Source organism: Gymnogyps californianus, chromosome 7 (genome assembly GCF_018139145.2).
Source record: "Gymnogyps californianus isolate 813 chromosome 7, ASM1813914v2, whole genome shotgun sequence".
NCBI lineage: Eukaryota > Metazoa > Chordata > Aves > Accipitriformes > Cathartidae > Gymnogyps > Gymnogyps californianus.
Genome location: NC_059477.1, coordinates 30,717,810 through 30,789,307, shown reverse-complemented (window position 1 = coordinate 30,789,307; position 71,498 = coordinate 30,717,810). Strand labels below are relative to the sequence as shown.

The window sequence follows — 71,498 nt, the reverse complement described above, 5'->3', positions numbered from 1 at the left end:
AATTTTTCCCCTTTTAGGCAGCTCACCTGACACTGCTTTCTAGTTTTATAATGCTGCCAGTGAATTGCTGTAACATGTGTGACTTGGCCAACGCATCCTCTAAAAGCCATTGAAAATGTTCCCTTTCCTTGCCCGAGGGGCCCTGGCTCCAGAGTCACTGGGTTTCCTCCCTCTGCTTCTGGAGCTCAGGCTGCCCAGATTAAATCGTGTATTGAAAAATTCCATAACAGCTTCCGACCTCAATGAATAGCATAGTCAAGGCCACTGGAAGGCTCTTGCATTATCTAGTTCAATGGTTTTCAACCTTTTTTTTGTTTTGATTTCCAGTAGAGATAGGAATCCCCAAAAAAGTCAGATCTATAGCCAGCTGGCCAGCTTGGTGCAATCACTTTCCACAGACCACTTAGGAGCAACCTGGGCCCTTGCAGGGTCTCTGGGTCACTGGCTGAAGTCTGCTGTAGTTTGACCTCCCATCTAGGAGAAGCCATAGGATTGCATCTGCAAATTGCTGGCATCTAAATCACGGTAGGTGACGCCACGGAAGAACACCTCTGGTCACATTTATCCATGCAAAGCTAGGCGGAGCTGGAGCTGGCAACAACACACCTTCGGGCTGGATCAGGGAAAAAAGGGATGACCTACAGCAAAGGACAACCTACACCCAGGCTGAAACAAAGCCTCAGACCATCAAAGGGGTGATAGCAGGAGGATAAAGGTTGGGACTGGAGCCCTGAGGCACTCAGGGAGGAGAGAAAGGGCAGTGAGTCAGCCCTGATGACCCGCAGAGGTGGGGTGGGATGGAGAGACAAAAGAAGGCAGCTGCTGTCAGCTCCAGGGTTCAAAAGCACATCCCAAAGCAGTGAGTGGTCACCAGCCATGGAAGGAGCCAGGATGAGGACTGCAGAGCTGTGTCCCTTGCGCTCTGTGTCACTGCGAGGGATCCCAAGCAGACCCTGGACACATATGTCTTGGCGCCTGGATGATGCGCAGACGCTTTTTTTCCAGTTGTGAGTATGTGGGTACGAGGGTGTGAGTGAAAGTGGGTTTGTTTTTAAAATAAAATCCCCTTCCCCTCCTCCAAAGTCTCATCTTGAGACTTGCTCTGTCGTCATTAACCAACACGTGAGTATTTCCTATGACATCCTCTGCAGGTTGCCCCCTGTGAGTAAGGCTGATGCTCGCTGTCCCTACCCATGTCCTGTGCTCCTGCTTGGTTGTATTAAAACACACTTCCCCCCCACCCTGAGCTAGGAGATTTGGCATCTCTGACATGTCTTCCTCAGTATGTGTCACTTGGGCAATCTTTGTATCTTCTGTATAGTTAATCAGAGTTTAGATTTTTTTAAGTGCTACTAGAGAGAGCTGTGGTGGTAAAACTGTTAATATTTAAGATTGAGAAGTCTGGCTAAGAAGTTACCTTTACTAAAAGCACATTTCTTTCGACTAAAAGGTGACAGTCTGTGATTGTTCCCAATTCCCGCTGCTGAGCTGGGGTAACAGCCAGTGTGCCACTCTGACAGCCTCCACCAAGAGCCATCTCTCTGTATCATCATGTTATTTACTGTTTGATTCCTTAGATTTGGGCAGTTAGCAAGCTACTTAAGGAGTCCATCCCTCCCCTTCTGTAAATATTATCACAATATGGGTTTTATTCTGGAATTCCCCATGGATTCCAGATCATGATGAACACTGGTGCCAATGGTACAGACAATTCTTCAATGCAGTTTATGCTTGGATTTGCTGGATTAAAACCATGTAATTTTACTCACTGCTAAGGTTAGAAAAGTCTAAACAAGAAACCTGCAGGCAGAAGAAATAAAGAATAATTTCTTTTATGTATTTGAAGAAAAAAAAGCACAGGTGGTGTGTATAATGACAAAATCAAAATGCTAGGCACTCCAAATAAATGGAGACTATTGAAAAGCAGCTATGAAGATTAGATATGAATCTGACTGCTTGACACTACCAAGTAGATTATGTCACTTTGGCTTATTCTATTTATTAATAATAAAAATAATGGTGCTGTCTCACATAATAATCTCGGTGATTGCTACTGCTCGCACCAGGTGTTATGAGCTGGACACTGCTGGACAGGGTCAGCTTCCCGTTCAGTGTTACTGCCTCCCTTCTGTTTGTGTTACGAAAAGTCCCTTCCCAAGAGATGTTATAAACTATGATCAAGTTTCTTAACCTTGTTTTGATAAATGAAAGCAGATGTTTGGCAGGATTCATCTGATTCATCTCCAGTGTTTATAGAAAGCGGGATCTCACTGGCACGGTCCAGGGAGTCTAGGACACTGTGCATCCTATCCTAAACAGATATTTACATCAGGTCAATAAGAAAGACAGAACTACACCCTGTAAGCACCTAAAACTACAACAACTTTATCCTCCTATTTCACACTAGTATGTGTGTTTTTCACATCTTTAAACCATCTAGAATAACCTGTCTTCAAGACTGCAAATTTCTTTTACAATGGGCAACTTGAACCCGTAGCACATAACTCTTGATTTAACTATTCTGTGATAATACAGTTGTTTAGCTGATGCCTTATAAACAGACATGTCAGGAGCGGCTTATTCTGTTCCCTGGTCAGGGGCGGCCTGGAACAAGTCCACATTGTATTTCGGTGTCAGAGGAACCCATGTCCTGGGATGAACCAACAAAATTGTTTTATGGACAGAGTAATGTTCCATTTATATGAACATATGCAGAGGTTGGGTAGTAATTTTGTCTCATCCTGGCTCTAGAGATGGGAGTAAAGAGGGTTGTAAAGATGGTTTGTGCGTTAGACTTTTTAATCTCAGTTAATTGATTGCCAATTTGTCTGAGGTGGTTAATAGGTTTGGAGAAGCTGATGGGATGTCTGTCTCAGGACATAATTATTTCTGTCTTTCCTTCCTCGAGCTGAAACTAAATGTTGGTTAATTGGCACTGATTGATTAAAGCAGAACAAAGGAAAAAGTCTTCTGAAAGTCTGAGGCTTGTCTTTACTATGAAATATGGGAGCGCTTCTAGCCTGAGGTAAAATCCTACTGAAGACCGGTTTCTGCTCAGTACAGTGAGCTTTGACTACATCCTCAGTGTCTGTTGTCTCTCTAGTCCAATAGCTGTTCTGCAATCAAACCTAAAGGAGACAAGAAATAGGTAGTTTTTGCCACGATATAGCTAGCGCTACTGAATACTGTGCATCTGAACTGCCGCTGACCTTGCCTAACTACATCATGGGAAAAGTTAAAGCAATGGTCCCCAGGAGGGTTTTGCAGTGAGGTTAGTTATTTCACTATGAAAACAAACTGACAAGCCTTGGTTTGGGAGTGAGGACATAGCAGTTCTGCGCTTTGGTCGCTTGGATTGTCTTATCTGAGGATATTCATTACGGTTTGTGCCCTCAGCCTGCCATCCCACCCTGCTACGGGAAGTCTTTATGAACACCACAGGGGTACCTTAGCGGTCAGGTGGTTTGTGTAGTAAAGAGATTTTGAGTTGGTGCTGATTTGTCTAAAAAAATTTGGAAACAACAGTGTCTTAAACCCCTGCAAGTACAACTGCCCTGGGTCGGGTGGGAACGAGCGAAAAGTGTCAAATTTCTATTGATCTCACTAAGGTTGTTGTAAAGACAAGTCAATGTACCCCACCGCTGCTGTGGAAGGATAAAGGGTCTGATCCTCCTTCCACCTACACGACTTTTACATTTGTGTAACTGCACTAATTTTTGTCAAACAATTCTTCAGTTTATCCCTGTATGCATAAGAAGAAAACGAAGTTGCAGACTTCAGTATCGCATATCCCACCTTGAAAGAGATGGCCTCTCCCTGGTCTAACCGTATGGCTGTTAAGGAGAGCCATATAGACTGGGACGCATGACCCTGGGATTTATTCACAGATCTGTCACTGTCTCGGCGATGGGAAGTCAGTTTGCCCTTTAGTTTCCTCACCTGTAAGGTAAGACTACTTGCTTGTTACCTAATGGTGATAGGATATTTGCACGTGTAGGGTGCATCCACACTGTGTGCCATCATATGAAGTTAATACAAATGTATTAACTTGCCCCACAGGACTTGCAGAGACGAGAGGTGACATCTTGTACAAGCAGGAAAACTAGGATATTGGGCGGGAGAAAGGAATATTGAGGAAATAAATGCATTTGTAACTTGTCAGTAGAAACGAGTCTCTATTCACCTCACCTCACCTTACCTTACCTTACCTTGCAGGGGACTCGGGAGGTTTCATTATTAGAATTGCTGTGCAAACACAATAAAAAAGTCTTACATTGTGTTTATAAAATTAAGGGAATAACATGTTATTAGAATAATTGTACAAATTACTGTCATTGCAAAATTGCTTGTATGTATAGATATTCCAGTTGGGAATAATTACAGTCAGACTATATGTAGCTAGTACAAGAAAACCACACTCCCTTTTCCAGTTTATCTTCTTCTTGGTTATGAATTTGTTGTGAGAATCATCTAATTAGAGCATTTCTATAAGAAAAACCTCATTTGACGGAATAACACTTTGAAGCAAAGACCAAATATTATAACAATAATGCTCATTGTTTTATCATATTTTGAGTTTTTACAAGTCATAGTATTTGTGAAGGACTAGTGGTCTTGTGAGCTGTAAATTGTGATTCTGCTAAGGTACAAAGAGTTCTCTGAGGGACTATTGAAAGGCATTTTGAGTACATGAAGGGTCTTAAAATGTTTTCCTTTCAAGGAGTTTAAACTGTCTCTGAAGCGTTTAAGGGGAGATGAAAGGCTCTCTAATGTACTTCTTCATGCTTCGTGCTGTCCTACAACAGATAAATGCCCCGGGGTGGAGCATTTCAGATCTTTCTACATGCTCAACTGTGTCCAATTATTATCCTGGAATCATTTCACGTTTGAGGAGTTTACATTGGAGAGGATGCATCTGCTTGTCACTGTTGCTTTGCCAGGTCCAAATTATAATAATGCCTTTCCTCCAGAGTTAAAAATAACCACTTTTCAGATGGTTTTTGCTTACAAGTCTCAACAGAGCAGGAAAGCACATGCAGTAGAGCAGCATGTAGACCTTTTACCTTGAGTCTCTTCAGAAGCTGGGAAGGTGTGGACATCCCACCTGTGCTTGGGCATTACCTGTGTGGTGAGACCTGGACATTGCCTTGAGCAGGAATGGGACTGTGGGGCACAGTAAAACCTGTGTCAGGACCATAGTATCCCTTGCAGCCGGATTTCATAGACTCATTGAAGTGTTGGTGGGAAGGGACCTCTGGATGTCTCTAATCTAACCTCCATTCCGAAACAGGGCTGGAGCCTACACTGGACTGAGTCAACCATGGGTCTGTCTGCTTGATTCTTGAATACCTCCAAGGATGGAGGTGCCACAGCCTGTCTGGTGACCTGTTCCAGTGTTCCAGTCCTCTGGTGAAGAAGTTTTTCCTAGTGTTCAATCTAACCCCCAAGTCACAGCTTGTGGCCATTGCCTTGATCACTGCTGCTACTGAGAAGGGTTTGGCTCCATCATCTTTTTAACTGCCTTTGCATAGCTTGTGGGCTGCTATTACATCCAGTCTTAACTTCATCATCATCAGACTCAGCAATCCCGATGCCCTCAAGTTCTCCTCACAGAAGTGCTCTAGGCCCTGAGTGTTTTAGCAGTTCACCTGCTGGATCCTGTCCAGCTTCTCCACCTCCCTCTTGAATGGGAAGCTCAAACAGATGCAGTCTCATCAGCACCAAGCAGAAGGGACGATAACTCCCCTTGATCTCCTGCATTACGAGGAGTGGTTTACCTCATTTGTCATGAGAGGGAACTGTTGTCTCCTATTTAAGCTGGCTTTCAAGATAACCCATGGGTCCTTCTCAGTAGGGCTGCTCTTCAACCAGTTGGTTCCCAGCCTGAACTGGTGCTTGGGGATATTCCAGCTCAGTGCAGTACTTCATATGTCTCTGCTAAACTTTATGAGGTTGTTGACCTTAAGTTTCCGAAGGTCCTGCTGGATTGAAGCACGGGTGCTCGGCATGCCAACTGCCCCACCTCATTTGGTGTTGTCTGCCAATCTGCAGAGGGTGCCTTCTGCCTCTTGTTCAGGCTTTTCAGATTCCCCTTCCATGAGGAGAAAGGACACAGCCTTGGTCTGTGGGATCTATGGACTAGACATCTTCTGGCACCTCCTCCTGTGCTTGCACACACCCACCTCCCTGGCAAAGCTGGTTTAAGCAGTCCCTGCTGCAGCCTGGCCCCTGGCTGCTCTATCCCTCCCTTTCCACTCCCTGGTTGCGCTGACACCAGTGTTTGGGGCAGTGTGGCAAACCAGACTGGTGGGCGGCTGTTGGGATACACGCAGCCATCACAGATATTTTTGTCCCGGCTACATTTTTTTTTGCTGTGAAGCAAAGCTTCCTCAGACAGCGGAGCCATGAGCAGAGCCGGTCTGTTTTCAGCCCTGGGTGACGATGCTTTGCCTCTGGCCGCTGCTCCCTGCAAAGCACTGCGTGGTGATGGTCCCCCCTGCTCTGCCAGACTGGTGTTTGCGAGGACACGATGTATTTATACTGCTCCAGCCAGGACAGCCGAGGCTGCTAGGAGCAGGCAGCACATGCGGTGACCTCAGGCAGAGGGACCGTGACTAACCCCCAAGATGCGTACCGGGCACAGCTGTTTGCAGAGTCAGTGTCTGCTGCTGGCCAAAAAGTACATGGTTTTTTTTTTTTTCAAAGTCATGTGCTGCTTTCCTACTAGCGCTGTCGGCTCCGGAGGCCTCCCTTGCAGCAATGCAAACACGGCTACTGTGTGTGCTCCATTGGAGAGAGTGCCGGTCCCCGTAATTGCAGCCTGTAGCTCACAATGAGACAGCCAATGCCAATAGATGTATAATGAGCATTTAAAAAGCACTTATTTTGTCATCCAATCATCGATCATCCTCATTGTGTAAATATTTTTTGTTTCCACAACAAAATGACTTTAAAAGAAATGTTCACCAGGAAGAAAATATTTTGATTCTGCTGATAAAATCAGGACAGTCAAAATGATTAATATGACATTGGGGAAAGCTCACAAACAAGGCTTAATTTCTGTGGCAAAAAGACCTCGTGGATTCATCAGTGGTTGGTTGTGCCTGGAAATTCAGTGGCAGCTGGAAATTTGATGGTGACCTCTGATAAGTGAGAAAATGGTGAGGGTTTTAATGAATGACTTAATAAGAAAATAAATAAGCCATTCTGTGCAGTATTCTTCCCGATACTTGTTTTGCTATTAAGTTCAGTTAATGCGGTTCTCATTGTGTCATGATGATTGTGTTGACAGCACATCACGACATATGAGCATTGCTGGCAGTTTGGCTGTCAAGGAAGGGGATACATCGCCTTAGACACACAAGGTAGAACAGGGAGGTGACTGTAATAGGAAGGTGCTTGGAAGCCTTTGGCGAGGCAACGTCAGAGATCGTAAAGATAGAAAGGGTCCCGGTGAGCATCTTTGTTCTCTGTCAAACTGGCCACAGGACCTAAATTAATCCCTTTCTGTTCAACTTCTTTTTTTTTTTAGGAGAAAAATTTAGTCATGATTTACATCTAAAAAATGGGGGTGGGGAAAGGGGGCTTTAACCGCAAACTTTGGGAAAGTTGCACTCATGGTTGATTACTTTCCCTGCTAAATTGTGCAGTCTGTTCTTAGCCTGGGTTTATTAATTTGCAGTGTTTATTCCCTGGCTCTTGTATCTTTGCTGTGAAGTTTAGGAGCATTTGTTATGAAATGTTGATTTCCCATGTGAGTATTTATAGACTATGTTTGAGCCACCTGTTAATCTTCCTCTGGGTAAAACCAAACTAAGCTCCTTGTTTCTTTCACTATAAGGCATATTTTCAAGACCTTGCTCATTCTCAGTTTTTCCAGTTCAGTGTTCTCCTTCTCGGTTGTAACACCAAGACTACATTCATACTCCTGGTGGTAGCTGCTGGCCACCAGCTACGCCCTGAGGTGCTGTTCAGTAAAGGGCAATGGGAACCCATCTAGGCTGGTTTCCATCTGAAAAGTGGACCTGCACAGGATGGAAGAGGAGACCTCGGGGGTCAGTGGGCTACCCGGGAGAGCCTGCACTTGCCACTGGAAGCTGTCCCAAACCTTGTCAAAGACAAAGCAATGATTTTCCAGCTTTTAGAACAATAAGGGCTGTGTAGAAGCCATTCCTTTCTTCATTCAGAACATCACAGTTGATGAAAACTTTGGGTTTTCAGTCCTTTCTAGTTTCTGGTGCCTTCAATGTTTTCCAGGGAAGGCAGAGCAAATTAACCAGTCACAGTACAGCCACTTTTCTTGGTTATCTTGCAGAGCCTACTTAAATACAGTTCCCCCAAGGATCCCCAAATCAGAGGCTGGAAACCCGTGAGCTAAAATACACACAGAGGCAACACAAAAGGCACCATGCTGATTTTTTTTCTTAAAGCATATTCCGTGCTTGGGTGACCATCCCAGTAAGTCTTCCCAAGTCTCTGCAGCTCATTTCAGATCCCTGCAGTTCATCCAGACAGGCTGTAACTCTATGGCCCATGCATCAGAAGAGAGTTGGACTAATCCCTGAATAACCTTGACTAATGCCATAATGAGCTAATGGCAGCTTTTGGAAGCTCTTCAATACGGTATAATGTTCAACCTTGATCCTTTAAGTTTATTTTGGGCTTCATGAACACAAAATTGCTTATCTGACGTAGAAGCTCCTGTTAGACTTTTCAGAAGCAATTCAGATGTTTGTGGTGGAATTCGTAAAGGTATAGAGACGCTTTGTTTCCTTTAAGTTCGGTGGGAGTTAATCGCTTAATTACTTTTAGTGATCTGAGCTTTTACTTAGCCATCTCCGCAGTGTTATAATGCTCCCACACTCACATCCCTTTAGCCCCTTGGCTAATGGAAACACCTTTTTTCCAGAGGAGAAAGGGAACAGAATCTGTGACTGTATCTCAGTCATTTTAGTGCAAAGTCTACTAGGTTGGCCCTAAGCGCCAAGAAGCTGATCTAAACCTCTTGACTCTCCAGCAAAGCAGATGAAGGGCATACATGTTTTCCACTCAGTGCTTAGCTAAAGGGATTGTAATGACCAGTGAAGCATCAGAATGAACTTTTGGGGCAATAACAACTTAAACTGAAAGTGCAGATATTAATACTTGAAGGTTTTGTGTTTGGGGTTTTTTGCGTGTGTTGTTTTGTTGGGTTTTTTAATCAAAAGGACTTACGTACTTAAAAATATTGTTCCTCTTTATGCCAGCTTGAACTCACTGGCACGGTACTTTTGTGCCTAGGCACAGATGTCCACAGGAAAAGATACTTATTTTTAAAATACTTTTTCACGCAAAAAGTGTCCCGAGGTCCCTTCATAGCATTACCTCAAGTAGAAAAATCCATTAAACAAAATATTCACTCAATCCCTTTTAATCATCTGAGCAAAGCATTTTACTGTGGCCAATTGAACAAACATCTAAAAAGACAGATGAAGAGCAATCAGCATAGCAGAGGGAAAGAAATGACTTTCATCTGGGAGGGAATAGGAGAGCAAAGGGAAGGTCTGGGTGAGAAAGCTGCGGTGGAGAAGATTTCTTCACCGAGGGGCTGTGTTAGGGAATGAGAAAGAGCAGACACTGGGCAATCAAGGGAGCCCCAGAGGGGAGCTGAGGAGGGCTTGGTCTGTATGATGCGGTGGATTTTGAAGATCACGAGAGGGTATCTGATGCTGTGATGCAAACGTCCGCGCTGGGGGAAGAGCAGGAGTTAGACCAGAAGAGGGCTGAGATTTCTTTCAGGAGAGGTAGACAAAGAACAAAGATGTCTTTTTTTTTCATCAGATTTGGCTAAGAAAGGGATGAGAGGGACAGGAATATTTAGAAGACAGAGCTGCTGGCAGAGTCTCTGTAAAATTAATTAGTAGATCTCACCTTATTTTCTACACTCAGCAACAGGCCAGAGAGGAAACAAATGGGATTATTTTAAAGTCATTTTCCCTCCAACATATTTACTTTCTAGAAAGATAGTAAAGAAAATACAGACATGCCAGACTTGATGGGATCCTTTGTTTCCTATGGTGTGGTCATTTACTCTTACATTGGACTTCACATTTCTCCAGTCGGTGCAGCAAACTACTCAAACTGTGGAAGGATATTTACTGTTTAGAGAAGTCCTTGGACACCTCAGCAGACTTTGTCTTGTTTCTCTGTCCAAGAGCTATATATAGACTTGCTCAATCAAGGTCTGAGCAGCTGCTGCTCAGATGTTGTGTGAGCAGAGCTAAATATTTTTAAGAGTATAAAAAAGTGACAAGATAACTCCAGCCATTCTGCTTTGAAAGAACCAGGTGTTTGTCTAGCTGCGTAGTAACAGAGGGAAGAGAAACTACCTTAAAGGCACATTTATTTGTGCAATTTCTTAGTCTGAAACTAACAGAGACAAGCGGATATAAATAATGCATCTTAAAAACTTTAAGACTCATCGCACCTCTGTGAAGCTACTTAGTTACCCTTCAGGTTACGTTGTTCTTCACCTCATGACACATCAGGATATGAACTGCCGATGTCTATAGTTATATTGCATCTGACTCTCGGGCTCAACCTAGTGATCATCTATAGGTCCTATGACAATATCGATATTCTATAATCATAGCAGGATAATAAAAATTTCATCTGACAGTGAAAAGCCGCTATCTTGGCTGTAAAATACGGCACTACATAATAATATATGCCGACAGCTACCCTGAGGAGACTGCCTTTTTCTCAGCTGAAATTTGACCAGGAAGCTTGCAGGTAGGAAGCCTGCTGCTGCGAAACTGATTGGAAGATTTTTAATGACTTGGAGTAATTAAAGGTCTGTTTCCATTTCTGCTGGTGGGTAGACAATAGGACATGACCAAACAGAGAACCCCCTCTACCCTTTTGTTCCCACTCCCCGAACTATCAAACGTGAGAAGGGTTGATGGGACAGGAAGATGCCCTGAGAGCAGAGCGTTAGGAAAATGATGGGTATGGACAGCCTTGTAGGTGAGGATCAGGATCTGCAATTTGAAACGGTAAAGAAACAACTTTCTCCTTACCGAGTAGGGGAGTTGGGTTAGGAAAGACAGAAAGGGTTTTGGATGGGTTAGGTGTGAGTTTAGTCCCTGACACTGTCCTCTTGTTCCTGCACGTCCTCCGGCAAATTACTTTGTCTCTCACTCTGCCACCTGGAAAATACCCCCCTGACATAAAGTTCATGTTAACGTGAAGCACAGACCGGCGTAAGAGACAGACAGCACGGAGTTAAAACAATCAGCTGTCCTTCACTTGAAAAAAATAGAGACTTCAGAGGAACCTGAGCAGTGATTTCACGCTCAGCCTCACTGATGTCAGCCGGCGCTGCCAGGACACCCTCACGGCTCGGCGTGAGTAGGCTCGCTTTTAAAAAACATGGGCAATTTGGAGGACAGGAGGCAAGTCCCCGCAGAGCCGGTCCGGCGCTGGGGGTCCCCCCATGCCCCCCGGGCCCCCCTGAAGCCGCGCTGCCGCCCGGGCGTGGGGCTCCGGGGCCGCACTGGGGGTGCAAGCTGCCCACGCCGCCCACGGCAGGGTTTGGCGTGTACATCCCTGGCTCTCCCCACGGCCCCGTCAAACACCGTTCCCGGGGCGAGCCCACCTCCCGCCGCCTAGCGCCCTCCCCTCGGGGGGCCCGTCCCCCCCGCCCCGGGGCTGCCCCGGCCCGTGCCTGCCCGGGGGGCCGGGGGGGGGGGGGGGGCGGCGGAGCGGGGCGGGGAGGGGCGGGAACGGGGGAGGGCTCGGCCGGCTCCGGTGCCCCGGCCCGGCCAACCCGCGGCCGCCGGGGCTGAGCCATAAAAGCGCCGGGAGCCACCGGGGCCGCGGCTCCAGCTGGCCGCAGCCGTGCCCGGCGCGCCTCGGGGTGGGCAGCCCGGCTGGCCCCCCCCCCGCCCTCCTGCCGCCCGGCCCCCCCCAGCCCCAGGGACCGCGCCGGGCCCCCTCCCCGCCCGCCGCCCCCAAGATGCTGTTTTGGCACACGCAGCCGGAGCACTACAACCAGCACTCGACCGGCAGCTACCTGCGGTGAGTCCCCGGCCGCCCCGGGCAGCGTGAAGCCCCCGGGGGTGCCCGGCGCCCTCGGCACGGGTGTTGGGTGGGAGAGGTTGTCCTCCATCCCCAGCACCGCCCGCTCGCTGGGCTGCCCGGGCAGTACCCGGCGGTACCCGCCGCCCGCATCGCCCGGGGTTAGCGCTCCTACCTCGTTCTGAGAGATGGGCACTCTTTTTTTTCTTTTTTTCCTTCTTTTTTTTTTTTTTTTTTTTTAGCGCCTAGTTACACAACTATCTGCAATTTTGCTTTATTGCTTTTGCCGGCTTCCCTCTTCTCAGGGGCTTAAGTAGCGCAGTTCAAAGGGAGGAGGTGTGACAGTTGCAAAGCACTGTCAAAAGTCTGTGGAAAACGTCTGTTGGCAAATTAAGAGGGCATCCAGTTTTCTCAGGATGGGATTTCTTTCTCTTCTTTTTGGAACGATGGGTGAAAAGCTCAGAATTTCACTTTCTGAGCTTGTCTAAACCAGCTTTTTCCTGCCTCCACGCAGTTGTGTTTAATTAAATGTGCCTAATTTAAGCACAAGGGCTGCTAAACAATAGTCTGTAATATGTGTAGCACAAACCCGTATTTCCTCCCTCCAAAAGACAACAAAGCAGACAACTTTGGGAATTTCCTTTCTGCTGGGTGCTTATGAATTATTTCTTTTCTGAATATGTAAAGCTGAGCTCTCAGCTGGTGTCAATTGCTGCTGTTCTGCTGAAGTGAGATTTTGCTGAATTGCAGCAGTGGAGAACCTGGCTGGGGCCCAAGAGCCTTGCTTTCAAAATGTACCCCCCAAATAACCACTGTTGAAAGAACATTGAGTTTGTCTGGTGAAGCACTTTGAACGCAGATAATACTTCCCTTTCAAGGTGACACGCAGTCTTAACTACTTCTGCTCTCTATCAGTGTATTTGCAAAGGAATTTTTTTTTTACTAAATAATTATTTCCTGTTATCAATTTATACAGTACTGTGAGATTCTTGCTTTCTGGCAGCTTCTCCACTTCTTCATACAAGGTTCTTCACCTCCTCCCTCTATCCCAGTAAGTCTGTTTTAGCAACATGTATGCAGCAAAAGTCTTGTTCTCTCTTGCTTTGTGCTTGCAAACCTGATTAGTTTAGGACAGTGAGAACAGTAGTAGCAGAGGAGCATCAGCATTGGTACTTGTGCATACTGTCTCTGTATTAGAGAGCATTTATGGTGCTCAGGCTGCTTCATTAACACCATGGATTTGTAGCACGTGTGCTGCAAGATCATCAAGTCTGGGCCAGGCTTGAGCCCGCTATTCAAATTCTTTTTAATTGGCCAGAAAACACATTAGATCATTTTTGCTGGCTTGATGCTAGCTGGGGGGATAAAGGATACCTGATCTGGCAAGGAGGCTGCTAGTATGAAGGTAACCTGTCAGTGTTTTAGGAACAAACTTCAGCTTTAGTGAGTATCTACCACTGTGACCGTGGTGTTTTTGATCCGGGACTAAAAGCCCTAAAACTAGTTTTATGGCAGCAATGGCCTCAGGTGTTTCAGGGAAGGTCAGCTGAATAAAACCCTTGTTTTTTGTAGGGACCTCTAATTCTGGCCAATTCACTCTCCATGGGAATGTGTCAAGACATGCGTTTCTAGGGGGGCATTTTTCTGCTGAGCGCTGCCTTTCTGAAGGCTCTCCGTACCCACTTGAAGCAACTTTACAGTGGAAGCTGAAATAGTACAATCCTTGAAGTAGCTGTAGAAAAGTTTGCATCAATTATACTTTGCAGAGTTCAAAGGCTTTGTGTGTATCTGAGACATCTGTGTAAATTCTGCTGTACCTCAGTGGTACTTGTAGTTATATTAAGACAATGCTACAGAAAAATCCTTGTAAATCTTTATTCATTTTTATGGAAACCTGGTATGTGTTTTACTCTCTGTTCTGCTAGGTGACTGAACTCTCAAATAACTTTCTCCCTTTCCAGGTAAGCAAACTAACTGTTGGCTAAGACCAGAACTGTAAAGCTTTAGCATAAATGTGAAACTTGGGAGAGTTTTAAGGGTTTCCCTCCTTTTTTTAAGGATGGGAACTGTTGTAAAAGCCTGCTTTTTTCCAAAACTTGATTTGCAACTCTTGAGTGAAGAGAGTTGAACAAATATTGTGATGGCTTATATACCTATAGCTTAGAAAGTCTTTTAAGCCTTGATCTGTTGCTCACATCCTTCTAAGTTCCAAACACTTTTAATAAGGCAAAATGTTTTAGAAGGGCTTGATCCAACGCCACGGATACCACTGGCCATTAGTTCAAATGCTATAGGAAGAAAAACGTGATAAACTTGTGTGGCTTCATCAGTGCTTCAATATGGTAAAGATTTCCAGAAACCAAATCATGGATTCCTCCATGCTTAGTCTTCAGTGATCAGACAGCAGTTCCAGCAAGCGTAGGGGTGTTAAGAGCCTGATGTGAAATACAGTATTTGAATTTCGACTTCCCCTTGCCTAAATTTCTCAACAGTTTCAGGTGAATAGGTGTACAAATTCCTCACCCTTAACTGTTAAACCTGGGCTGGATTTTGCACGCTGTTTTCTGCAGAACTGCTGAAGCTTTCGGGCTTCAGAGTTTTTGACCTGTTCTCATCCATAAAGCAACATGCATTCCAATAGCATTTTGCAGACAAGCACGTTAAGAGCAAATGTTGGCATCCGGGGTGAGTGAGATGACTCTGTGGAGCAGTATCAGACCCTGCATGTGTGTGGAGCAATGCTATCTGTTGCAGAAATCTACTGCAGGCATTTCTGTCACTTCATTACTGTAGTAAATCATGATCACGCAGGGAAAACAACCCCCTCTCTATGGCTGCAGTTAGGCAAGAGCTGTGATTATGTCAGTAATGCCAGTAGGCAAATGGGGCTGGATGCCTTCGAGTTGGTGATAACATGGAGGGGGTGGGATTGGAATAGAGAAAGGAAACAGAGGTGGGTGTTTCTTTTCTCCTGTGTGTATCTGAAACGGCACAGTTTGCTCTCTGGCTTTATTTTGCCATAAATAGGAGTACCTGTGTTTGAACCACACACTTCAGCAGTTTGCTATAAACTGCTGCACCGTTTCACTCATGACCTGGGTAGCCTTCAAGGCTGTGGGTGCTACAAGTGAACACAGGGTGGATCATTAACTGAACAGACAAGGAAAAAATTCTTAATGCTCTTTCCATAGGGAGCATGCCTGTACATGCTGGCATGTTCCTGAACAGTTTTTCTTAAAGCTTTTTGTGTATGGGATTACTGAAAGGAGCAGAACTGCAGCCTCTGTAATGGGAATCTCAAGTCTTCACACATCTGGAGGAAATGGAGGAGAAAAGAATCACTTCTTATTCTGAACTGTCTCTGTGTTCAACATAATCCTCCTAATTTGGAAGGATATTAATGTCTTAAGTAGGCAGACACAATGATCAGAAATGTTAGCGACATGGGAAAGGCTAATGTGGTTCTTCAGTATCAGACGTGCAGTCTGATAAGGACGCTTATTCCTGACATCTCATTTTGTACTAATCATTCTGTTGTGCTCTCAGCCTTGCTAATACCCATTCTGCTTGGGGATTAGTGTGGGCTGAGATTAGTCTGACACTAAATCAGCAGGCAGGTCAGCACGAACATCTTGTAAAGGAGCAAGAACTGGGACTGTGTGCGGGTCCTAGTGAAGCTGCTCCTGAGCACCTGTGGGTGCATTTATGAAGGTAGCCCAATGCTAACTTAAGAGCTATATGATTCCTTGGGACCAGGTTTATTAGAGTGCAAGGAGACGTTATGAGTCAATTAATCCAGCAGTTCATGCCACCACTTACCTGAATGTCTCCTTTTTACACCAGAGCTGTATCTACTCCTCACCCTTGGCTGCTACTTGTAGCCATTTTACTAATCTGACATTCAGCTGTCAAAATAAAGTGCCCTTTCTTGCCTTTTTTTTCTGAAAGGCTTTTGTCTGAGAACCCAAGAACTCTTAAACAAATGTGCTTCCACAAGGATGAAGAATCTATTTTTGAGAATTTTTTTCCTTATCAGGAAGGCTCCTTAACTGAAAAGTAAATCTGATTTATGTTTTAAAAACATAAATTAATTCTCAGAAATATTCTGTTTTGCTAATGCTGTGTTCTTTTGTGTCCAGTGCTAACATCCTAGAGGCAGAAGTTGCCTTATTACATTATACAGGCCAACTTCTTTCTTTTTTTAGCCATCATAACTCAGTGTTTCTCCAGAGACCATCTCCATGATCTCAGAGCATGAGAATCAGTGCAGATTGAGGCTTGGATATTCCGTAAAGTCTTTGTAACTAAATGTGTGTGAATTGTATGTTGCAGAGATGTCCTTGCACTGCCGATCTTCAAGCAGGAAGAACCGCAGCTGTCTCCTGAGAACGATGCCAAACTGCCACCCTTTCAGTACGTCCTCTGCACAGCCACGTCACCTGCTGTGAAACTGCACGAAGAAACCCTGACCTACCTCAACCAAGGTAGGGTTTGTACTGCACTGAAGGAGGGCATGTTTCCTGGGAACAATTAATGAGAAAGAGATTTAATCTCATATTTGTGCCTTACCGGGAGGGCAGCGGGATGGGAAAAAGAGGGGTAGAGATGGGGAGGGGGATGGAGGAAAGGAGGAATATTTAAATTTTCACATTTACATACCAGATTGTCAACTGATATAAAATAATGAAGTACCACTGATTTAACTGTTGACTTAAAGCAGCATTATAGCATGCACAGTTCCCTGTGGCTAGGTACTGGCTTGACCTCAGACAACTTAAACTGCAGCCTCCTACCTTCATCTTAAAAGGCCAGGTTAATTAGGCACGTTGGCAAACTTTGGGTTGGGGAGGGCTCTTAACATTGCAAGTCCCCAAGCGCTGCTGGAGGGCCTTGCCAGAGGATGAGTTAGCAGGTATCCAGGGGCTCCTCGGTGGTCTGGGCAGAGTGTGACATTGCTCCCACTGGCTGGGTGACACGGCTCTGCTCAGTCCCTAACTTGACAAGTTGCTGAGGTTCAGTGCAGCAAGGTCCTCTATAAGTGACCTCAGGCGAATTTTTACTCCTGGATAAACAAGAACTGTGTGTTTCTCTAGGCTTTTTTTTCCCCCCTTTGGCAGAATTTGTGCAGACACATCTGTGGCTGGAGTTTGGCTGTCACTTCGCAGCACCTCCTGTGTGTGGATCCCGGGGGATCAGACCTCTCCAGGCACAGTTTATGCTAAAACTTACTACACTTGTTTTCTGCCAGGCTGCAAACAAGGGCATTAGCCTAGCAACAAGCTGAAGGCTGTCTGCCCTGTTACTGAGATCCTGTCCTGCTTCAGGGCACTGCCCCAGCTCTTTAAGCTTTGTGCACTGAGCATGAAGCTCGCTCGGGTGCCTCTCTGGCTAGGTTTCTCTCAATGCTTGTACAATGCAGAGCCCTGACCTCCCTTGGACTCTGACCTTAGGTGCAGCTGGCTGCTGGAGCTGTGTTGCTAGCTGGTAGACCCACGGAGCCTCCATAGAAAGATCAGCCAAGTGCTGCAGGTTCTACCTAAGGAGCCAGATCTTTCCTGTCACATAAGCTGGCACTGTGCTGTCTCCCAGGATCAAAAGATGCTTGAGATTTGGGACTGTCTTCCCAGTTTATCCATCTAAACACAGCAGACCCCAGGAGGTGATATGGGGTACATCAAGGGTGAGATGGAGATGAATTTTCCTGTGATTTTTCTGTCATGAAAAGCAGTTGATGGCCAAATATTTTAGCATACATGAGTCAGTGCCTGCTTTTTTACCTTGGTAGGGGAAAAGTTAGACAACTTTTTACACAATACCATGAGTTTTAAAAAAAACTGTGTGACTAGAGCAGTCTACGTTTTCCTATGCAAAGTAAGACTGTTACTGCCTTTGCAGATAGACCATGTTGTGTTAGGCTTTCTCCTGCTTATTATTGCAAGGAGTTGTCTCCTGCTCCATCTTGACACAGTACTGACCTGTTTCCTTGGCAGACCACCAGTTCTTGGATATCTTCTGCATCTGCCCTTCATCTCTCAAGGGGGAGGGTGGGATGTGTCCTTGCAGAAGGACCCTGGAGAGCATGAGGCTGGACAGGCCTGGAGGAACAAAGCAGGGATGAGGCTGGCGGGAGCTGTGCAGTGGGACAGCTGGGAAGGGGCTGGGGGAAGAAGTGGACATTCCTTAGTGCTGTTGGCTTGCCACAGTGGATGGAAACAACACCTTTTCCGGGAGGGTCTTTGGGGTGATTAGTGGTAAAAAGGGGTGCATCTCCTGACATTTGAATGGCTCACTGCTTTCTGTTCCTCTTGGCAGGAACTTCGCATCTGCCTGCCACCTTCTTGGGAGCATCCTCACCTCATTTAAGCTCCCAAGCAATTTGTCTTCCTCCTTACGCTGATATGCTCTGGGTTTCTTGAAAAACCTCTCGAAATTCAAGGCTCTCTGTATGTAGATGGATTTTTTTTTTTTCTTGAGATCTTGCAATGTACCTATTTTAAAAGCCATTCTGTTCCACTCCAGCAGGTTGCTTCAGAGTCCACACCATTGGCTGCACTCTCGCTCCCAGCATTGACCCTTTCCGGTAGCAAGGGCAGGCCTTGACTGTAAATTTGTCTGACATGTAGTCTACCTTGATACTAAGTCCCTTAGGCCAAAATCCCTTGCCTGTGCTAGTTAGGAAAAAGGGATTGGAGTCTGCTCTCATGTGGATATGAGCTGCTGTGAGAAGCTTGTGGGTTCATTGAAGGTAACTATAGATTTGGTGGGATATCAGTGAGGACACTGGCTGGGGTTAAAAAGAGATGAGGATTTGTCTTTCAATTCCAGGACAAAGAATCAATTTGAATTGGCAGGTAACCTCCCATTTCACTTAGAGGTTTCTGTTTAGGAACTTCTGCATAAAAGACTATTCAGTCTTTTTCGTGACATCTATGTCAAAAGCATGTTCCTCATGCATTGACCTTCTGGAATAAAAAAAAGGAGGTGTGTCTGTTTAAAAGCAAAAATTAAAGTGCTTGAGTCAAATTTTCTTCTCCTTTCAGGAACACTTCTCTGTGGGAACCACTTTTGATTCTTGAGCAGATTCTATAGTTTCCCAGCAGGTACCTGTTGTGTAGGTATTTTCCCATCCCTTCTCCAAAACCAGAGGAGGGTGCTGCAACTCTTTACTTTGACCTGCTCAACACAAGCCAGGGAATCCCACCCAGGCACTGCCACACTGATCTCAATTGTCCTGCCTGAGCTAGAGCTAAGTGCAAGTTAAAGGCTCTGACAGAAAATTAATGGGATTAATAGAATTATGTTGTATGAGCACGAGGAGGTCTGTGAAGGGGACCTTGAGGCAGCCCGGGTCTCGAGCCAGTACTCACGGCATAGCAGAAGAGCTAAATGACTTCAGAGCACTGACACAGCTGCAGTGCCATAGCCATCTCATGAAGCAATTTAGACCATTCCCTACACCTTATTGCCTTATGTTGACTGTAAGCAAAGGGACGCCTCTTGCACCTTACCCTCTTTCTGTGCTTATCATGGTCTGGCCAAACACTGTTACATAAAACTTCCCTTCTTCCTTGTATGCTTGAGTTTTGTGATAGATTACTTTAGCAAATGGGTAACTTCGTTAATGGATGTTCCTCCACCCTGTCTGTGCTGGTGAGAGTGTTAGTCATAGCTGACTTCCTAGTAAGGCAGATACAAAGACACAGTGGCTGTCCCAGCTCCAACAAGTAATTCACATCCAGTGTGGTTACCTACCCAAATTGTGAGGACTGCGTTTGGGGTTTTCTGCTTGCTGGGTGACTCTTGCCACTTGCTGTCCAAACGTTCCTTCCTGACTTGAGCTCTTCACCACTCAGTAACTGACCTTGTGTCACTGTGAAGCAGCTCTGCTCCTTGCCCTGAAACACTCCACATGTGACTGGTTCAATGGTGGTTGGTGAGTGGACCAGCTCAGGAGATAGTCCATGTGCAGAACTGGATAGAAGAAAGGTCAGATCTGACAGATCTATGGAGTGGGGAAAGCTGGAATAACTGGGTAGTAAATTGAAGGCTAAGTTGCATACCAGAAATAGAAGAGGAACTGGTGGAGAGATTCAGGTGAGATCTGAGTGAGTTTCATATGGGCTAGGAAGAAGGGCTGTCCAGTGGCTGTGTTTGTGTACAAACAGGAGAGGGATGGGAGAGGGCTCCAGGCTTGTGGAGCATAATGACTTCTCATGAGCCTTGCTTCTTGTGGGATAGACCCAGAGAGATGGTCAGCAGCATTGAGGAGGAAGAGGTCTTTGGCCTGGGCTCTCCACAAGGGTGAGGGAGGAAGCTGAGAGGACTCCAGAGCTGTAGACCAGTGTGTTCAGCAAGGGCAGGGGAAGCATTTGTGAGGGAGCATAAGGGAGTGAGCTTAGCTGTTGTGTTAAGTTGACTTGGGGACATTCGGCCGTGGCAGGCTCCCAAGCTTGTCTGCTCCAGTTTGAAACCATGAGTGCTTGCTGGCTGCAGCTCTAGAACCAGCCTGTAAATGAAGTAACTAGAGTCAAATCCTTAGCTTGGTTTCCAAAGACTGACTCACTACACTTGTCTTTCCCGATCTCTCCCCTCCTGCCTTCCCACATTCCTTGGGAAACTGGAGCCAGCGCCCTGCTAGCCCAAATTGAACATGATCTTAGTTTGCTAATCCTTAGGGCAGTTCCTACATTAAGGGATCTTTACTGGACCTTAGGAGGATTACTCATCTGATGGTACAAAATATACACTTATTAGTATGGTGTCTTAACACCACTCCACCTTCAGTCCATGAAACTGGTAAAGGTGCTGTCCTCACATTAGGAGCTGCTGCTGGCGTTGCTCCTTTGGTCAGGGGTTGCATCTGTCAACAGAGCTACACTGTTCAGAAGTCTGCAGCACAAATATCGCCTAACATTTTTGGAACTAGCCCGCCTTTTAGCACTATTTCAGTGTCTCTTGTGGATAGGGATTTTCAGACAAACAATCAACCAGCAACCATATTACAAACCACCGCTTTAGCAAGAGGGCTTGATGCAGTTACATATTCCATGGTCTGCAGTCATATGGGGTGTGGTTTGACCATGGCTGGTTGAAACTAGTTTCAAACATGGACAGAAATGGGAGCAATGAAGGTGGTTCCAGAAATTGCACCAGGAGGAATGCGGAGGAAACAAGCACTGTACAGTAGATCTGAATGCTAATAAATGTGAGGAAGTAAAAATCATTCCTTTAAAAAACAAAACAAAAAGCCAAAAAACACAAAAACCTGAAAGTCATTGCCCAAGGGAATCAGCTTGTAGTGCCAGAACCACATGTGGACTGTGAGCTATTCAAGTCATGATTTTGTTTCATGACCAGCATTGGGTTGGCTCAGAGCCTCAGATCTAAATTACTCCAAATAGAGGGTGGTTAAGGTTGATGGCAGAGGGTCACTGAGAGCAGGCTGTGTGACAAATCCAGCCCTGTCCCCCAGTGGTACTTCAGAGTAACTGGCCATCACCGCCTTTAAAGTTTTCCTCGTCTCCGTTCAGCTCTCCAGATCTGCGGTATGGGACTTGTGGTTCTTGGCCATGTGAGGATTTTAGTATACAGCTGGTTAGGGTTAGGAAGGCTGGCCATCTCTGCTTTACGGTGTCTTCCAGGAGTCATCTTTATTGCCAGTCCTAGACAGTTCAGAAAACAAACAAGCCAAAAACCCAAACCACGAGAGAAAACCACTAGCATCTGAGAAGACCTGTGATGATATTGGGAGCGTTGCTGTGGAGGTGCATAAGTAACAGATGCCTCATAAAACTAAAGATGGACTTAGTTTGAGTCTGGGTCACACCTAAATGAAAGCCCCAAGTTTCAAACCTCAGGTGCAAAGGCATGTATCCAGGTTCAAGACGTGTGCATAAACTGGTATGCTTTAAACTGTGCTGCGTTTAAAATCTGCTGGGTGTTGTCCTGCCTCAGCTCACTGTCTGGTTTCTCCAAAGAAAGGTGCAGAAAGCACTGGCCAATGAGCAGCTGAAGAGGACACCTTGAAGCCAATTACTAATTGCTTGGGTAGGAGATGAAATCGCTCACAACAGAAGGCAAAAGAGAACCTTTGCCTCCCTTAAAAAGTCTAAAGTTCAAATTCGGTTGTCTAATCTTCTACAGCCAGAGAACACAGTTTTAAACACTGAGATTTACAATAAATGAAAAAAGCTGTTTTGTATTGACGTTAACTCCTACGTAATTGAGTTTTTATGGGGTCACAACTGTCTGAATGTTTGTAGTTTTCCTGGAACAATTCTTTATTTGCCTAAATGAAGTGTAGAGAAGGCTGAGTGACCAGCTCCGCCTGGGTGTGCTTCTGGTTTAATTATAGTTCTGTTTGTGGGGATATTTTTGCTTTGTCCCATGCTAAGAACTGCCTCTTTTCCTAACAATCACTGCCATTACTGACCAGGGCCTGGGTATTTCAAGGAGCTCTGCTGCCGGTGGCCTCTCCCGTGTGAACATGCGCTCCACCCTTAGCCTGAGATCACAGGCACAACAATGACTTTGTGTCATTGAGACTGTGAATATCAGGTGCTCCCTGGTGGCTGCCCAGCTATGCATCCTTGATTCCTGATCATTGTGGGGTGCTGTACTGCTCCTTGACCCCTTTCCACTCTGTTCCTGGGTTTGGATAACTTAAAAAAATGGCTAACGAAGCTGGTTTGTCTTTCCCATTTCTGAGGCTGGCTACTTGGCGTTTTTGGTTCTTGCGGTGCACCTCTTCATCTTTGGAGAAGGAATTTGTCTCCTGCCTGACATTGAAGACAGCTCTGAGTAGGTTCTGGTGTCTCAGCTGAAGCCATTAATTGTGCTAGCAGCAATTTCCCCATATGTTTGGCAGCTCTATCTTCACTTGGCAGCCCAGGATAAACAACCCTGTCTCCAAACCACACCGTCCCTAAGCTCACTATGAATCTTGCTTCAGATGACAGGGCACCTCTGCATAAGTAGAGCATCTGACTTCTGTTGTCCCTAGGAAGCTAGAATCTCAGTTGTCTTTTAACCAAGAGGCTGTTTTCTATTCTTTCTGTAATCCTTTCTTCTGTTGCTAACATCTGGATGAAATTCAAATAGGATTGTGAACTTGCTGGATTGTAGCCTGTGCACAACTCCTACTGGAAGCCCCTAGACTGCATTTTGTTCTCCTGCTTCCATAAATCTTCAGTATCTGTGAAGGAAGGAAGTGCTCAGAAGTTCCTCTGAGCATAGTGAGAAGTAAGAGAATATCTGTAAGATTTTTTCCTTATATTCCATGTCACTTTTTTACTTTCCCCCATTATCCGTATCTACTTTGAGATTCCTGTAATTATGATAGTGAAATTTTTCCCTGTGATTTCACAGCATTTGATGTTTGTATCAATGTACCTATCAATCTATGAAGATGTGGAAATTTTCCAATTAGCTTTCTCTAATTTGCAGTGTCCTAAAAGATCACATTTTAGGTAGCAATAAGAAGCTCGAGAAATACTGTAGTTTTGACATGATTAGCTGTTTTTATAGGAGTAATATATGATACTTTTTTTTTTACAGAGGCTGGAAAAAACCACCTTTTTTTCCCCTTTGCTTCCTACGAAGCATTTATTATGTGTTCCTGAAACTAGACAGCAAGTACTTGAGCAGTGAGATTCCTCTTGGCCTAGCTTGGTGCCACATTTGTGACCGGTGTCAAAGGTACAGCCTGCTTTGATGCGATGGTTGCCAATCACATCTTCTCCCCTGCTCTGTAGTAGGCACTGACTGAGTAGCCACATGTGGCAGTGGGACTTGCTTTCTCCCAGTTTCTTACTGCAGAAACGTGGTGAAGGAAGTGACTTACCTGAGGGCATCTGAGGGAGCTGCTGGGTGGGGTCAGGAGTCGTACTCAGCTCTTCTGCATCCCTTTTCAGTACGCTCACCCGGGACCATTCTTCTTAGTTATCTGAAACTCAAGTAAATATTACACACAAAGCTACTCTTACAGAGCTATAAAACCTGTTGTCCAAATTGACTTAGAACAGGTTGAAACCAGAAAAAGCCTGTATTTTTTACTTACACAGAGGGGGCTGAGGTTTTCTGAGCTGGACAGATGTGACTAAGATAGTCCTGGGTGTTTCAAGTACATGCTAGAGAAGTGGAAATACAGGAAGAAATTATTTTCACAGGGCAGATATTTTTTCAGCTTTCCATCAGAAATCCATAATTTCTTCACTGATTAATTTGTATTAAAAATCAAAGTTTATACCATGGCTTGGATTAGGTGGGGTCCAACAAAGTGGACGAGGTCTATGCAAGAGAAGCCCAAGCACACACAGTGAACTTAGCAACTGGGAGTGTTTCTGTGTCTACTGGCTGGTTTTGTGTCCTTGATTCAAAGTTAGACTGTAGCGTTGGAGGAATTAAATGTACATCTCTCTCTTTTGAGTGGAAACCACTGTAAATGAGGAGTGTTTCTGTTAGTGCCTGTTAGCTATGAAGTGTCACCACTGTAAAATAGACCATCTTCAAAAGTCTGGGAAGAGTAGGGCTCAGCCAAATGTTCATACAGTAAACGAGCACTGAAATTTTCCTCCAGCAAACTTGGCTCCGAGGCATGTGTTTGGCTTTCCCACAAGAAAGAGGTAGGGAAAGAGAAAGGAGGGGACAAAGAAACACCCTCGAGTTGGGGGCAGATTGTAAAAGGAGGAAAAACATAGGAAGAGGCACGATGACAGTGAAGCTCTGTGGTGTGGTAGTAGAATTAGTAGTTGAATTGGTCTGCTGTGTTCCTGTAGTTTTGCTGCCCTGGTGGTAGTGGCAAGTAGGGCGGGTATCCTCAGTGTTGGACTCAGATGGGTACTGAAACAAGTGGAGCTAAGGTAGCTTTGCTGCAAAGGGAAACAGGCAGGAGGCAGGTGAAGTGCAAGACTGTGAATACTAAAGCAAGGCATGTGTAAATTGTAGTTCTCATTGCCACAGTATAAGCAAGTTCAGAAGGAGACCACACAAAAGAGGAGTTTGTGAGCATTGGTCGTGACTGGGCAGCTTGATATGGATACAATCTGGACACTGAATACCTGAAACTGGGAAGATATGGCCAGGAAAGGGCTGGCTGTATTCACCCTGCTCCATCTCTGGGTGCTTATAACTGGATGCCGTGTTGAAGATGAGATGTGGGGCAAGATGGACCCCGCAGCATCAGGGGCAACGTCAGGATGACTCTTGTGTTTCTTTTGCATTTCCTGGCCCGCAGTTGGTCTGCCTTTGCAGGATTTCCATGTTCCTAGCATAGTGGGAGCTTTCACGGTGGGCTATTGTGTAGCTAGTGAATTCATAATATCCACTGGATAAACATCTCCTACAGCATCTTGTCAAATGAGGCTGCAGTAAGTAACTGCAGAATATCCACTGCCATTTGTGGCCCGGGGAGGGAGGATTCTGCCCTTGCTCCTTGTCCTGCAGAGTGTCTGCACATGGAACACTTCAGCAAGTCTTGTGTTAAGTTTTATTTTTGCTTTTGTCTGGCTAAAAAGGTGTGGGCAATCAAGCATGCAAGTTCAGATGCCAGCTCTGTCACTCTTGCCTCTTTACCCTGGGGGTTCATTAATCTTTCTTGTCAGAAAAATCTTTGTGTGTGCCTGATGCCCTGAATAGTTGCATTTGGCTGTTTCAAAGGTGATCTTCCTGCCTGCTGGATGCGCTTTGGTTTGGGAGGATAAATGCTTTCTTTTTTTTTTCCTTCCCCTCCTTCTGCATGCTGCATTTAACTGTCAGCATTCCTTTGCCTTTATCTGTGCGCTATTTAGGATGTCCATATAAAGTTGCTAAATGGAATTTTTATTGGCCAGCTTGGCTTAATAATCAAACTGTTTCCAGGCTGGTTCTGTCTAGTGCTGTATGGATCCATTCTGAGAAAGAGGACTTGCAGTTGTTTTTTTTTTCTTTCCACAGACTTTTGTTGGGGATATTGCTTAGTCTAAGATTAGAGTTTAATTAATTGCTGGAAAGGCAAGCAGACTACTTGGCTAGATTAAGTAAGGCCTGAGTCATATTGGTCTGGAACATCAGCATCCTAATTGGAAATTAGTGTATTGTATCGGTGTATCGTGCAGAAAACCACAAAATGCGTAGTGCAAGTGGCCCTTGAAATGTAACACCAAAACAAAGAAAAGCAAGCAGGATATTGTGGTTGTGTAGCAAATAATCTTTGAACAAAATGTAACTTTGAGCTTGAAATAATGATAATCTTTTACAATCAGAAATTGCCTAAAATTCCTGATGGCTGACTAAATTCCAGCGATGGAAATCAGTTAAGCTGTTATGACTTGTACCTTTTGAGCGGGTGAAAGCGTTCCCATGTTGAACTAAATTTTTTTTCATCCATAGCAAATTGTTGACTTTCAGTTCTTTTGTCCCTACACTAAGTGGTCATGCCTGCATTTAATGTGCGTTAATTACCAAAGACAATAAAAGTTAAAAAAGTAAACAGTCTATAAATCCTGTTTAAGATAGATGCAATTGCCTTATGAATCACCAATCACTCTCTGGACCTGGGTGGTTACTACTTTGCTGGATACTACTCTTGCTGGTAAAGCAGAGTTGCTTAAACTCTAGCCTAGGAGGAGATTGCATAAATTTGCTGTTGCTTAGGGAATGTCTGTTCAAAATACGAATTACAGTGTATAATCACCCGCCCAGGTTTTTATTGGTGCCCCTGAAGCTTTCACTGAAGCTGGGAGACAAACTGTATCTCAGGAATTTACTGTGGTTTTCTAAATATTTATTATCGTTCTGTTCTCTGCCTGAGGTAGGGAAGAAGGGTTGTGGCAAGCTCTGTGCGAAGGAAGCACTGGTCGCGCAGGCAGGCAGGAGGCTGCTTCGGCCTCGGCTATGCTGGAGATTTGCTTGCAAAATGTCCTCTTCATTTCAGGTAGTGACAGAGATGCTTTAGGTGCCCTTGTATGTGTGTGTCCAATATTACAACATGACCAGAGACCAGGCTGGTCACCAACTTTGAAGCTACCTTGAACCTGTGTTGCCTGTGGTGGTGCAGCTATGGCCAATGTTGAGAGCAAGGAAAGAAGAGGATTTCAGCAAGTTGCTGGCCTTTAGCACTGGGTTTAAGACTAACATTCAGCAATGTTGAATATCATCCTGATAAAGGGGGACTGCTCTAAAACTGTCACCGCTGCTTTCCGTCGCCACAGATGTTTTCTTCAGGCTCTTCCTTCCATCTGAGCCCAGTGGATGTTAAACCCTTGTCAGCTAGGGACCAGATACTGCCCTGGTCAAGGTCAGACCATTCAATCAGATCATTGCAGAGTCTCAGCATTGGTACCCTCTGCCCCTGTCTCCAGCTTTAACGCCAAGCATTGACTTGGAAAGATGTAGTCTAACCTGTGTTAATCTGTATTTCCATCTGAGACAGATAGAAAAACTCGGTATAGGGGAACTCTCTATATTTCAGCTGTGTGTTTTGGGCTTAGCTAGTTGCAGTCTGTCTCGAGAACTGGCAATACAGTCTTGTTTTAGTGACACTTGCAGCCATATTTCTTTATAGACTTAGATACCTGAGTAAGAATGATCTGTTACTGATTTAGTTTTAGCAGAAAATTGTCAGTCTATGCCTGCTAGTGCTGGTGAGTCAGTGATGCAGGATTCATAGATGATCTATGTACCAGAGCCTTGAGTGACTTCTTTGCCCTCTTTGACGCCAGGGGGAGTTCAGCTTTCTTCAGGTTAGGTCACTATTATTAGCTTTATTTTACAAAGGGATCTTGTTCTCCAACATCCAAGTACTGATTCTTTAGGGCTTTTTTCCCCTGCAATTGTTATTATTGCAGGGCTGAGATAGTAATTTCAGCATTTCAGGAGTTTTGCTGGTACTGATGGTGGAAAACATAGGGTAAACAAGGTTTGGAAGGTATTTTTCAAGGAAAAAATATAATCCAAGCAGTTTGGTGCTATAAAAGTACAAGTATCTGAATGCTGTCCATGCTATACCAATGAATTATGGGTACTATTAGCCACAAAGCAATGAATTTGCTGGAATAAGTTGTAGAGAGAATGAATTTTTCAAAATCAGTACCAAAACATTTATATATAAAGGAATTGTGAGGAATTAGGGCCAAATTCTCACTGACAGAGTTCCACAGGGAGGGAAATAACCTTTATGTTTTCTGAAGCTTGGCTGGGAGCAGTCTTGTTTTGATAACAGTTCTGTGTAGTAACTGGAGTGAAACATTCAGAGGTCAAGGGGAAAGCAGTTAGCATAAAATACCATTTTGACTGAGGTTTTTCATGGCGTAAACCGAGTTCCAGGGCTTACATCAGATGACCCATATATCTTTCATCAAAGCATTTTATTTCCTCTTTGGCTTTCCATTTAATATTAACTCTGTCTCCACTACAGTTTCTTTTTTACCAGTGGGCAGAATCTGTTTCTAACTCTGTCCAAGCTGAATCACTCCCATTAGGAGATGTGCGGTGCCCACTGTCTGCCAGGTTGTAGTATTGTTCCTATCCCATGCAAGTGGTTGGAAGATGCATGTTGCAGAGTTTTTGGGTGCTTGATGCTATTTTAAAAGGAACATGGCTGATATTTTTATGCCCATTATTTTCTTTTGTCTCATTGGAACTACAAATAAGCAAATCAAGCTGACCAAAGAGTAGGAGTGTATCAGTGCACAAAGGTGTTCCAAAAACCTGCTCATTCCTGAGATACTTGCTGAATGGCTAGCAGTGCTTCTGGTTCTACCATTGCCTTCCTCTATGGCACAGCTCATGCCACTTAATTTCTCTGTCCCTATTACTCCATCTGAGTGCAGTCATAGGTGTATTTTAATGTCTCTTGGACACTCATGGTCTCAAATCCTAAATTAATTTTCTGTAACGCTTAATTAACCTCATATTTGCATGGAATGAACCATAAGTGCAAGAGATGCTTGGCTGTGTAGGTTTGTTTGAGGCAATGAACTGTATCACTCTATAGCTGGTGAAATCTGTCCCTGAACTGAGCCATTGAGCAGGCAAGTACTTCATACAACATAGATACACACGTACAACATATACACGGGTACATAGTACAACAGACGTGGCACTTAGGGACATGGTTTAGTGGTGGACTTGGTAGTGCTAGGTTAACAGTTGGACTCGATGATCTTAAGGGTCTTTTCCAACCTAAATGATTCTATGAGAGAAAACCAGTTTTGTGAACCTGAGCCTAATCTTTTTACACTAATGCAACAGCATCGATTATGTGGGGAGATATGTACCTCTCTCTAAAAATTGTCAAGTGAACAATATTAAAGTATATCAGTGGCAACATTAGAAAGTCTCTTGAGCTAAAGTGTGGAAGACCTCAATTTCAGGACTGTGATATACAAAATCCACTTTTGTTGTCCAGCAATCTTCAAAGGAAGGTCACTGTTGTCATTTTGGTTTACTTATGTGCAAAGAGATGGGTTAAGATCTATGCGTGTTACCAGTGCTTAATTCCGTACTTCATATGGTTTATTCTCCCCTCTGCCCATGCCCTAAGCCACTTGCTGGATTCAAGGGTCATTTCCTGTTTGCAGAACTCCCATTGACATCAGTAGGAGTGTTGTGCAAACATTTGGGGCTTCAATATGGCCTCTATTGTCCTTCCCCCTGCCAGCCAGCTGAATAAGCACAATGATCCCTGTGCTCTAGTGATATGGTCTGTACTCATGCGGGCAACCGGAAGCGTTGGGATTCCCCAAAGGGAATCTGCCTAAAACACGGTGCCCTTCTGACACATCTGCTGTCATAAGTTTTCTGTTTCTAGATCCAGATCCAGAAATTTAACATTTTTTGTCTCTGCTGGTAGCAACTGCTTAGAGAGAGATACATCTGCTTTGCAGTTTTCTGCAGGGCCAGTCCTGCGGAGATACTGGTTGAGCCAGAAAAGCCAAACTGATCTCCTTCTTGGTGCCTGCCTTGTCATACCCTGTACATTTTTCAGTAAAAGGGAGAATAGCAAGATGAACAAGAAAAACTAGCTATAAGGTATAGATGTGTTCCATTAATCCTAATGATCCTGTCCTGCCTTTGTACCAGCTGTAGGTTTATTGTAAAGAGTTGGTCCTATACAATGAGCTTTTGTGCTGTCTTAGCCATTTGTGCGTAAGGTATTGAGACATCAGTCTCCTTTGTCTGCCGTCAGCCTTGGAGGGAGATGTTATTTTGTAAACCGGTTAGCTAAATTCTACTGAACTGGCTAAATTCCTTATGCTGAGGGTGGTGTTGGTGGGGTGCTGGAGTATGAATTCCTTTCCCGGAACTGGTCCTTGCACATGCTGTAATACCCATTGCTGCTTCCACATGCATGTCTGAAGGAGTATTTATGCCCTGGGCAGCCACGTTCAAGGCCTTATGGAACAAATCTTGTATTTCTGGTTCCCTGAAACACCTTACAGGCCTGACTGCTCTCTGAAGAAGGCGAGATTTTGCCCAGGTTGCTATCCTCTGCAGAATAGTGCCTAGACCTGTTGTGCCAGCAGCTCTTCACACAACCATTGCTTCAGCAGAAGGGACAGACAAAAGCAGTGCTGTTAGAGCCACGTGACACGGGGACAACTGCCTCGAACACCTTGGTGACTTTCTGAAGGGTGACCAGAAAATTGTAGCAGCCCCGGGAGAGACTATGATTGGTGCCCTAACTGAGAGCTTTTAGCTGCCAAAAGACAAACCTTCCCCTCAGATTTCTGCTGTACTTTAGTGCCTACTTGATTACTGAGGCAAATGCATTATGTTACCAAAAGTGAGCTTTCCCTGATCAAACGTATGCTTTATTAGCCACGTAAATGCCAACGTGACTCTCTCATTGCTACAACATATTAAACACCTTGGAAATGTTTCCTTAAACTCTAGGTCAGTCTTATGAAATCCGTCTACTTGAGAATAGGAAATTGGGAGAGTTTCAAGATTTAAACACAAAATATGTAAAGGTAAGGAGAAATATAGATTTCTTTTCTTCCTGCTACTACATACAGCCTCTAATGAAGGGCCTGACCCTGCTCACACTGATACAATGGAAAATACTTTGCCATTGTTTTTAATGGGAGCAGGGCTGATGGAGTTGTTGAGTGCTAGTTTCATGGGACTATGCAGCTTGGCTTTACAGGGCTTCAGGGGAACCTTTATTCTGTTTATGATCATGACCCCAGAGTTTCACTGTGAATATTGGGTTCGGGGGAATCCCAAAGTTCAGAGGTGAACATGGTCAAAACTGCTGAGAGGCAGACTTGTCTCCCTTCTTAACCCCAGCATCATGTCTGGGTTGTTACATGTCAAATGGAGGACCCCAGTGTTTACATCATTCTGCCATGCAGATTCTGCATAGGTCCAGTTTACTTTGGTAATGGGCATAATTATGAACATACAGAACTTGATTGTTTGGTTTTGGGGATTTTTTTTGTTGTTTCCCCCCTTCCAAAACAGTTCAAATTGAAAAACTTTGGTCCGGACCTTGGTTCTGGACCCAACCTTCAAGCCTTCCTCTCCCCAATTCTTGGCTGTTCTGCCTCAGGATTTCTTTTGAGAAGTGGGGACTACTTGCAAAATTTGGATTCCAATCTGGATTTCAAATGCTGTCCAAGTTTAGGCAGTTCCCTACTTGTCTTTTGGCCCATTCAGGAAGCATGTGGATTGGGATTCCAATTTTGCAGGCATTCCCACTGTGGCTTGCTTGCTTCTTGGAGCTAGGATTTGATTTGGGCGTTTCTCAGGTTCATTGGCAAAAATTGCTCACTCATTTGATACGGAAGTCCCCAGCAGGAGCATGGACTTGAGAAACTGGGATGGTAAGGGGTCATTAACTCATGCAAGTGTAGCACTCTGAATATACAAAAGGGTATATTAGTTAGGAGTACTTTGGACTTGTCTGCCCTGGGGATTGCCCTTATTCCAGCCTTTTTTCTCCAGTTATTGACATGGCTGCACCATTGCAGACTAGAGATGAAAATTCTCCTGTTACAGAAGCTTTTCTATTCTACACTTGTTTAACTACACTAGGGCAAATCCAATGACTGGCTGTTAATGGCTGGAATCAAGTTTAATTCGCACTGACAAGGTGTCTGGGCATGTCAGCTCCACCGGTGCAGGGACAGGTGAGCTGGCTTTCACATTTGCTAATCAGAGTGGGACATACTGGGATTGGGGCACGGTACAGACACATTAAATATTACCCCCGTGTGAGCCGTTTTGGGTGTGGAGGCAGTATAGTGATGTTTACATGGCATGACACCTAATATTAGGTGGACATTTCTATAATGCTTCCAGACCGAATCCCAGAAAGCTGTACAGGGCTGCGTTATGTAGTGTAGATGTGCCCTGTGAAGGGGAAAGTGTGTTGCTTTCTCACTCAGGGGTCCCTTAGGAATTTGATAAACATGGTGATGGGTCTCTTAGGTGGACCCTCTACTCTCCTCATGAATGGGGGTGAGAAACATAACAGATCAGCTTTTGCTTCTACGCTGGAAAACCAAAGTCATCTCAAGAGAAGGGCCTCTGGTTCATGTTGTTCATCTTGCTATCTTTTCTTAACAGAGCATAATTCGTGTAGTTTTCCATGATCGACGCCTGCAGTACACAGAGCACCAGCAGCTTGAGGGCTGGAGGTGGAGTCGGCCTGGGGACCGTATCCTTGATATAGGTGAGACTATTTCATTATGGTTCCTATGAAGTATTTGGAAGCAAGATGCCGAATGATGTATGGAGTGTCTGCATGTGTGTTTAGGTTTTTAATATCCCACTCTCTTGGGAATCCTGTATGTCTTTGGGTGGGAAGGAGATCTAGCACTATAGGTCCCAAACAGATATATCATTGGTGGCTTGGCTTTTCACATGCATCTTGTAATTGTATGGAAATGCTTTCTCTTCTTCAATTTAATATTTTTAAAATTTTAGGGGTTTTCTTCTACAGATATTCCGCTGTCAGTTGGTATCTTGGATCCCAGGGCCAGCCCAACCCAGTTGAACACTGTTGAATTTCTGTGGGATCCATCAAAGAGAGCCTCAGCATTCATTCAGGTAAGAGAGAAGTGATATTTCTGTGGTAAATACAATGGTGAGATATCTTATAAAGATCTGGAGAGTTAAGGTAGCCAGGACATGAAGAAGAGAGAAAGATGCTAATGATAATATACAAACCCAAGTGACAATCATGTATAATCAATTTGTAGGATGCTTGCTAAACCAACTTGCTAGCTACTTACTAGCTTTGGAGTACTACCTGCTACAGCCAGGATTTTCTTTTTAAAAATAAAATTGATGTTACCTTCTAAGCATGAGTTTTGTCTGGAGGAAACTGTTCACAACCTGTTAGTTTTGCTTGCTTTTCTCTTTCAAGAGCATTTCTCGTCCCAAATGCCAACTATCTGTTTTTAACCTGTATGTGGGATTTACTTAAGTCAAAGGATGCTTTTCCTGATGCCCTGTTTCTTTCCGGGCTGCTTGTTCTTCTAATTGTTTTGTCCTGAGGAACAGAAATGAAAACATATGAACTCTTTTGCCTCTCTTAGTTTCTCGGGAGGAGCCAAAACCTCACGTTCAGGCAAAATCTGAAATTCAGATTTGCACAGCTTCGAACTGTCTCCAGAGATGAGCACAGCTTTTGTTTTGCCAGGTACATTGCATCAGCACAGAATTTACTCCACGGAAACATGGAGGAGAGAAAGGGGTGCCCTTCCGGGTGCAAATCGACACCTTTAAGCAGAATGAAAATGGTGAATACACAGAACACTTGCATTCTGCAAGCTGCCAGATCAAAGTGTTCAAGGTATGAGGTAGTTTTGGCTTTGTCATCAACTAGATTAAGACTCAGGAACATGCACAGTTTTTAAATTGTGTAGGAGTGATGCAAATAATGGAGAAAAAGAACAGACTTTTAACTGGGTATGCTTAAGATCTTCAACAGGACTCTTGTGCACAAAGTGACGTAAACACTGAACTACACAGCAATTCTAGTTAAATTCGAATGACCCAAGTGCTGCACTAGGACTTATGCCAGTCCATTGTGCCTTGAATACTCTACAAATACTGAGATATTTAGGGTATCCGCTGTGTTTTTGTGCTCCTAGGCAATCAAGACATTATGGCATCTCCAGTTTCTTTAATTCAATCCTCTGTGAACAATGAGCGTATATCCTGGAGATCTCAAATACCCTTTGCTTGTTGCAGCAGAGTTCCTCTCCATGCTACCTGGAGGAGAGAAAGATTCAGAGAGAAAGCATCTCTGCAGCTCCTAATCTGGGCATGGCAGACCTGCAGCCACTTAACAACAAGCTTTTCATAGGCCTGTTTTCTCAAAGGATCTGCTGCTCCAGTTTTGCTCCTGTGAGCAGTGTCTTTCCTGTTCCTGGAGAGATGGTACAAATACCAGTTGAGGTGCATAACTTGTGGGACTCATGGGCTGAAATAGTTGGTATCAAATCTCAGGACTGTGGTCAGCCTATTTTGGAATTGCAATAGGCATTAATGGGAATTTATAGAAACAGTATAGATGTGTGACTAATTTTTTTTGTCTAGAAAATGCAGATCTGATCTTGTTCCATATGTAGAGTCCCCATAAATCTGAAGGAGACTTTTATGAACAGATTAGAAAAAAAATCTGTTGGCCTCTGTCTCCAAACTTGTAATACTTCGCATAAGGGAAAGCTTGTGCTTGTGCTTATAGCCTAAAGGAGCAGACAGAAAACAGAAGACTGACAGGGAAAAAATGGAGAAGAAGACCACCCAAGAGAAGGAGAAGTATCAGCCTTCCTATGAGACAACTATTCTCACAGAGGTAAAGTGTTTTAGACACATCCTACTTCAGCATGTTGGGAGACAGATTTGAGACACAATGCAGTCTGACTGAGCCTTGGAGATTGTATGTGGAGACACGTATGCCCAGATCTGATTGAAACTGAGAGCTGAGTGAAATTATAAAACATCTCTCACCGTTGAAGTTTATAAAAGATGCCAAAGTTTCTTATGTTTAAGGGTATAAACCAACCCTTAACAGCCTAGCTTTAAAAAAAAAGTTTTCTCTACGTTCTGCCGTGCTCCCGGGCACTTGTCATGGCGCTTAGATGCCCATTGTAGGAGGTATTTTCTTCAGAACTGTCTGGCAAAAGCTCACGTTGGAGATGGGGCACTTGAACAGATGAATAGGCTATCTGATTAAATTATTAATCTGTTTTTCTGTGAATGTGCCTATGAAGCTACTATTACATACAAGATCTCAGAAGATTCTGGCTTGTACTTTAGGAATATCTTGAATGTCTTATATTCCGATACATCTGGTGTAGAGATGTATGTGTTTCTACCCCTCCCTGCCATTACGAAGATGTATATATAAGCTTACCCCAGGCTGCAGCATTACTAAGCAACAGGACTCAAGACAGTGGTTTAGAAGTACTGTTCCATCTCCCTATGGGAATATCTTGTCATTTGACTTAGTTCTTGGTTTTTTTGAAGTGGCTTGCTGGACTTCTAAAAATGAGGGTTTTTTTCTTAATTTAAATAAACTTCCTGTTTGTGAGATCCAGTCCCTCCCACTCAATTTTCCTTACGTTGCCCAGAGCGACCAGCACGTTTTCTAATTCAACATGGTGGTTGTTAACGAGCTCTTGTGTACACAGACATAATTCTACTGAGTTGGCAGATCCCAAACTCTCCCTATGAGCTCTGATGCACTTTGACATATTGCATGGGGAAATCTGGGTTGCCAAAGCGTTAAATATTTGCTAGTGCTTGTGAAGATGATAAAATATTTGCTAGTATTTGTGGAGATGATAAAACTCCAAAGCTACACTTGTCTTCTTTTAATCATTGCAAACAAGGATACTACAGAGCGTTTTCTTGAGCTCTTGATGGCGGGGGGTTCCACAGGGCTAGATTTCTTCTACTGATTACAGTGGTTTAAATTCAGAACAGAATCACCAATTCTAGCTGGGTTAGTCTGGTTTTGCACTACTGTAATGGAATATGGAGTTTGACCTATATTTGTGAAGGCTTTTAGTAGCTTTGTGTCTGTCTGTCTATCTTAAATTTTCTCCATGAAATACCCATTTATAACTCGAGCTCTTTGACTAATAGCCAGAGGTTTTACAGGCTGGTTCAAATTCTGCTCTTTCACTGGTACAAACCTGAAGCAATGCCACTGGAGTGTATTTGTCACTCTTGCCTGGATTTAATTAGGGATTTATAATTGAGACCAGGGGTATTTCTGTATCGTTGCTGCCTTCAGTCTGAGTTGACTTACTGGCGTTGCTCTGACTTACAGCTGTGCACGCTTTGGCCCAGTGTTATTTGGGGACAGGCTTTGTGAAATGGGAGAAATGTGGAATGCACAACTGGAATCAATCTGGCCCCCTGACAGCCCGCTTGGAGAGCAGCGTAGAAAATCCATGGCCCGTCTCCTCCTCCCAGCAGGAGTGATGAGCTGAAGTTAGTGGCGTGGCAACAGCATGAATGTGGTATGAGAGGAGAATCAAATCCTTTATTTCCATCCTTATGAAAGTATCCCTGCTGCCTTTCTTCCAACAGTGCTCTCCCTGGCCAGATGTGCCTTATCAAATGAACAATGCTCCATCTCCAAGCTACAACAGTTCTCCCAACAGCTTCAACCTTGGAGATGGGTATGTAACAAATAAATGCTTTATCTTTCCTGTTGATACGGTAGACTTCATGTGCATGTGTTTTATGTGTCCATGCATTTCATACCCTGGAAGAAGAGGTCAAGGACCACCCCTCCTAGAAAGGGGAAAATATTTCCCACAAAGCCTTTTAAGACCTTCCATCCAGGAATTCCCTGTAATGATGCTTATGTGGTGGCTAGGAGGTGAGCATCAGAGGACCACCAGGGCAATTCCTGCCATGAATTTCCTCTCTTACTCTTCTGTGGGTGTCAGAGAACACACCATGCCCTGTACCAGCAATTCCCAGTACCTTCTGACAAGAGTGTTGGAGGCTTTCAGCCTTCAGCACCTCTTCAGAGTTGGTATTTCTTCCTTCCTTTCTGTCTTGAGGTAGTTTGGGGTGCTGAATTCCCAGTTGAATGGGAAGTAAAGAAATCCTGTCTGGTGCAAAGCAGCCTGGGTTTTGAGAAGCTGTTCCAGCACAAAGGACTAACAGGAGGCATGTTTAATTCGTTAATATAGCTGTCATGAAAAAACAGTTTTAGTGGTCCTGAAACACCCAAGATGATGGCTGATGACAGAAATATACAGCAGGGTCCCTCGGTACTTCTGAGTCCTCCCTGAAACATACTTTTCCCTAGGAATTTGGCATAGGCCTTTCTTTTCCTCCTCTAGGACTCTGCAGCCTTGTCGTGTTCCCACACATCTTATTAATTAATCAATGTTGTACCACAAATTTTCAATGTGCGACCTCAACCTATGAATAAGGACAAACACTGAAAGGACAAAAATTGGTGTTAGTAGAGAGGTCTGTTGAGCCTTTTCTTCCAGTGGTAGATTATTAACTCTCTGGGAAAATCCTTGATGTGTTAAAGTCCTGTCTATGTTTTAGGAGGGTTTAGTAGAAATGTGGTTTTGTGTAAGACAGTTAAATTGCAATTTACTATGTTTAAGATAACACCAGGCTTGAATTATAAGGTCCTTTATTAATTTTTTTGTGAAGAATCATTATTAGACAGTGGATTTAGTTAGCAGATTTCTGGCTCATAGAAATTTTGAGTTCAGCCACCCTGTAGGTCACAATGTCCTTGCTTAGATGGTGTCATATTAGTGACTTACCCGTATGGAAAAGCTTGAATGAGGTCAGTAAACTGAGTTTTTCTCTTAGTGTTGAGTAGGATCTCAAGTGACCAACAAAAGGCTCAAGTAGAGATTTTTTTTTTTTTTTTTCTTTCTTTTCTTGGTCCAGATTTTGGACACCTTTTTAAAAATCTGATAGAGAAAAAAGCCAAGTTGGTACATAACTTGTGACAGTTGAGTCAAATGGAGGAGGGGGAAGAGGATGGACACTGCAATATAAAATTTAAAATAATGTTTTTTTTCTCTTCCAACTTTATATAATTTTTTTAGCAACAGTTCTCCAACCCACCAAGTGGAGCTCCTGCCTCCCAGCAATGATGTAAGTACTTGAGATCATGTTAATGTGGTGCTTTTCTTTTTTAGGACACTGGTGAACAGTTCATTTCAAGACCTTCTTATTCTTTTTGCAATGTAGCATCTCCTTCCTTCTGCTTCTATTCAAGATGCCCAGCAGTGGCTTCATCGTAATAGGTTCTCTCCATTCTGTAGACTCTTCTCAAGTTTTTCGGGTGAGTTTAAACAGTCCAATTATTTTGTCTTTATTCTCTTTTGTAAGTGCAGCTTATGCTTCATATCAATAGCATCTGCTGCCGGCCACTGTTGATGGGATCACTGGTCTGATCCAGTGTGGTTGTTCTTTTGTTCTTAGATCAGTTAGCATTTGCCAAAACAGTTTGTAGAAATATGGAATAAATAAAGATGGAAGAGAATCAGTTAAGGTAGAAGGGACTTCTTGAGTTCATTACGTGCAACTCCCTGCTTGAAGCAAGTCCAGGGCCTTGTGCAGTTGCCTTTGAGTATCTCCAAGGTCAGAAATTTCACAATGTCTCTAAGCAACCTCTTCAAATACTTGACTACTCGTACAGTGAAAAAGTTTTTCCTTATACCTAATCAGTGTTTCCCATCTTCCATCTTCTGTCTGCTGCCTCTCATCCTGTCCCTGTGCACCTTTGAGAAGAGTCTGGCTCCATCTGCAGCTCCATCTTCACTGCACTCTCCCATTAGGTAGTTGTACACAGCAGTAAACTGGTGGAAGGGGGAATTGTTAAAGATGTTGAAACCTTGAGGAGCCTTTCTCTGACTTGCAACATGATTAAATAACCTGGTGAACATGGCAGAGAAAATTGGGCTATTTAATGGCCCATGTTAAATACCTAGCTTGTCTCTGAGCTGGCTAGAATATCTTCCAGTGCAGCACTGCTCTTTTGGCAGCTTCTAGCTCTCTGTTTCACAATGATTGATTTGCAGTGTACACCTCTCTGAATTTGCAACTTCTCTAGGCAAATCTGTCTGATTTAGCTTTGTGGATTCTCTCCCCCTGCCCTTTCCTGCTGCCCATACGCACAATTTGGAAGCTAAGATTTGCTTAACTTCTGAAAAAAAATCAATTTGAAATATGTAGGTGCTGACTTACTGAAGATGTCCAAAGAAGATTTTGTTCAAATCTGTGGGCCTGCTGATGGAATTCGGCTCTTTAATGCAATCAAAGGAAGGTTTGTACTTCTTCCTTCCTATTTTTTTGTTATGGCAGCATCCCTTGGTAATTTCAGTGTTAACTAGAAGTTAATCCTGGAGCTGTAGCATTTAGACTTCCTTTTAGCACTTCAGAGAGGCCATCTCAGAGGCTGGAGATCACAATGGTATTCAAATCCAAGCACAGCTCAGAAATGTTGCTGAAATGATGGCATATGTGGATCTCCAGTGGTTTATTTGCTACCAGCTGATAGGTTCCATCCACTTCATATAAGACACAGCCTACAATACCCTGTGTTGCATCTCCATCACAGGTAGCAAACAACAAACAAACCAACCAACCCCTGGAGCCTCAAAAGACTCTTAAACTTACTTTTATTGCAATAACATCATAAATTCTATGGCAGGATTCAAATGAGTAAAGGGCAGGTATTGATGAGCTGCTTGACAAGTGCTGTAAACTGTTTATTCTTATCTGATCCTGAAGAGATTAAGGTGCTCTGCACTGTACCACCACCTCCCAGGGGGCTCTTACTAGACCTCCTAAGACATCTCATCACCAGCATCAAGACTATCCCTTAGTTGCGTATTTATGCACAGCCTGAATGATTCCATCTCTCATTGTTTGGGAGCTGACTGGAACAATTTTAGATCTACTAAATAACTCACTACTGTTTTTTAATAATCCATAGAAATGTAAGGCCCAAGATGACAATTTATGTCTGTCAAGAACCAGAGCAAAACAGGTCCCATCTCCACCAAAAACGAGAAAATGGAGATGGCAGTCTTTGTGGTAAGTTTTTACGTATGGATTTTGTTAAACACTTATCTGGTGAGAATGCTGCTTCTGCCTGAGGTCCTGCGTGGAACAGCCTGGTGTCCTGAGTGTGTAAAGAGGTCCTGTTCATCCCAGTTCTGCCACTTTGGTTAGTTTCAGGGCTACAAATTCCAACTGGTACCATCTGCCTGGGGAACAGACCCAACTTACAAGCTATCTGCAGAATGCTGCAGCAAAATCTCTATTCAATTCTTAACAGGGACCATACCATTAAAAACTACCTTCATAACCACAATTTGCTTTGGATTATGGCTTGTTTGAACATATTCGGGGAAATGGAAGGTCGATATGTCTTAAAGTGAGGTTCTAATTCTTGGAAGTTCAAAGCTTTTGGGGATTCACTCCTCTTAACTAACCCTCATGACTTGATGTACGATCAAATGAGGATGGAGATTGTCCTTAGTTCTTGCACATAGTATTAACCAGGCACAGCTTTTCTACCTGGTTGTTTCTACCATTTGGATTGCATTTAAAAAATAATACTGTCATGTACAGTTATTTGATACATTGTAGGCTTTAGTTTGTGCCTGTGGGATCAGTGGGATAAATCTAATAAAATACTACTTTTGTATAACATAATATCATGTGTTTTACTATTTAATTGGATCTACTTTAACGTGTCAACATCAGTAAAAGTAGATTATCCAAAAACATCAACATCTTTGAGAGGGTTTTTTTAGTGCCCCATGGTACATGTTGTCTTTAGTCCCTGTGTTTTCCTCTGGGCAAAAGTGACATGCTTTATTTGCCCACTGCATCCAAATACTGGGTATATTTCTACAAATCATCAAGCTGGATATTTGGAGGCTGCTTTAAAGGCACTAAGCTCGTTTATCTACTGTCAGGATTTGAACCTTGATCTTAAACCCATTTGGTTGTTGATGTTGAGCATCTTGGTGTTATCTGTAGTTGCTATTCTATAATTACTCTGTAATTCTGTAATTACTTTCAACTTGTTGCAGTATATCATGCAATCTTCTTGGAAGAATTGACCACGCTGGAATTAATAGAGAAGATTGCAAACTTGTACAGCATTTCTCCACAGCAGATAAATCGAATCTATCGGCAGGGACCCACAGGGATCCATGTATTAGTGAGCAATGAGGTAAGGGGTTAATGCAAACTCCGTCAGAGCTGTAACAGTTGTCTGACTTCTTGAAGTTAGAATGACCTTTTAAATTATGGAATGAATCTTCGAGGAAGCTTTGCAAGGTTACTAATCCCAACAAGTTAGAGCAAATACTTAGAGCAAATCATTCATGCATGCCATTGATTTTGGTGTGGTTTTAAGATCTTTGCTCTGTAAAAGAGTCTTTTTTTGAAAACAAACCAAAACACAACAAAATCGGTCATTTCCTTTTCATGTTGGCTACTTAAACAAATTTTGAAGTGAGGACCTAAGGTGAGAACCTTTAAAATTAAATATGAAGGTTTCCTAAAGAAGGCAAGTTTGAAAATCTGTAGGGCAATTAGTCTTACATCTTGGTCAGTGATTACAGCCACTGGGTCAGTCAGTGCTGTGTAAGTGCACACTATAATTTAATGGACCTCTGCTAGCTGTTTGTGTCCCATTATATGATGGCTTAATTTAGTCCATTCCATTAACTTGCAGGTAAATAGTGAGTTGCCCTTCTTTCTCTTTTCCCCCCACTAAATTACTTACTCATTCATGCACCAGAATCACTTAAGGAGCTTCATTTATAAGAAACATTGTTAAAACAAATGAAGCAGAGCATGGGTCTCAAGTGGAGCCTAAACTGAAGGCTGTAATGCTTATTCCTGAAGTCTCCTTGCTATTTCAGCCTGATTAAATCTGAAACCTTGATGCTTTATGGATGTAAAGTGCTTGGAGGCAACTCTTGCTAGGGGAATTGCCTGAACCAGCTGGGGTATAAGGCTTTAAGTATTTATTTAAGTCAATTATTAACAATGTCTATTGCTTTTTTAATAATTTTTTTCTTGTTCTAGTACTATAGTGGCAAGAGTGAGGCACTCTATGAATGTACTTCATGCATCATTAGGCACAGACACACAGACTGGCCAGTGAAGTTTGATTTGCGGGAGCAGGGGGTGGATGTCAAACCCAAAAGAGAATAGGGAGATTAGTCTAAGTTGAAAAGGATATTTGGTGTGGGAACTTACAGCTGGAAAGTGCTCTGCTTGAAAGATACTCAATAGCTAGGAGAAGGCTTTTGCTTAAAGCTGGATTTTCTGAGCTGATCAGAGAGGTTCTGGTCACCTCCCCTCTGAAGTTAGGTGTCCAACATCTGCTTCAACTGTATGAGACACCTCCTGAAGGTAATTCACCTCCTCTGTCTCACACAGCTACTCTAAGATGGGAGGAAGCATTGACTAAAGATGAAGCTTAAATGAGCATTTCAGATTGGATCTGAAGACAGCTGAATCTCTTAACTCACCTCTTTATTTAGGGGCCTCACTAGAACCTGCATGTGTTCTGAAAATATAGTTGTTTCTCATGAATAACTCAAATAGCTTTAGAAACTAATCTTGCTTCCCATGATCTGCCTTGCCTCTCATAGCAGTTTCATTAAGATTCCTGTGCCTTGACAAAATACAAACAGGTAAATGATTCCTGCAAGCACAGCATCTATACTAATGTCTGGTCAAGATAACCAGGTGGACGCTGCTGAGATGGCTTTTCAGTAGCAATATTCCTTTATGCAGCAAGGAGTCCATTTCTCAGGGCTGACCACCTCTAGATATTATTTCAGATGCTAATGTAAGCTCAACTGAGCTTCATCGTTCAGCTGAATGTGTATTACCATTGTTAGATTTTAGGAGAGGGACTGTCTTCATCCAGTCTAAACTAGTATAGCTTCACTGAAGGCAATTAAGAGCACAGTCTTTAATAGACTAATTGGAGTGGTATAAGAACTTGCAGGATCAAGAGCTGCAAAGAGGATGGTAAAATGCTGAACAAGCTAGATCAGTTCCAGGCAAGCACTTTAGTATGAGCTTCTCTTAAGCACGTTAGCAGCTGCAAGGACCTTAATTAATCAGCCATGTGCTTTAATAATCTTATGGGCAGGGTTACTCAGGACTGTGTAGGACTAGACACCAAATGTTGTTTGATACCTCTCCTCTAAACTCTATGCTGACACTGAAAGAAACTTGAATTTGCTAAAAATATTTTGTGTTGGCTTTTTCCTTCTGCCCTTCAGATGGTGCAAAACTTCCAAGATGAATCTTGTTTTGTTATCAGCACATTAAAAGGTATGTGTTGCTGCCGCTATTACATATGGCTCTAAAGATAATTTCTCCTTTCAATTGCACTAAATGTTATCGCAAACTCGGTGCTGTTATCCTGAAAAGATAAGTAATCTAATTTAGCGTAAGTCAAGGTGTGGCATCAACTTACACTATGATAGACTGATTGATCTATGCTTTCCTCTCAGTTACACTGTTATAAAACTTTCATAAATCCATTGATACTACTGACATAAATGAGCAGAAAACCTTCTAGTAAAATGATAAAAGATGACAGTATGTTGTATTTTTTTTATGTAAATGCTTTGACCTAGATGTTCAACATTGATTTTCATGAGTGGGTTGTGGAACAAGAGTACAAACTACTGCAAACTAACTAAGAAGAAAATATGGAGTTCTGTATCTGTGCTGTTTTCTAAAAGCAATGAAAAAATGCTTTGCATTTCTTTGTTACAGCTGAAAGCAATGATGGCTACCACATCATTTTAAAATGACCGTGCTGCACAGAAAGACTTTAACAGCCTAAAATTTAGTGCCTCACTGAGATTGCTACAACCTAGACTGGAAGCATGAAGAACCTTCTGGATAAAATGCTCCTATGAACTAAGAATTACCAAACAGCTTAAGGAAAAACTTGCTTTTACAGATACACATTTTTGGTGGTGTGTGGTTTTGTTTTTTTGGTTTTTTTTTTTTGTTTTTGTTTTTTTAAGCTGGAGCTGAGAACATCCTCAAAGCTTGTACATGTTTCTTCCTCCCTCCCTTCCTCTTCAGTCTTAAAAATTGTCGAGGTTTCTGCTTATTACTTAGAAACATCTGCCTTGTACTAAAGGGAAATGAAAGATAAACAAAAACCAATTCTCTAGACCCCTCACGGTTGGGTGAATTGATTTATTTACTGTTCTGAGTGCTCTCTTGCTTTCAACACATACCCTGTTGCTGATGGACATAGGCTCCCTGGGGCTCCTCTTTTACTCTTTGAGGTGGAAGGCTTGGGGCTACATCCAAAAACAGATTGGGCAATACAGAAGATGGATTTGGTGCGCAGTCCTCACCCAGACTGTCAACCCTGGAAGCCCAGTCTTAGCTGTTCTCCACCCGTAGATGTGCTCAAAGTCCAGAGACCTCGGTCCCTCCTGACAAAGCTTCTGTAATACCCATCCAGCAGAACAATTTTGTGGGGTTCAAGGGAGGACAGACAACCTGAGGCAAGAAGTTCAGTACCATATTATATCTTTAGCTTTAGTCTCCTTGAGTGGAGTATATGAAGGTTTTCTGAGAAAATGTTTTGAACATTGAAAGTTATAGAGTTCATGGCAAATTCATACTATGGATTTATTCTACTCTACAAAGCATTGATTAACTGCTATCTTTACCGTAACTGGGAATTAGGTTTTATAATCTTAATGATTTTTCCTCCTGTTACTCACTAAAGTAAGTAAACCTGAGTTTTGACTGAGTCAAGGTAACAGATCATCTTAGTTGCTGCTTCTTATATTCTTGCTATTTCACTTTTGACTCCTGTTTCCAATATCTGCCACTATGGTCAACTCCACCCTCCCTTGGTCTTTTAGGACGCCATCCAGGCTCCACTAAGTTGAAAAAGTGGCTTCCACTGATGTCAAAGGCAAACTGGATCACGCCCTTCTTGCATGGATGGAGTAATTTCACTTTTGGCAGCTAATTAATAAGGCTGTTTCCCAAACTGAATGTCCATATAGCATCAAATTCTGATACATGAACATTTAATTTCATCCTGAATTCAGATGGAAAGCTGAAAGACCAAAAATTTTCCTGGAATGGAAATTTTTCAAAAAATGAGAAATTGTCAGCTGGAAAATGCTGAATAAAATGTTCTAGCCTTTTGAAATGGAAACATTTAATTAAATCCATTTGGCCCTTAAAGCAGCATCAGTTTGAGCTACTGTTGCAGACCTCAGAAATTACCATTCAAGTGCCTTGTGCGCCATGTCTCCCTTGGGGCTGAGTTCTTTGGCTGGGTTACAGATCCCATGATGCTCTTACTGTGGGTTAGTCAAAGGGGGAATGCGTCATGAAGGCTGGAAGGGTGCCCAGGAGCCCAGCCTTCTGGGAAAGAGGGGGACATGGAGCCTGTGAATTACAGCTCCCAGCTGACACCGGAGGAATTCGGACAGACACAGACTGATATTTTTCTGACAAAAACGATGTGTTTCAAGTTTTCCCAACAGAAATAAACAGCAAAATATTGAGAAAAGCAACCTTTTTTTCATTAAAAGCATCAAGTTTTGTGCAAAAAACCCCACCCATCCCCACTGATTTTTTTTACACCAAAAATAATATTAGAATAGAAAAATCTTGTTACAATGGGAAAACCTTCAGCCAACTCAGCTAATTGAGTAACAGTGCCTACTTAGGCACGATCTTGCTCAACTGGCTGTCCTGTATGCTCCATGAATTGTAGTGTTTCTCCAAAAAGGACGCTCAGGCTTCGGGACATGGCAATTCTTCCCCCTGAAGTGAAGGAGCTTGAGGCTTCTTGGTTGAGGACCAGGTAGCATAGGTGAGGAGGTTGTAAGTGGTCTCCTGACAGAGAAGGGAGGTCAGACAGAGAGGCTGGGGGGAGCTTTGGGGGAAGAAATGCCTTTGTGGAGGATGGGAAATGCCATCTTTTTGAGAGGAAGGTGATGCCATGTCAACCTTGACCCTGCCTTGGTGCCTGTGTCACATGCCTGGCTTTGCAACCTGCTCTGCACTGCTGTGTGCATGGAGGGGGGCAGCTGGGGAGCCCCCAGCCCTGGTCACTGAGGCGTCCGGGTTGTGGCCACACAGTTACAGCTGCCTTCCAAAACAGGGAGTAAATTCCAGCTGTTTTTGTGAGTAGGTGGGACCAATGTGCTCCTGCGTACCAGGAGCTGTTTGGTTTATTTTGTGGAAAGTGCTTTGGAAGATGTATGTTGGCTGTGCTTCTTCATCAAGTTTTGTAATACTGGCCCAATATATGGCATGACCGTTGTTGGCATGCAACTCAGAGAGGTGAATCTGACCTGATGAGAAGGGTTTAAAAGACCTTGGAGTTGCCAGGAGTGTAGCTGTACCGTATCCACTTATATGTGATAGCCCTGTAATTCAGGGGACACAGCAATACTGAAACGCAGCAGTGTGAAGAAAGGATAGAGGTAGCTTTGCTCCCAGAGTTAGGGACTGAGAACTGTTTGCTTATTTAAAAAAATATAACTTGTTCTTGATTATTTAAAAAACAAATCTTGCCCATAAGGAATTATATGCAAAAGTCCTCATAGTGTTTCAGTAGCACTTGCTTGATTAATTTTGAACAAAAATAACTCTCCGTTAGGGCCTTGTTATATTTAGATTTTTCAAAATAAAATAATTTTATACTGATATGAGGGTGAATTTGACAATATATCTTGTTCTCCTTTCCACGCTGTAAGAAGGTATACCAGAGTAAACAGTCCCATAGATTATAAATATTGTCCTACTGAGTGGGCACTACTGTTTTATCTATGTTAGCCTGTTTGTAAAGCTGTGTAACTTTAATGTGTGTGTAAGGCCTACACTTACTTGACAGAGTAGTTCTAGTCCTTGTTGAACCTCCGTGGTCCCAGCAGAAATTTGGAGGATGGTAGTCAAGTAACATACACGCCCATGAAGACACAGCACAGTTAGTTTGGTGTCTAGGAGAATGTCGAGTTACTTCAACTTAGAACCATGGAATATCTCGAGTTGGAAGGGACCCATAAGGGTCATTGAGTCCAACTCCCTGCTCCTTGCAGGACTACCTAAAACTAAACCATATGACTAAGAGCGTTGTCCAGACGCTCCTTGAACTCTGACAGGCTTGGTGCCATGACCACTTCCCTGGGGAGCCTGTTCCAGTGACTGACCACCCTCTCGGTGAAGAACCTTTTCCTAGTGTCCAATCTGAACTTGCCCTGACGCAGCTTCATTCCATTCCCTCATGTCCTATTGCTGGTCACCAGAGAGAGGAGATCAGCACCTCTCCCTCTGCTGCCCCCCTTGAGAAAGGTGTAGACTGCGATGCATCTCTGGGTGTTAGGAAAACATTGCACCCTTTGCCCTTGTTGCATGATGCCGTGTAACCAACTGGTTGTTGTACGTGGGCAAACTGGTCGTGAACCATTGTGTCTGAGCGGCTAGTGCAAGTGGTCAGAGCAACGTTGGTGTGAGACTGGACTGCCGACGAACCTTCCTCTCTGCCTCCCAAAAACGTAAAAGCAAACCCTTGCCCTGTTGAAGTTGGTGAGTTTGTCCATGCAGGAACCAAGCAAAGCCTTGAGGATTTATGTTAGTGGCTTATGTGAGGAGTGGGAGAGAGACTTGTCTCACCTGTATAAGTGGCAGGTAATCTTAGACTCTCCCTGTGGTTACAGAGGGTCTGCCATCTCTGGAGAGACTCATTTGCCCTGTTTGAGGATGTGACAGCCTCCAAAAGGAAACTTTCGTTTCCTCAAGACTGGAGGAAGCACAAATGATTAGTCTGGGCTAGATGTGTAAATTCTAGATAGGCTAAAGGCAAGGGAGATGAGTAGCTCTGCCTCATCTAAATATCCAAAAGGGTCTTGTATTTACTTTGCTTTTAAGTGCCTGTTACATTTATTCTTGCTTCTTTTTTTTTGTTGTTGCTCTTATTTCTTTTTTAAAAAGTAACAAATGAAACCTCCTGCTCGAAGAGATTTAAATGAGGCTTTTTTTCAGCTCTATACGTGAAATCTGTACAGCAGACCTTTATAAGGTCTGGGTTTTAGGATTACAATGAATAGTATGGTATCCCAAACTGTCCAGCTCTTAGGTTGTATGTATGATGACAGCTACTATGAGTAGAAGTGGACTTGCGGGGGATGAAAAGGCAGAACCATTACATGATTAAAATCAATATGACTCCAGCCAGTACTGCAAAGTATAAACCTGGGTTCTTGTCAGATCCGTACTGGCTGTTTGAAATTATTTCATGAATTGCGGCATTTTCTCTGACAGCTGAGTAAAGTGATACAGATCAGTTAGTACGACTCTGGTGATGGTCTGAGAACTCATAGAAATGCCCATGATACACAACTGCAGGGCAGGGAAGGGGCAAATAATCTGGTGATAGAAATTTGCACCATCTGCCTGAGGTGGCAGGGCTGGTGTTATTAAAATTAAAGCTCCTGTTCTTTCAGGTGACCCTGCTTGGTTAATTGGCTAAAATAGAAATGATAATTCAGTCTGGAAAATATTGGAGTTCTCATTGTCTTGGTGTGAAATTTAATGGGCTGAAGTTTCAAGACTTGGAGGTGGTAAAAGGATTCTTGCAGTTGAGAAGTCCTGAATGGCACTCTCCTTATAATGTAACATATACATATTTATGCATATATATACACACATACATACCATACTGTATCAACACATATATGTGCTGAGTACTTGTGTTCTTTGGCTTTAACTGGTACTCTGCTTTGTTTAATTGCAGTTCAATGTGAATGACTCTGGTTGATCAAGCTTCAAAACCCAGCCATTCCTTGGGTTGAAATGTAAAAGTCCATAATAACGACTCTAGGTGATTTGGACATGGTACACTTGGAGTGATGTAAATTTGATGAATTTCTGCAATATAAATCCCAGGCCTTGGTGAAGACGAGCATATTCTTGCACTAACGCTGCAGTTTTATATTGCAGCTTCTGAAAATTAGTTAGACTAAAAGAGAAATAGATTGCCCAATGCTTTGTAAACTAGTAAGAGCTACTCCCTAAGCAGAACAACCGTACGATGACTTTCCTAGCTCAGTGTTGTGTTGCTTAAGCATTGGCTGTAATTCTAACAATCATCTGGTGGATGACTGGGACAGGTTTTTTTTGTCCGTTTCTGTTTTTGTTTTTGACTGTTCTCAAAGAAATGCTTGTATTCAGACTGTAGCTTCTCTTTCTCCTCCAGTTATGGAATGGTTTAACTTTATGTTACTAATAGAAATATTTTCTTAAGATTATAATCTGTTTGACAGCACAGGGTACTCAAAGTGGGGAGTGTTTGGCCTTGATCATCACTACTGTGGGTGAATATGAGAAGGCAGACTGGAGGTGTATCTTAACATCCTTGCCTCTCTAACAAATGGGTTAAGCTGGTGCCTAATTTTTTGTGCATTTCTGATTTGTAACTTTTTTTTTTGCCATTCTCTCAAAATTCTTCTGCTCCCTGGGGGGGGACGCATTGGTGAGCAGCTGGTGTGTCCAACTTTTTTAAGTAGCCTGCTGTTGTCCCAGTTTGCTTGGGGTGAGTGTTTATCTTTCAGAGGGCTAGGGGAGTTACCTCTCTTCACTGACAATGCAGCCATTCGAGACAGGCGATGCTGACCATGAAGTCAGTGTGATGGGCGAGGGCGAGTGGAAGTGGGTCAATTGGAGGCTGAGGCGTACCAGTTGTGAGTAAATACTGCCACATTCTTTGTCTTTTCGTTTGTTGGTTTTTGGTTTTTTTTGTACATGATTAAAAAAAAAAAGCATATTTTGCACTGGCTCTTGTACTGTTGTGCAGAAGAAATCTGTATCTAGAATCTGTGCTCCAGTCAAAATGCAAATAAACCTGTTTGTAAGAAGCACGGGTTTCGTCTCTGCTTTGCTTGGCGTGGATGGGTGCAGGAAAGCCTCGGCATCGGCTCCTCCTCAGCATCCAGCTGTAAGGTGCTGGGCAGCCTCTCAAAATCAGTGGGAGCGGACTTTGCAAAGTGCTGGTGAGAGAATGTCAGCTGTAGCCAAATGTCCTGCAGCGTTTTCTTCGTGTTGGGACTGACTTCATTTCTCTGCAGCACAATGCAGTGACCAGCTCGTATTTAATCCGGGTCAAGGCATGAGGAGAAATGCCTAATTCTTGCAGAAGCCGTGACAATGGGCATATGCTTTAGTGAGAGCACAAGCTGTGCTAGATGACAGCTGGCTTTGGTCTTGCAGTGCTCAGAGGACACAGGTGTTTCAGAGCCTGGTCTTCAGTGACATCAGAGATGAGCAAAAAGACCTTCCTGGTAGCAATACTCTGTCCCATTTAGCAGCTGTTAGACACACGCTGGAGAAGAGGCAGTGAGGTTTGGACATGAAGCATTCACAATGGTTTGGCTCGAAGAACTTCAGTATCCTCTAACGGTTAAGCCATAGATCTAATAACATACATGTTCAGGAGATCGACAGACGTTCAGTGTCATTTTCCAGTTGGAGAAGATGGAGCCCAGTTTGCAAATAGTATCTTCCAGCAGCCAAACTTCAAGTTAAGGTGAAGGAGAGGGAATGGATGTACTACCATGTAAGGGTGCTGCTTAATCTGAATTGACCTCAAGAGCAATTTTGCCTCCTTTCTTTTGCTGACGAAGTATTTGAATCACAAAACCAGAAAATGCAGCATGTGCCTCTATATATCAGTTTATATGCAAAGAATAAGGGCACAGACAATGTTCCTAGAGGAAGGTAGATGGGAATTGATTATTTTTCCCTACTGGTGATTCAGGCATCCCTGACATGAGGAAAGGGACTGCCTACCCCAATTTCTGTTACCTTAAAGTTTCTCTGGAGGTAGAAGTCCAGCTATCTGAAGCCTAATATCGTTGAAGTGTTCAACTGCTCCGTGCATGGTTAGGCAGCATCATGTCTCATAGGGCTGCTGGGATTCAATACAGCTTCTTCAGTTTCAGCATAGGTTCAAATCCACTTGCAGGCAGCAGCAGGGGAGCTGGGTGGGTTGTGCCGTGAAGGCAGGATGCTGGTAGGCACTTGAGGGTCCAAGGCTGGCATTTGGGCTCTCCAGGGCTGGCTGGAGGGTGCTGAGTGCGTGAGGCTGCCGGCAGCAAGTGCTCGGTGGCTGTACGAGCCCTGCCAGCTGCAGGGGCCATCCCTAGGGCTTTCAGGAGGACGGAGGTAAATCCCTCCCTGAGCCCCCCAGGGTGTGGGGTGCCATGTGAGCATCGCACGCACAGGCGGTTCCCACCAAGCTCCATGCAAAATTATCCCTCTTCTCCTGTAAGCCCGACCCCTGTGCTGGCAGGGGTTCGTAAATGCAAAAAGGAATACCAGGAAGGTTTTTACCTAAAATTGCCTAATAAAAGGGGTTCAAAGACAGGGAAAGGGGTAATGCTGCACAATTTAATTTCTATGGGAAATACACCAATAGAGAAGCTTATAAGGAAAAGACCTCCTAGGGAACATACCCAGAAGTCAGTGGCAGCTGTAATTAAGACTGGACAGGACCTGAAAAGAGCTTTTCATGAGTGAGGAGAGCCAAGACCTAAGACTGGAGCTACTTAGCCAAAGTGTTGGCCTAATCTCATCTAAATCCTCAACAGCAAGCAAACATTTTAAAATTAATTTTTCAATTTACAAAACAATGCAGTCCTTCAGGTAAAAGAATTAGTCACAACTATGGAGCAGGCAGGGAAATAACATCCCTATACTCTTTCTGTAAAGAAGCTAAATTCTTCCAGTCTTACCTGGGTAGGAAAGATTTGACACTGCAATAATTTATTTTTTTAGTATATTACAGCAAAGGCTGGTTGTCCTGGTCAAACTGGAGTTTCAGAAAAGCATCTGAAGCATCAGACAAGCATCGTCTCTGCTCCCCAGATATTCATGGCCCAGGGAGGCAGGGCAGTTGCTGGGCTTTGGGATGCACCAGCCTCTCACATTTCAGGAGGGGAACTAAGGTGCCAAGTGCTATGAGTCTGCCTAGGAGAGCACACCAGGCTGTAGCGCCTGTCTTGGCTCATCACAGAAAAAATATCCTTCCTCCCATTTCTCAGACAGCAGTGATGTAAATTAGACTCTACACTCAATATTATGCTCTGCTGGTAAGTTAGAGCAATGAATAAAATCCACTTTGGAACCTGTTGAGTAAGGACAAAAAACAGGTGGAAGAAAATAATGTTTCAAATAAAACAAAATGAAGCAGTAAAAGATGGTACACCACCACCCTGGATAAAGTCCCCCTCGCCGTGATGAGTGATCCTGGAGTACCAGATCACTACGTCCTTATGCTGGGACTTGTAAACCAGCACCTGCCTGCTCCCTGCTGTGGATGTGGAGGCACATAACCCTGATTTGTCCTTTTTAATCTGAGGGTGCCTGATAGATATGTTAAAAGTGCAGTTCATTATGAAAAAATATAAACACTTTTTTTTTCTTTTGCTAAATATTTTTTTAATCCTAAAATCTTCTGGATTTGACTGTTGCAAACAGTGCTGCTATCCATTTTGCAGCCTAGAAAAGCCTCAGTTCTGATTTCACTGATATTAAGTCATAAGCAAATATGATATAGCTGAAAAAAAGATGGATTAGCAGGAATTCAAAATTAGCTGAGCACATTAGTGCACTGAGAAATAGTTTTCCAAGGGTGAAAATTTAAATGCTGAAGTTAAGACTATGGTTTAGAGAGATGTGCTAGAAATACTATGTTGGATAGACTCAAGCAAATGCAGCGCTAGGAGGAATTTCTTCATGAAAACATTTTCAAAGCTTAGCATCTCCCAGAAGAAAGAGTTCCTGGATGGTTGGCACCACTTTGGGAATTAAGATGTCCATGACATCACCTAATAGTTTAACCTGTGGTAGTAAAATCAGGGAAAAGTTGAGTAAAAAAATGAGCACATGACTTTATTCAGGAAGAAAAATGTGTCTAAGGCTGCGTGGCCAGAGCAGCCCGGGAAAGGAAAGCTCAGCGCAAAAGCATGGAGGCCACATACGTAAAGCCAAGTGCGTGCTTCAGCACAGCTGTCCTGAGGACAAAGAACATTGTCCCAGGCAAAATTATTCCAGAACCGCCCACAGTTTCCCTTTTCCAACAGATTTACCTCATTTCACGGCGGTGCCTATGAGGCCACAACTTTTGTTTCTTGAGCAGCCATAGTTATTTACTGTCACATGCATGGCCTGAAAGAAATAAAGTCCAAGTGAGAACATGGGGATAAATTTGGTGATTGTTGAAGTAATTAGTGGGAAAAAAAAGAGAGGCATTCTGCTTTGCTTTTTCAAAAGCTCCCTTCTGGCTCCACCAGTTCCTGCCGATGGCTTTGCAGCATCCCCACCGTGTCTGCAGAAGAGGAGTGCCTGTTCCCAAACAAATATGCACGCAGCAATGTTGCTGGTTCAAATGCGTGTCCACCTCCTGAACACATTGCTCAGAAACACAACCTACTAATAGCCTGCTCAGGAGGACACCTCTCTCCATAGCTGTTTAAACAAAGTAAGTCTGCAAATTTTGTAACGAAGGCGGGGAGGAGGGTTTTGCACTACCAGCTTTCACCACTTGGCTTGGGTGCCTGGATAAATGGAGCCCGAGCTCCCAGTCAGGCTGATCTTACCGGTTTCTGGAGGACACCGTGTCTCTCCATGGATGACACTGGTGTTTTGTGATACCAGCCTTAAGTGATGGCTGAAACTGGGTGGTGGGATTGTCCCCCCAAGTCTCATCTTTGGGCACTTTTTTAAGGAATAGTGACTCTTCATATTTAAAGTAGGTTATTTATGGCTGGATTTCTGGTTTGTCATCAGAAAATTTAGTTCACTGTCGTGTAGTTAAGATTATCATCAGGAATGATGTTAATTGTTTGGATGCTGCTTTTTTACTCCTATCTTCCCCCAAGTAACAATCCTGCACCCAGGATTGTTTGGGGAGGAGGTTAAGCCAACTGCTGGTGTAAGGATGTCCTCACTTATGTGAAGTCATGACAGAGTAGCCGTTCTGCTTCATCATGGTAGCTATTGTGTCCCAAAATAATCAGGGGGTTGTCTATCAACACCACCCATGTCGTTCTTGTGGATAATTGTCTGAATTGACCTTAAAGACTGTCTGTGATGGAGCATGCAGACAAGCAGGGTGAAGCCCACCCATGTTACTGCAGCAGTAGGAACAGGGCTGGAGTGTTTTATTCCTGTTTCGTGTGTCCCTGCTTGGAATGGAGCTGAATCTCAGCTAAAGAAATTGTCTCCAGCCCATCTGCCAAGGGGAATTCAAGCAAACCCACCACCATTACTTGATAGTGAGTAAGGCAAGGAAGCAACCTAGCGTTCACTTCAAATCCAGCATGAATCACTTTTAACACCACGAGGACAAAGTGGCAACACACTGTTGACTCACTTTGAAATTCAGCTGGCTGGCGGCAAATGGCTCACTAAGCAACTTGTGAGAAAAGGAGCATTCACCCTCCCATGTTATATCTGAGGCAGTGCCATGCCCTTTGCTCAGCTCAGAAACCACAGGGAGCTGTTCGGCACGAGTACCAAGAGCTGGATGTGATGAGCAGTGGCCTCGGCCAAGCGTCAGCAGGTCACTGTGGAGGGAGGGGGGACCACCACGATCCTGCCCGATATGCACAGCTGAGCATGTCTGCATGGCGAAGAAGGTCCTGCTGTTTCGTGTGAGTGATGCAATTTTGTACTCAGTTTTGGGTTGGTTTTACTTTGCACTTTTCAATTCTCTGTCAAACAGTTGTATTTTCCATCTCATTGTGGTGATGATTACAGTCACCTACTGGCCAGCTACACAAGCAAAGCAATTGAGAAAATGAGCCTTTTAATTCTTGGAGACTCCCACTTTAAAACAATGAAACAATTTTTCCTCTCTCCTGAACGTCACCGAGTAGCATTAATCTGTCACCTTTCAGGCTTTCACACCCACAGGTGATGTCCCTCTTGGTCTCTCTCAGTGAGAAAGTCCTTAAAAATTATAGTCAAGTGTAAAGCCTCTGAGCCCCAGTGGTGCAAAGAGCAGGACCAGGAGCCTGAACTGAGAACCTGGGCCAAAGAGATGTACATGTTCATCAGGGCTTGGTGGCTGTGGAGAAGAACTAGCCCGACTGCCCAGGTCCACCAGACCCTGCGGGAGGGGAAGGGTCCATCGGCTGGAGGGAAGGGCCATCAGGGGGCCTTTTAAACTTGCTTTTAAATTAAATCATCATGACATTACAGCATTGTGGAACTCAGAAAACCCCAAACCACGGGACTCCTGATAAAGTCCTGACCGGTTGCCACCAACCCCAGTTGAATGAATATGGGAATACGTGTGGAGGTGATTTCAGGGAGAATAAGGTAGTAAGTATAAAATGCATACATTAAAAAAAGAAGTGGAATTTTACATAGCATCTGCTAAGCACTGGAAGAACAGTAAGAACTTAAACATCATGTGCATCACTCAGTTAATAATTGGCCTAAATATAGAGATCTGTTGTGACAGTATGTGTGTTGTCTGTAGTGTCTATTTAGGGTGTATCATTAAGTGTAAGACAATTTTTGACTTGATTCTTTCTGTAGAGATTTATAGCTGAAGCCAGGATAAGCCATTAAGTAAAAAATTAACAGGCCTTTTTGCTAGTCGGGAGTACAAGACACTAAACCCCATCCCAGCAGAGCACTAAACCCCCTGAAGCTCCGAGTCGCACCCCCGGGATCCTTTCTCAGTTGTTTTGCCTGTCACCTTCAGCAGGGTGCCAGGTGGGTTGAGGGCAAGGAAGCCTCTTATTAGTAAGTGTTGGGGAAGAAAATGATGGCCCTTAATTAAGAACTTTTTTACCTACACATTTGACTTTTTGGGGAGGTCTTGAAAGGAAGCCAGGGCTGGTAATCCCCTTTCCACTAAAGCTGGGAGAATATTCCTGGGACATGCAAACAAGCCAGCAGATGTTCCTGGAAGTTTTAATTTCCCAGATTGGTCCATGATGGGATCAGCCTTACTATCACAGAGACAAGGAGCCCTCCCTGCACCTGGTCAGGAGACCTGGCTTTATAAACCCAGTGACTTCATTTCCTAGGTGGCTGTGGGAGAGGTAGTGCTGGGGTGGGAGGAGGGGACCTATCCCATGTGAGTGGCTGAAGAGGCTGAACTTGTGTGTTGTTAACCACTAGTGTGTACTGCACTTCTTGCTGGGCTTTATTATGCTCCTTAAAGGTCTGTCCCACGTGTACCAGGTCTCACAGGGTGAAAATCCCTATTGCTTTCCTCTTTCCCCACCCTCAATGGTATGTTCCCCACCTCTCTGTCCTCCTCTCTCATTTCCTTGGGGGCTAGTAGTGCCTGGTCCATGCCAGCTGTGCCACAAGGCTTTGTCATTATAGCAATGGGTGCTACTTCCTTAGCAATGAAGCTAATAGCATAGTTTGGAAAAGTTTTGTGATGGGAACCTCTAGTCGTTCTGACGGTCTTTTTCTAGTGAGTGATGCTCCATCTGTTCTTTCTGCCTTGTTCCTTAAGGGTCTGTGTGACTTGAGGTTTTGCCGATCCAGTCATGTAAATGAGACAACTCCTGAGAAATGCAGAGCAGAATTCATCTTGTCTAAGCTGTCTAGGGGATAAAAATGGGCACACAGGCAAGTAGCTTTCAGACCCCAAACCATAAAGCCAAAGTCTTGGGGTAGCCAACAGTATTGCCTGCTGCTGTAAACTGCTGATCCCTCCTGATGTGGCTCACCTGTGGGTGTTTCATCTATTACCAGCCCAGTGCTGGTTGTGTAGTGCTTGGCATTGGTGGGAGCTGCAGAAGGATGCAATTAAACTAATTGCAGGCCGGTGATTTTGCACTCAGTGAGGTAATTACTCTTGAAAACTGGCAGTATGGATGAAACTTGCTCCCAGCCTTAATACCAGGTTTCACTGTCTTGCCAGAATGTGTGATTGACGTCAACCTGTGATTGTGACAAAGGCTATAAACTCATATACTCATAAAATAATTTAGGGTGGAAGGAGTCTTCAAAAGTCATCTGGCCCAGACCTTGCTCAAAGTAGGGCCAGTCTAAAAGCTGCTTGGTGTTGTGCAGGGTCAGCAAGGGGAAGCCTATGGCCAGCGCTAGCCAGGAAATCCGATCAGAGATCATAATGCCCTATTCTTGCCTCAGATAATCTGAGTACACCCACTAAGAAAAGCTTTTATCTTTCCAGTGCTGGGTGGGAGAAAAGTAAAATAACACAGGAGTGCCAAGCCATAATTATCTTTCAGTTCATCCCTTAAGAATGACTATTTAAAAATTAAATTGGGATATATTTGTTTACTTAGTAATTTTTCCCAGCAAATAGAAAGAATATAACTTGGCAACCACTTTCTATTAAGGCTGGCAGTTCTTGTGGAGATATGGTTGCCAGCTAACCTTATAACTTGTCAAAATGGAGCTGAACACATACTAATTGCAACTAAAAATTTAAGGTTTTACTTGCTAACGGTATTGCTTCACAGTGACAGGTGGGATTGGCAGTGCGAGGGGTCTAGTGGGCTTTAAGCTGGGGCAAAACTGCAGTGGATGAGCTACTCTGTACTGTGTGGATGCCCTCTTGCTCTACATGCACTGTGTATGCAGTGTATGCTGCCTTTTGAGCAGCTTAGGGTATCTGTGCTGCGAATGCGTTAAATTTCCGAACTAGGATCTGTTGCAATTGGCTGTGTGTGCTGCAAATTCCCAGCTCTGCTTGCTTGCTCTGGTGTCCTATGTAATCTAGATGTGAGAGGGTGTATTAACTCAGCTTTTTTTTGTATATGGTAAAAGAATACACAATCAAGAGGAGAAATGGCTGTGGAGTTGATGGATAAGAGATGCTTATCCTTAAGTTGCAGGTTTGAAGTAAATGAAGATGCAAGTCACCTTCCTTTCAGTGCTTTTTAATTTGAATGGAGAGGCTACAATCGGCAGGACTTTCTACCATGAAACCAAGATAAGTCCTACAAGCTGAGCCTGGCTCATCGGCTATAAGCACGAGAAGCAGTACATGGTGCCTTCATGCCTTCGCTTTGAAGGAAAGCATGATTGTCTTGCTTTCCTTCAAAAAGGGGGAAATTCTAGCAGGTGCTTTGGCAATTTCCTTGATCATCTGCGTTGTGACCACGGGCTCCACACTGAAGAGCCCAGTCCTAAGTGCAACACTCTCATGATGGACATGGGACGCACCCTAGGAAGGCTTTGACCTTTGAAAGACCTAAAATGTGGAGAACAACATAATCTGATGATAGTAATAAAAACAGTTCTATATTTCAGGTTTTTCCCCACTTCAAATCTTATCTGACACATTTGCTGCTGCGAGTAGTCCCTGCCAACATTACTGAGGATGTGTGGATACCATGGTCTGTTGAGTAGTAAATGCTTTCGTGGAATTTCATTTTAAAGTTCCCTCAAACAGTCCACCTGTGTTTGATACGGCTTTTGAGAAAGATTCTCTTTCTCAAACAGACTTCTTTCTGTTTCATAGCTGGTAATTTTTTTTTTTTTTTTTTGAGTAATCTATATTTAGGGTGAAAATACCACTTCAAAACTGTGATTCAACAAATGGTAAATTTAGGTTCTGCCATTCAAAAATACTCCTGCCTCATTTCCAAAAAGGGATGTTCTGACACAATTCAACTGCATTTTTTTTTTCTTGGCAAAGCATAATCTAATTCATTGTTCACCTCAGTAAATGAAGGGCAGCAGAGCAGGGCAGAACACCAATTGCCTAAGGTACACTTTTGTTTATCAAGTTATTTAGCCTGTACGCTTTGTTCTCACTGCTTCGAGCATGCCAACTGTCTTCTGAAAAGGTACCTGATCTAGTGGCTTGGCTGAAGCCCCTCCTGGCATATTGCAGTTGTGCATGCTGCAGGTCCTGGCCTAGGAAGGATGTGTTTTTGGACAGCATGAGTGTGACATCCTTTGTGCCTTCAGCTAAGAAAGAGTACAAAAAACCCAAAGAGCATCACTCATTTTACTACTTGAATTTTGGGCAAACTGGCTTGCCTAGCTCTTGTCCCTTGGTTCCCCACATGTCTGTCATAGCTAAATAGCTTATTAGCTGCTCTACTGATGGACTGCTGTGTGATCTCTCCCCATCTCCCAGGTTCTTTTCAAGAGCCTGGGGAGGCTGGGAGGTGCTCTTCCCCTCGTTCAGTGAGGGGAAACTAAACCAAAGAGGTTTAGACTTAGAGCCTCTAAATTACTTGGGCACCTGACTCACCTCCACACCATTTGGTGCCTGGATGCTATTGTGGACTTGGGGAGAAATGACTTACCTGTGGGCTGAAGACTGTGGCAGAGTAGAGATTTGGTCCATAGTCCCTTGAGTCCCAGCGATTGCCCATGCTTCAGAGTAGGTCTGTCTACCAGGGTCAGCAATTCCTGATTTCCATGGCAATAGTCAGAAGTCTTGACTCCTCCTGCTTTAAATACACAACAGAAGTCAGTGACATAAGATATGGGTATTATAGATATGGCATAAGTAGAGAGGACTTTTTAAAACCCAGTCTTGGATCAAGTTTTTAAGCATTTCCTTTTCAGGAGGAATAAGACAAGTGTGCAGGGCTGCCCTTGTATAACCTGGACTTTTCTGTAGCTGTGCCTGGCATTGGGCAGGGGCATCCACAAGACCCCTGGAAGAAGGCATTATGCTGGATAAATCTGAATGCTTCCTGGCTATGGTTGCAGCATCCTGGGGAACAGCTCAGTTGAGATCTGTAGGGTTAATAGGAACTTACTTAGCATTAGGTTTAAGCCCAGCCTTTACTAACTAGTCTGTGACATGTTTTATTTCTTTATATATTTTTAATGGAGTGCCTCCGAGAGAGCTTAGGAGGATATGGTGTCTAGTGTGGGGGGAAATTTAACGTTGTCAAAGGTGGGTTTTCTCAGTGTGTGAGAGGCAGCCATGCTTGGTGAAGATGCCCTAGTTCTCGCAAAAGTTGCTGGAGAAAGGGCAGAAAATTTTTTTTTACACTTTTGTAATATTTGGATGGACTTTTGGGGGAGTGGAGGTCTTTTTTTCCACAGAAGGTTTCTGAAAAAGGAAATTCTGTAGTGTCAAAACAGCTTTGCTCTGGCAGAATCCCGTGACAATATCTGCACTAGTGAAGCATGGCTAAGCTCTCTTTACCGTAGGGAGAAGGTGTGCGGTGTATGATTGCTCGATGTTTGAGGTTTCCATATACTGTAACCAAGAGCATCACTTCAATGGTGGTCAGTGAAATAACGCTATCTATTACAGAACTGGTCAGGGAGTGCATCCCACCACACAGAACAACATATTCACTACATATTCTTGAGCAACGACTTTTCTGTAGCATCATGTAGCACCTGATACCCAGTAACATTTCTCTTTGAAGGGCTGCCTGAGCACTCTGATATTCTTAAGCTGATACAAAGAGTTAATGGGTTAATAAAATATTTTCCCCGAGTAACTATGACTGAGCTATTGGATTGGTTTTGCTTAAAAGCTCCAAAATTGGGTGAGGTATATGTTGTCCTGCAGCCAGAAAACTGGGATGTTTCTGTTGGCTTCCTTGAGGGTCACTGAAAAAACACTTAGAGATGCTACTGAGGAGAAACTCCTGCTGCAGCAAATAGTGGGTGAAATTACGCAGGAGTACTCATGCTCATAGCAATTCTGCCTTTGAATCTATTGATCTATCTTTGTGTGCGCTCCTTTTCCACCTAATTTGGCACAGCTCTGTTGCCACTTGGTTGCTGATATTACAATGCAGGGCTTGATAAGCACTTGCCAGCATTCAGAAACTTTCCATTCCCACACTTTACAAGCCCTGGCCGTTTTTCAAACCTGTCATTTAAAGCTGTTTGAATCATGGAAGAACAATGACAAGCAAGGGAGAAAGTGTTACTACTGATGTTTATCCGAGAGCCTCTTTTGGTGCAATTACCAACTGGAGAGATAAAAAGCGTCGTGGAAAGAGAGTGTATTTGGATGACGGTCATGCATGGAGGTTAGTGCCCTCTAAGAGAAGCCATGCAAGTGCTGGAACAGCACCAAGCACTTACAGCGTATCACACCATACAGACTAGGCCCTCCACGTGGGTAAAACATAGCCAGGGACGTCCTTGGGACAAAGGGTAGGGAGCTGCAGCTGCACCAGTTCCCACTGTCACCAGAGATTTAGGGCTCAGAGGTGGGACTCCCTGCCCTGTGCAGGCAGGAGCAATTTTTCATCCTGCTGCATGGGTAAGGTAGGAGTCATGGGCAATCAGAGTACCTGCTGGTGACACTTCCAGCCTGTGCCTCCCATGTCTTCAGAAACTTTGCGAGCTTGTGAACTACCAAGAGGTAAAATACTCATGTAGACATTACAATGCTTAGCAGATCAAAGTAAACCCTTCCTCCTCCCTGGTCTTGCACACTGCCTGGGTTAGGGTGTGGTCTGGCCAGACAGTCCCAGGGACTGACGTGCATATTACTGACCAAGCTTTTGTATTATCCGACATTTGCCATTGATGCAACACCTCACTACACACTTGTAGGTAAGACTAGAAAGCTTGCCACGTGGCTTTCTCTCCCACAGTATTTTTTTCCCCATTTTCTTCTCCTTTCAGCTTTCCTACACATGATTTGCCCTATTCCTACTGTCGATCCTGCACTGCTTGTCTCAGGATGAGATGACTGTGGCTTGCCTGGGGATGGGCTCTCGCAACAGGAGGTGTTTGGCTGCCACACTGACCCAAGGTGTATTCCTGCCCTGTACCCCGCTTCTGCCTGGGCTGTGATGTGCTGCTTGTGCCGTGTGCCAGCGCACGCACAGTGACTACTCTAGGTTAGAAATAAACGACTGGTTTTGACTTGGGAGAATTTCCTGATCTGATTCATCCCGTAGCTACAACAATAATTATATTGGCCCAAGACAGTGTGTTTGAGGTGGCTGGGGAAAGAAATGCATATTCAAGTATAACGGTAGCAGTCTTGAATGAAAAGTGTGTATCTTGTCCTCCTGCAGACAATACCAGAGAGGTCACAAAGTTGTGCTACACCTGGGGAGCTGGTTTCTTTTTCCAGTGGAGTTTGAATGAGGGGCCAGATCTCCATGTATCAGCATCTCCCTCAGCCTCCAGCAGTAACCCCTGTGGCGGTTTAACTTCACCCACTTCCTACTGCATTGCAACGACAAGGCTGTGATTGCCCTCTTAGTCCCCCCCCATCTCTTCTCATCGCCCAGGGTGTCTCTGGCACAGGTGGTGGTGAAGCTACCTCGTGAAAGGGGTGGGTTAACTGAGCACTTAAAGAGAAGTGTCTTTTTATTTTTTTTTAAGCCGGGTCAGTTGCCTGGTCTGATTCTTAGTACCTCCATCGCAGGCTGCTGAAGCCCATCAGCAGGAAGGGCTGGGGTGTATGGCCTGGACGCAGCCCTGCAAAGGCCAAGGCCGCTCATGGCAGAAGCTGCCACCAGCGGGGCAGGGTGGTGCTGGGGATGGGGACAGTCTGTGTTGAGGGTGGCTGTGTCAAAAGGATTGCAGGACTGAGGTGCCTGACCTCCCAAACAGCAGAGCTGCAAGGGTGGAGGTGGTCCTTTTGGCAGTCTTCTGTGCTGTTGCAGGCATTCGTGGCCGAGGGGCAAGAGGCCATGACTGCCCTTGCTGTCTGCTACTCCCTTCTTAACCCTGACTCTTTGCTTCTCTATAGGGAATTCGAGCGTGGGCTCTGGAAGCTGCTTGTGGATGTGACTGAGGTCTTCAGCTAGGGATGAAGCGATTAACTAGTAAGGGTAGCTTAAAAAAACACAAGCCCATAGAGAACAAAAGTCTATTGAGGGAGCAGGCAGCAGCGCGGATCCAGAGCTGCTTGTGGCTTCCTGCTGCAAGTACGGTGCAGCACACGGTGTGGGGAGGTACAGCCCCAGCTCCTTACTTCTTGCACTCACTTTAAAAAGCAATGTAAGCAGCGTTATTACTTGCTAGGAACTATTATTTAATCACCCAGTGGAGCTCTCCCTGTTTTCATGCTTCCGCTAAATACGGCTCCTTAAAAGACAAACAAATCCACGCTCTCTTTTTCTTTTGTTTTCCCTTGAGAGAAAGCTGGAAAACAGCCAAGGCCCTCAGTGTCTCTCGATGACTTTGAGAGCCCTCGAAACATCATACTATGTAAAGCTTTAGGATTGTTCAAACCAGGAAACCTCACACAAAGTTCTCTCATTTTTATCTGCAACAACAGACATTGTGTCACTGGTTTTTAAGAATAAAGCTGCAAAACAGCTTGATGTGGGTTTTTCTTTTGACCAAAAACAATGTGTTAAAGAATTCATGATGTGTCATTTTAGTAAAGTTCATAGAGTGCGTAGAAGTCTTAAGATCTTTTACCTGCAATGACACATAAATGCCAGCACTGCTAATTTTGCTTAACTTCTTATGTGCGACTTCTTCCATAAGGTTTGAATCAGAACTGCTCTTTCAAGATGAGTTATGACTGCATGAAGTTCTAGCAAGACGGCATGACCGCAGAGGAGTCTCAGTGCATGTGCTTGTTAATCATCACAGGTAGCCCTGCTGTGGCAAAACTACTTTCACATGGGATTTGGCAGCGCACAAATACAAACTGGGAGATGTGGTGACTTGGCAAAAGTGAAAAAATTGGTGCATAGACCAAATCCTTGCACTGCAGTATTTTTTGGAGGTATTAACTGGAAAAAACCCAAACCCAGAGTGCCTCTCATTCTGCAAGGCAGCATAGATCATCATTTTTATTTAATCCTGATTTCTGCCTTCCCACTTGCTATCTGTTTTGTGCAGCAAAATGGGAAGCCACCGGCCTGCTGCTTCTTTCGGGAGAGGTGGCTGATGTGTGGGTAGACTCACTTCACTGCTTTGAACTCAGTGTGGTGCAAGTTTTCCTTAGTGTGCTGACCATTTCTGATGAATGAATGAAATAGCTTGCTTTAGCCTGCTCACAGGCCTTTTTAAATCCAAATGCTGATTGCAGGGGCAGGAAGTTCATCCTTGTAAATTCTAAACAAAATAAGGGCAGTGATAGAGAAACTGAAGATTTTCAGAAGTGAAGGAGAAAACTGCTAATCACACCAGATTTGGGAAATTGCCTTTTAGAGCAGACAGATTTACCTGATCTTGTTTTTAGCATGAGTATTGCTTGCTGAACATAATGAATATTTTCCTGGAGGAGTAATGAATGAGACTTGATTAGGAACCAGTTTTTGCTAGAAGAGTGTGCTATATCATCAAGCTTTCTGGTAAAGATAAGAGTGGATTGAGTTATCCTATGATGGCAAACTCAAAGTTGAAAACAAGACAAGTCAATTCAATGATTTCTGGCTATGAAGGGGGTGCAGGCACATGCTATGATTTGCCATGTTCTTCACCATCACATATCTAAAGATGTTTATATATGCTGTGACTATTGTTAGACCATGCATCTTAATTCACAATAGATCATCACTTGAATTTCGCTCATATTCCACTTGACCTAAAGCAACTGGATTCCCTGAAGGGATGGGAAGGTTTGTAGGCAGAGGGTAGGGTAGAAGTAGTCTGGGCAAAGTTTCTAGGTAGAGACCACACCTTTTGTTAAACTGGCTATTATAGTTGGAAAAAGTAGGTAGGTTTTCAGGCACAAAAGAATGCTTTCAGAAATACTATCTTCTCCTTACGGACATTGCCTTGCCTGTGCCCTTAGACCATCACAACCACTGGTGTTTTCTCAAAACATCCATTCTTTTAGTTGTCTTTCAAGAGTTACCCAGCACACTTCTTGTGTTTCCCTTAATTTGCAACTCAAAATACAAACAATATCAACTTTTTGGCTTGTGTTCAATAATAATCCTGATAAGATTTCTCAGGAACCTAAACTGAACAAGTTAAAAATTATTTCATTGACGCAGTTCAGTGGTATACCAAAATACATCAAGATGTCATTTATGACATACTTGTTTTCTTACTTTGACTCAATCCAAAGACATAAATAATTGTAATGGATTATTCATCGTGTTTTAAGAAAAAAAATGTTCTAATCGTATGTTTTAGGTTTCTTTCAGCATTCCGCTTTTTGCTGCAAGGTCTGGAAATAATTAAACCTACTAGACTCCAAAAGAAATGCATATGGAAAGGAAAAATCTGGAGGTAGAACTTCAAATATATTAAAGAGAGTGAGGAGTGAATAAATAACATATCGAGATGAACTAACCTGGGGATCACTGGCTTTGGGCCCTGGTTTTCTGTAGCTGATGGCTATTTGCAAGCCTCTGATGAGCACTGGGTAACTGTGGGTATGGCTACTGATGTGAATAGTTACTGGGAGCAACATCTGTTTAGAGAAGCACCATGTAAACCCTTCTCGACTGATCAATGGGACTGTGTTTTAGGCCATGCCAGTTTGTTCCTCTTTCCAGGTCTCTGCCCTATCCATTGAGAAGGGCTTGGTTCCTTACAGCTGCAGGCATCATTTTCACCACATAGTTTACTTGTGGTACATGTGCCTTGCTCAACGGCATGGAAAAATTATGCTCAGGCCTGAACCAAACTTGTAGGTGTAAAGAGCCCCTGCATGAAAGGCTGCTCTAACTTGAACATAATTTCTGTAGGTCTTGCTCATTAGAAGAGATAGACCCAAAGTCTATATAGTGAATAACCCCAAAGCTGGGGCATTGGAAATCTAATTCTCTAATGAAGATACTGAGCAACTGAAGAGATGGTTTTAAAATATCCATATGGTTAATAATGAAGAGGCTAAGCGTGACATTACAGTCTCCTTGAAATGCCATGAATTAGTAATGTGGGTAAAGCTGGCTGGGAATGTAATTGCATATGAATTAGTCTACTGATGCGGGGGGAACAAAACTATGGTGTATACACATTATTAATAGCTCCTGAATGGCTTCCAAATTAATATTAGAAGATAACTGTCTGTACAGCTGGGTCTTCTCTATCTGCTTGTCAAACCTCTCCGCAACCATGTGGACAAGACTTTTTTTTTTTTTTTTTAACCTGGGTATCGCCAGGATTTCCAGCACCTCCCGAGCTTGGAGGAAAAACTCCAATTATCGCATTGCTCCAAAAACTCTGGACTGGAACCATTTGTACATCTCCAAGGCAGGAATATAATTCCTGTAATGAACCAGGCTTTTAAGAAACCAGAGAGGTTTCTACTTGATATATTAAGGCCCTCTAAGAAAGCTCAAGAGAAGGTGTTTTTCACTCTTTTTCATTTCTGGCTGTATACTTAGCGATATGCCTGCATGATTTGAGAGCTATTGAAATGGAATCTCAGAGTCAGGATGGTATTTCAGTGGTGGATGAAACAATAATATAACTGTCATGAGAATGTTAGGGATTTTTGGATAAATTATATAGTAAACAAGGTAGTGGCTTACATGCTCTGAGCAGTTACTGTTTTTTTAGTAACTCTCAGTCATTTTTAATATATTTTCCATACACAGATTCCTTCCATTACAAGCCTTCACCTGATAAAAATCTGGCCTTAATATAAATTGATCTTTTTATTTCTCAACATCAAGCTTTTAAGAAGAGGAGGACATAGTGGTGACATGTAGAATGTACCATTTCTTCTTGGCAGGGGTAGGGATTTCACTTCCCAAAAATCAAATCAAGATTTGTAACAAAACAAACATATTTTATTGAAATGAATGGGAGGCAGGGGCTGGCCAAGATGAGTAATATGCTTGTAACAACCCTCAAGCTTCTTCTCTGGCTGACTAGATCCATCCAGAGAAAGCTTCTTCAACTCCATCATCAACACACAGAAAAGCTTTTGTAACTGCAGAAGTACCTCTTGTGCCAAGTGTGAAAAAGGCAAAAGGATGAGAGTGGAAGAGGGTGTTGGTGAAAACAAGGCAACCTGGAATTTCTTCTGGTCTCAAATATTGGAGAAGCTGCATCGATATTTTTTTTTTTTTGTGGAAAAAGAAGGATTTGCAGAAGATGCCATGAATGCATTATTTATAGTTCCTCTGATGGGGAACACTGGGGAAGCCCCTTTTCTTTCTCTGGACCCAAATCTCCTCTAGCAGAACTGACCCCTTTGTGCTGCTGCGGTGAAAGCAGTGACAGTGAAGCTGAGCAGGAAGAAAAAGGATGGAGCAAGAGCTAGAGGCTGATAGCTGTTTTGGAACCTTGTTGTAGGCTTTGGTTACTACATTTCTTCTTTCTTATTCATTATTTTCTTCTTTATATCTCCCCCAACCTATGTCAAACTTTCTTAGATTGCAAATGCCAAGGGCTAGTTTGAGATAGGTGCTCCCATTAAATTTTCAACTCCTAAGCATTACTGCCCAGCAGCAATCCACTTCAAGAACAAGTCTGAGCCTTGGTCTTGATATATCCTGGCCCTTTATGGGAAGGTTTTTTGGGACTGCAGTGCTGGGGAGGCAGGTAGCTGCATGCAGGGAACCAGCCTGGCCGTGGGATGTGAGCAGGACTGGTGGCTCACACCATGCATGGGACAGGTGGATGGATGGGAGATGTGGGGAGGCTGTACACATGCGAGCCGGGGAGGAAGCTGTCTGGGATGGGCTGTGAGCAGGGAGGGCTGTGGGAGGGGACAATACAGGATATCCCCTAAGCCCAAATTGAAAAATATTTTATCCCACCCTGCAGGCCTGAGGGGACTGCTTGGTGCCACTTGCTGCTTGGATGCAGCGGTGCGGCTTGTTGCCAGCATTATCAAGAGCCATGCAAGTTGTTAGGACCGCTTGTCATCTTGGTTACACTGTCCTACCACAACCCCAGTTTTTGCAGAAATATGCAGGGAAGCAGAATTGATCCCTGCCTTTGTTTGTGATCACACTGGGCTGTAGCTTGTGCTCCTGTACCTTTGATGACTGACTGTGATGTCTGTCAATCATCATATTTGAGTAAACCTGTGCTTTGACTTCTCACCCGGGTTCCCATCTGCACATACTCTATGTGAAGGGGCCTCTCCACTCTGCAGCAACTCGTAGGGTTTTTGTGGTCCGAGCTGCTTGAAAAGTAGCAGAAGTGCAAAAAACCCCAACCCATTGCAGAGAAGTGGTGCCGTGCTACCCGTATCCACTCCCCTCTTTTGGGTGCTCAGTGGCTGCAGTTCAGTTTCCACCAGCGAGGTCTCACAGGACTGACCCTTTGCATCTGACTGTGGTCTGATGTCCTCGATGCTCATGTGGTTGGCCGGTGGGGTGTCTGGGGAACAGCATCTTCCTCCTTGTGCTTCTGCAGAAATGTTATATTTCTGAAATGAAATATGTTCTTTGCATGTCAAATGGCATGGGACATTTTCATAGCTCTCCTGGCAGCCCGCAGGCTTGGCATATTGCATACTAAAGAGCCGCCAAGGGCAAGCATTTAGGAAAAAAAAAAAAAAAATCCCTCGTAGGCAACTGCCAGAGTTTGGTGCCAGATTAATCAGAACTCCCTATTGTCTCTCTGAGACAAATGTTCTGATTAAATCTATTGTTGTTGGGCTTGATGGGACAAAGTGTTACTGAGTTACATCATAGCTATAATGTGGAAACTGGAACACAGCACCATTTATGATGGAATGTTCCCTGGTATTGTTCAGAAATATCACCACAGAAGAAGTTTGTGGGAATGATTATTTGAAAACTGCTGGTCTAACAGTGGCTTGAGCCCAGCTCCAGGATGCCTAACTAGGCTCTGCTCCATAGCTTAAGTAAACTACTTAACCTCCCTGCCTCTGCTTCACCCTTTATTAGCAGTGGTGTTAAAGTGCTTGTCTGCCTTCCTGCAAGCATTTGCTCGTGTTTCCAACTGGCTCTAGTTCATGCACCAGTGCTGGTGTTGCAGACTTTTGCCATGTGCATCGGACTGGTTGTTTTCTCTTCTTTCTGTCTAACCTGGTCATCACGTTCTCATCACTGCAGCATCTCGGAGATGACTTGGAGTGACTCCGGGTGCTGCCTGCTCCCCTTGTGGGGGAGATCGCTTCACAGGGCTGTCATGCTCCAGACCCTCTACTGCCTGCCGGGGCTTGGAGCCACAAGGTGGGTTGGGGGTGGATGGGGCTCCTCCATTGCCCTGGCCCTGCCATGCTGCTGGGGCTAACATGGCGGGCAGAGTCTGGCATCCACTGCTTCCATAGTCTCCTCCTGCAGGTCTGCAATCCAGAGCCATGTGAAGAACATTGTTTAAGGACCACCTGGTCCTACACATGGAAAAGAAGCAAGTAAACCATGTGTTGTGCAAGAGGCAACAGTGATGAGGCCTCAAAGAAGCTATTGCAGGACATGAAAAAGGTGGGAATCAGACTGTCACCTTATGTGACTCTTAATAAAAGACATACATATCCGTGAAAGACATTTAATGCACGGGGTTGCATCCAGATTTCATGGCTCCAGTTCATCTCTACCCAGACTGAATCCTGCCTGGTTCCTGGGAGTCTTTAGCTAACAGGGCTTACAGATGTGACAAAGCACACCAGATAACTTGAACAACCTTATGGTCATCAGTATTAAGCTGAACACTGAAATTCAGAGAGAAGGTCAGCTGCCTCTTCCTCAATGACAGTTACAGGATCATGTAGCAAAACAACAAGGTTTGTATTGAGTGCCTTCTGACATTTGGTAACTGTACACAAAGAATCAAGATGTCTCATCTACTTCAGTTGCAAGGGGAAGAACTTCTATTCATTCTGCAAATTTCCTTTAATTTTATGGGAATTTGAATTTTACATTCTTGTTTTCATGAACAAATACTTACACATGAGGTTCCACAAAGCAAACTAAAAAATTTGCTTGAGAGGCATTGACCTGTTACTCCATGGGTTACGTGTATGGCTGCTGCTAAAATCCAATTCTGCAGTCTGAAAGCTCAACTCTCATCTCTGTAAAGTGTCATTGTGTTAAGGGACAGGAGACTTAGGAAAGCAATCAACAATGCATACAGGGGTCTTAAATGTAGTTTGGGTGGGATTTAGCTGGTCAGGTTTATCATTATAGTGAATCATAATGTCTCATCTTATTTCTGTAATTTTTTGAGATGCTCTAAGCTCCCAAACTCTGAGGAAAATGTTTTACATGATGCCAAACATGCTCAGCCTTTGAAGGACCTCCGTGACCTGGCTGAATCACCTGCTCAAATGCCTTTCTCCCTCCTTGTGCTGTTTGGGGTGGAGAAAAGCGGCATGCATCTCAAAGGTGCACTGGTTGCTGTATACACTCAAACCGTGTCTAATTCTTTTGAACACTGAGTTTGATTAAAAGCAGTCATGGTGGTGCTCATCTCTTATGTATGGAGTTCTGTTTTGGGAAGCATACATGTGCAATGTACTTGGATGTATTATAACTTGTTATCTTGAAGGCCACTGAACAATCTCCTCATTTACAGGGTCTTGTATCCATGAAGAGAGTTATGGTCAGCCATGACTTATTCTGCGATAGAGGGCTCCAATTCAAAGATGCACAAATTAATCACACAAAAGTAAACATTTTATAGTTATATGAAAGCCCCGACGTTCTTGAGGAAAGACTTTTTTTTTTTAAGGATTTTCTACTCTAAATGGCCAATGTAAATTTACAGGACTCCAGAGCTTAGAAGAGGGTGGAGAAAGAAGTTTTCTTTATGATGCTGTGTCTTTTCTCGTATTCCGCTATGGTGGGGTCAGATGAGGCCAGGGAGCTGGGTGCAACCTGGGCTTTAGCAATGTGTATGAGCCATCTTCAGTGTGGTTCTCGCTGGCACATCTGATGCTGGCTCATCGAGTCTGACTGTTGGAAAGGAGATCCTTGACCCTCAATCTCATTATATTTCTAAACAAAGGAGGAGAATGGGCAGGACCAGTGGCTTTACCTGTGCTGGGTTGTAGCAGAACACCTTCCTTTCCTTCGTCTCCTCTTCTCTTGTCTTTGCCTTTATCTTTGTTTTTCTCTCTGTTTTTTGTTTTGTTTTGACTGGCTTCATGGAGGGGGGTGAATTCTAAGCTAAAAAAAATTGCAACCTGTGGCATCAGCAGGCAGCTTTCACGTTGTAATCTCCTGGATTGTGTTGTCATAACTTTTTTGGCATTTTGGCCACAAACACACCACTCACTTAAGACACAAAGACTATTTTGCCTGGCAGTATGCGCTTAGAAAATAAAAGGTTTCTCTTTGTCACATGTGTTTAAAGGAGAAGCTAATTAGAAAGGAATGTTAACATATGGCATTAGCCACCAATTGCAACATAATAGCAAAGCTAAATTTGGTAATAGTGAAAGGGCATAAACCAAGTACCTAGACCAGCAGACAAAAATCATGAGCGTTACCAAAAATGGTTTGTCAGTGATATTGAAACAAGTGAGAACAGTTCAGCTGACAGCTTGAAGATCGACATTAGGACCAGAAGTGTAGACAGAAATTAAAACAAATAAAATAAAGTGATAGAACTATTTCAAAAAGAGAGATGACTGTGTGGATTAGTTGCCTCATCAATTGATGAAGTTAGCT

General features: G+C 43.7%; 1 protein-coding gene across 2 annotated transcripts; it reads left to right on the top strand.

Annotated features, from left to right (window-relative positions):
- Positions 1 to 11,961: 11,961 nt before the first annotated feature.
- Positions 11,962 to 44,229, top strand: TFCP2L1 (transcription factor CP2 like 1). Of its 2 annotated transcripts, none has more exons than XM_050900169.1 (15): positions 11,962 to 12,057; positions 16,390 to 16,541; positions 30,931 to 31,007; positions 32,608 to 32,713; positions 32,984 to 33,090; positions 33,686 to 33,838; positions 34,736 to 34,846; positions 36,592 to 36,683; positions 38,094 to 38,142; positions 38,239 to 38,332; positions 39,226 to 39,316; positions 39,989 to 40,089; positions 41,097 to 41,239; positions 43,317 to 43,368; positions 43,819 to 44,229. In XM_050900169.1, the coding sequence occupies exons 1-15, from the start codon at positions 11,996 to 11,998 to the stop codon at positions 43,854 to 43,856; spliced, it is 1,428 nt and encodes a 475-aa protein (XP_050756126.1). In that variant the 5' UTR covers positions 11,962 to 11,995; the 3' UTR covers positions 43,857 to 44,229. The 2 variants fall into 2 exon arrangements, with proteins under 2 accessions (XP_050756126.1, XP_050756127.1); XM_050900170.1 differs by lacking the exon at positions 11,962 to 12,057 and adding an exon at positions 16,040 to 16,113.
- The last annotated feature ends 27,269 nt before the right edge of the window (positions 44,230 to 71,498 follow it).

Bases quoted from the DNA above. Each gene is read 5' to 3' on its own strand.
- TFCP2L1 (XM_050900170.1), top strand. From the start codon at position 16,040: ATGTGCTTCCACAAGGATGAAGAATCTATTTTTGAGAATTTTTTTCCT. The intron at 16,542-30,930 runs GTAGGGTTTGTA...CTTAAACTCTAG, and splicing joins CCTGACCTACCTCAACCAAG to GTCAGTCTTATGAAATCCGT. The intron at 32,714-32,983 runs GTGAGACTATTT...TTTCTTCTACAG, and splicing joins GGACCGTATCCTTGATATAG to ATATTCCGCTGTCAGTTGGT.